Raw genomic sequence first — 70985 nt, forward strand, 5'->3', positions numbered from 1 at the left:
AAGGTGCTCTATGTTCAGCCTTTCTTCTTTCCAAGGGGGACATCCTCATAGAAATGGGCACTGTCCCATATAGCTCCAGTCCTGACCCTTCCTACTATACCCCTATCAGTAAGCTGGGGGCCCGGTTGGGACCCCTAGCTTGTGGGGCAGGGGAGAGCAGCAAGCCATGTATGTAGGGCTCACTGGGAAGGCCTGTGGTTGCTCACATCAAGTTGCTAGTGCTTAGCAGAGTGGAATCTGGAGGTCAGGCCAGATCTTTCTTGCAAGGGTTTCTTCCCAAATAAAATAGGTGAGCTCAGCTCTGGGCTGGGTTCCTACATGCTGCTCTCCACTTGGAAATACATTGAAATTCCTGTTCTGGAGTTGTTCCTCTGCTGTTTCCTCAGAGCTCTCCAGCAGACACTTAGATTCCAGGAAAACTCCGAAAACTGACTGCAGTCTCGTTAATGTCATGCACAGAGGCATGCAGATATGTGAGCATCAAATGCCAGTGTAAGCAGATAGGTCCAAACTAGGTGTCCTCATTCCCAGACACCGAAACAGCTATAGCTCCGATTTCTGGCCAAGTAGGTCCACGTGAACGGCCCCACACCTATGTGCACTGAACCTTCTGCAGAGTGTCACCGTCCTTATCATATTTATCACTTTTATCCTTCAAAGACTTCACTACGAGCTGGTAATTGCACCTCACCTTCCTGTCACTGCCTGCTGGCCCTTGATGGAGAAGTGGTGACCACCACAATGTCTAAATCCAAAAGCAATAATGTTTCAGGACCTCATGAGGCAAAAAGAAAGGCATATTGTTAATACCTGAGTTGGGTATCAAAATAAGAGCTAAGCAAGATACCCTGTCCTGAGGTCCATATTGTCCAGGCTTGGCTGCTAAAAGGACTCAGCACCTTGACTTGCTTCTAGCAACCTCCGTTTTGTACCTCACCATGAAGCATTTTCTCAAAAGAGTGGCATCTTTGGGAAGGAAAAGCCATAATGAAAGCTGCAAGACAGGATCAGAGGCTGAAATAAAACTGTTGCTCTCCAAAGCTTTGTAAGGGATCTTTTGCAGAGGCACGTGCTGGTTCAAGGTATAGAGAGAAGACCTAGACAAGTGGTTTTTTTTCCCACTGTCTCAGTATTTTTGAGATTTTGAAAATGTTTTCATGATCCGCCTGAGATCCAATAAATTTTCCATCCAAATTAAGTGTTTTGGGAAATGTGGGTGAATGAGCTGTATTCTCAATGTGGGGTGTCCTTGCAGTTGGATTAGTTGTTTTCTAATAAGATGTGTCCTCTAATCTGAAGCTTTTTCTGCATTCAGGGCATTCATAACATCTCTTTCAGCTTCTCTAATAAGAACTGTGTTCATGCTACAGACTTGCCCTCAGAAAGGACATCCATGGGCTCTCTCTTCTCCTCAGTTCCCCATTTCCTTGAAGCTCACAGGAACATAATAGCTCTGCGATCTTCACCCTTCTGGTCAAGGAATCAGGGCTCAGCAAGAGACACTTTCGACCCTCACCTGGTTGGCCAGAAGCCATGTGCTAAGGGATTCAGCAGGGCTGCCAGAAGGACAAGGGTTTGGAGGAACGATGTCCCCAGATGCTCTCTAGACCCAGATGATGATGCTCTGCTAGTCTTAGCTTCTATTAAACTCATTCCTTCCAGCTCTTCTTTGTGCAGGAGATTTGGACTTTCACCCTAATATCTTTGGGGTGAAATTTGGACTTTCTCCAAGGCACTAATCACTAAGCTGGGTACTTAGTGTCCCAGACACCCTAGTTTTGCCCCAAGAAGTCCACCAAACCCCTACCTTCTGTATGAACCTTTCCTACCCCTCTTCTGTGGTTAACTGTTTGTTGATCCCAGGAGTCTGGCTGACAGCTTCAATTCAAGTGAGCACATTTTCTCTGTGAAAAACTTGGGATTGTCCAGATATTTTCAGGCTGCATGTAATGATAAGGAAAGGCTTGGGTGCTACAGCACTTTCTTTTGGTTTCTTTCTAGTATTGGAAACACCTCTATTTTGAAGAATAACCTCTCTCAAGCAGTGCCACCACAGGGATTTTCATTCGCAGCTGCCCAGTGCAAAGCTAAGGCTGCCATGTTCATTCGTTCCTCCTGGAGAGGTGCACACAATTTCCTTTTTTTCTGCCATCACTCTGTTGCCCACATTGGCTACCCACGGCTCATGCACTGATGTTGGATTTCAGCCTGGAGGAGATGCCCTGGCTGGTACATCAGGGAGACAAGGATGCTTTTCCTCCTTGGGACCAAATTTTGTGTTACTGCTGCACCATGCCAGGGATGTTTCCCTGGGCTGTGCACCAAGCTGGGATCAAGGTCCTGATTCCCCTTACCAGCTGTGTCCTTGCCTGATGGACCAGACATCACCCCCCCAAGCATCCCCAACCCAGGGCAGGGACCGACCACAGCAAAACTCCCATCGCCCTGCCATGGCTGCCTTTCTGCTGTCTCCACCCTGTGGCTTCAGCCTGCCCGGGATAAAAAGGAAAGAAAGATAAGAAGGCCAGGAAGAGGGATGAGGTGAGGACGAGTTAAATATAGATTTGAAAGGCTGGGGGAACTCTCTTGCTATCGCAGGGACAATTATGACCAGTAAAATGTCTGGCTTGGGTACAATGGGGGTGACGTCTGGCATTCAGAGGATGGTGGTGGGAATCAGAGGCTCCAGAGAGATGTTCCTTCCTCCTGCTTTGCTGGCGCAGTTCCAGAGCTCAGATTTAAGGTAAAGAGGGCGAGCTGGCTGCACAAGCTCCCTCACCTCCAAGGGGAGACAGAGCTGGATCCCTTGAAGCCAGCTTCCAGGATTGCGAGCAGGCCAGGGAATTTGGCTGTCCGTTCTCTCCAACGCTGAATAAGCTGCTAATTTTAACTGGGAGTGACCTTGAACAGATTGGTGTGGAAGGAAACTCTTGAGAAAGGAGGTCTGGAAGCGGGCTAGAAAAGGAACACTCATAGCAGGTCTGTGTCCAGTAGTGGGCAACTGCAGATACCATGGGCAGAACAGTGGAAGGGTGCAGCAAGAGCCCTGGGAGAGCAGAACAAGGAAATCAGCAATTTAGAGACTTTCCGAGCCAGAGATGGTGTCGTAACACCTGACTCAAATTTCTGAGGGATGGGCAATCGTCCAGAAACAGCTCCAGCCCTCCTGCCTGCAAGCCAGCAGGACTGAAGGGATTGTCTTTGACACATCACACAAAACTCTCTGGAGCAGCCGTGGGCACTGAGTGCATAAAGAAAATGCTCCCCTTGAGCTTCATTATCCGTGGAGGGTTTTTCTGGCTGCTGGCAGGGATGGGATGTTTCCCTGAGTGGATGCTGAGGATGGAGGGACATTTCCCTGGGCAGATTTGCTGGGGACTCTGTCTCTGCTTCACATCAGTGATGCATTTCTTCTCTCTGCCACCCACACAGCCTGGCTGTGACACATGGCCTCAACCTCTTCTACAGTCAGTGGATGCTGGGGGATGTCTGCCCACAATTTTCAGACCCAGCCTGGAGCTTCACCAGCCCTTGGGGATGCTCTGAACCAAGAGTTCTTCTTGGAGAAGCAAGCCAGATGAAGTCCCCCTTGGCTGCAAGCACTTGGCTAGCTGCTTAGCCAGGGAGGGGACCCTCCTGGCAAAAAAGTAATTGTTCTCTTTGGTGGAGCAGCTTGGAGACCAGAGCTCAGCCTGGCAGGACATCGATGCCCTTGTTTGCTCTACAGTATTTGCCAGGGGATATTTGCTCTGCTGTGTGTGGGTGGAGGTAAACCAGAGCAAGGTGAGGGCTCCTCACCACCTCCCTTCCCTGGTGGCTCTGCCTCACTTTTTGGTGGCAGCGTGGCAAGCTCCAGGCGCCCCGTCCTGCACGCAGCGGGTGGGGGACGCTTGGATCCTCAGGGTGCCAGGCTCTTTATCACCCTGGGAGAGGTCCTAAGCTGCTGGCACATTCCAGCGTGCACTGTTGTTGAGGCTGTGCCTGCCAACGCTGTTTCGCTCAGGACCAAACAAGAGCCAATCATGGGATGGCTTTGAAAAAAGCCCATTTCCGAGGACGTGACTTCAATGCATCACTGCTTTGCTTTTGCTTTACGCCAGCCGACCAAGCTGCAGCTCGAGGGTCCATTTGCAGCGTGTTAAAAGTAGACGCAGACCTCTATCTGCTGGGCAACCTCCTTCCCAAAAGGGTACCAGCTCCCCCATTAGCCAGAGATCTGGAAGTGTAATGGGCTTTTCTTCTTTACCCCTGCCCTGGACAAGCCCTGCACACACAGGGTTGCAAGATGAGCCAGTCAGGCAGATCGGGGTGTTAATATAGCATGGGGAGAAAGAAGAGGGTAAAAGACCCTAACCTGAGAAGCCCTAGGGTTTTATCCCCTGGGTAGGGCCATGCGCTCCCTCCTTTTCCTTGTCCCTGCTCTGTTCTTCCATCTCAGCTGATCTTCTTGTCCTTCTCTGATTTTAACCCAGCTTCTTAAAGACATGCAGGAAAGCCTATAGTGCATGCTATGCTTAACCTTTTATTACACACGAGAAAATCCACATTGCGATGAATGCCTGGGTGACGGGAAAAGCTTCAGTTGGAGATCTCACCTTACTAGACATCAGAGAAGCCACCTGATTTCCTCAGTGCTGCTGCTCCCCGCAGCCCTGCCCTCTGACTGGTTTTCCATGCTTGTCTCACCCCCTGACCCTGGCTCCAAGTTTCCTTAGCACTTTCTGCTAAGATACCCCAGCTGCTGCCTGGAGAAGGTTTTACACCACAGCCACGGGGATATTTCCACTTCTGCTAGGTGGAGAATTGAGAATTACCGCAGAAACCTTCCCTCCAGCCCTTCAAACCACTTTCAAACAGGGTGGTAATGCAGATGAACTCAACGCCAGCAGAAGACCAGACATTACCTGCACAGACGAATTTTCAGACAGAAGATGTGGATGAAGTAACAAGACCAAGGCTGCATGGGAAATATGGAGGTCTGGGTCTTTCTGTCTGAGAATTGGAAAGACCATTCCAGTGGCCTTTGGAAAGACCACCTGGCACCGAATCTTTGTCTAGGCCATTCTGAGAGTTCATATCCTATCTATGGCAGAAATTGCCTTTTATCTTGTAAAACACCTTGCACGGCCCGATGCTTGCAGACAAGAAACAACATGCTCTTCCTGGGTAGTTTCACAGGACCTGTGTAACTGAGCTGTTCGTGCAAGTGATAGAGTCCCTGCTGCAGATCACTCAAGAATCACAAACTGGATGTGAGAGCCTAGGTCACTTTTAACGCCTTTCTCCTGCTCTGAGACTCACCTGTGAGCCTCTGGCTGGAGCTCACCCACGGTGAAGAGACACCTCTTAGGCTGCCAGGTAGGTATGGGGGCTGAAGGGGGTCTCGCAGAGCTTGCTGGAGCCATTGGAGACATCCTGGCCCCCTGGAGTAGCCCAGTTGCCTCCTGGGCTGGAGGTCACAAGAGACATCATCCCACTTCTCACCTGGGTTTTTGATTGAGGTCCCTGATGTACATGTCCAGGATGCAGACTAGGGTGCAGGTCCTTTTCTCTCCAACTGACTGATCCATTTCACGCTGGTTTTGATGGCTGTTGTGTAAAACCGTGGCTGCTTATGGGGCTCATGGTCTCCCTTTCATCCCCTGGAGAGACTCCAGTTGGTGGCACAACTCCCAGCCCCACTCCCCTATGCAAAGGAAGAGCTGCCAGTGGCTTCTGCAATGGCTTTGTGGTGGAAGCACACATGACTATGCAGCCAGGCGAGTGTCCACACCCCATGCATTTATCACAGGCATGGCAGGGAACAAAATTCAACAACTGTTTGTGCAGCGTGAACAAAAAAGGCTATGGTGGCCAGTGCAGAGGAAGCACAGCTTACAGTCTCTTTGTTGTGTTCACCCTGGCCTCGGCCACGTGTTGCTATTAGCCATAAAAATATCCATTTCCTTTCTAAATTGAGCTACAATACTTGACTCTTTGGCCTTGGGTGATAACGCAATGTAGAAGTGCTTAGCAGACACCCTGTAACTCTTCTTCCTGGTTTGCTCTAGCACAAATGATCCACAGTTTTCAATTCAATAAAATATTTGCAGCCAAGGCATCATGTATCTTTCTTTTTTATTTATTTGCAGGGTGTCATGTCATTAATAGAAATCTGCTAGTCCTGCGTGGAGTTCCTGGTAAAAGTGAATGACCAAGCTGGAGTTCATGCAGGGATAAAGACTGTTTCTTCAACTCTGGTGAAATTATTGAATAAATGACTAATAATTGCTTCTTGTTTAAAACGGGCTTTGTATAGTTGTAGCACATACACTTTGTCGCTTGGAGCCGTGAAACAAGCTTGATTCATCTTAAATTAGCACGAGGACCTACTGGCACAGCATTCAGGAGCCAGGAACCAGGTTGTAAAGATAGAAAGGGGTGGATGAGGTTTGCTGATGATCTGATGAAGAGATCTGTCTAACCGTGGCCAGGCCCTGGCCACACGGCTACTCCCCAGTTGTTCACACTGAGTTGGAAGATGACTTCTGATGGCTCTCAGAAATGCTTGGGAGGATACTTCACTTTCCTGTACAAGGAGTGAAGCTGTGGGAATCAGATGTGTTATGGGTGGGATAAAAAAAAAGAGCTCTGAGACACTAGAGGTTGATTCACCTCTTGGTTTGGACATTTTGGGGGTGGGGGAATCTCACCTCCCGAACACAGGTGTCTAATGCTCTTTTCCACACCCTGAGGTTTCCCATCCAGCTCCAGCTGAAGTCCTAGAGGGGTGCAGGTGAAAACATTCTGGACATCCTAGGTTGTCTCCACAAGATCTAGGATTTCTGAGGCTCTATCATCTCAACCATTTTCCTTCCTTCTGGTCTGGGGCACCTGTTTTCTGCTATTAAAGCTCCTTTCCCTCCTGAGGATGCACAGAATGACATTTCTAAGCTGTCACCCTTCTAAGGATGCCATCTTTCTAAGATGTCATCCATGTAAGCAAACCAGCCATCTCCAGATACTTTGGCCTCCAGGGAATGCTAAACCAGTCCCTATGTGCTCTTTCCCTCAGTTACGGCTCTGAAAATGAGGGATAAACAGCATTTGAAGTCAGGCAAAGTTCTGGTCACATTGACACAAGCAATGTTGCCTGTCAGGAACACCTGGGAAGTGATGCTGGCATCACAGTGGGGGATTTTGTCTCATCACAAGTGACGGACTCATGGCACTGAAGACCAAGACCTTGGACCGAATGTAGCTGCTGATAGCCCAGTTGTCCCTACAGATTTGCTATGAATCTTCCCACTCCTTTTTCCTTCTAGGATCTCTTGCAGCAGTGGTGTACACAGGTAGCTCTGTGTCATGTGTTGTTGATGGTCAGGTATTTTTTCTTGCATACAGGGGTCATCTCTGCTGTTTCTTTCTCGTGGCATCCTTGTTATGTTATGAGAAGCACCCTCTACAACAGAACTCAAAATCTGGTTGATGGGATAGAAAACATCAGACCAAACACCCCAGAGAGATGCTGCTCCGTGCAATAACCTGAAGGGCAGTCAACCTGGGTCCCAGACTGGTGCTCTCTCCTGAGGTCCTAATACCCCTTCAGTGTGCCATCTGTGCCTTATTTCTTCATCCTCCTCTCCCCAACCCATTGCAAGTGCTGATCAGAGACCACCCTGCAGCCTGATGTGGACATTCACAATGGAGCCATGGGACAGAGATGCACCAGAGAGCAGGGAAAGAGCATCTGAACCCTCCTGGTGCTGGGCACAGAGCGGGACCCGTTGTGGGGCTGCCCCATCCCTGGAGGTTGGACGGGGCTTGGAGCAACCTGGTCTAGTGGGAGGTGTCCCTGCCCAGGGCAGGGTGTGGGACTAGGTGATCTTTAATGTCCCTTCCAACCCAAATCATTCTATGATTCTACGATGCTGCATCAAGAGCTTGTGCCGTGAAGGGCTCAGCAAAGCAGGGAAGGTGTGTATACATATATATATATATATAAAATTATTTTGGCGATATTTTAATATATATATTTTTAATTCCCCCCGCCAAATTCAGATTTGCGGGGGAGGAGGGACATCTCGTGGCCACACCACGAACATCTCTCCTGCCTCCGGGCTCCAGGGCCGCCAGTGCCGGCGGTCGGTGGGTGCACCCCGGGCATCCCCACCTGCCCGCCCCGGGTACCAGCCCAGCATCACCCCGAGCGGCCCTGGGAGCCCCAGAGCCTCTCCCCTTCTCCTCCATGGGCATGGAAAGCACAGGGGCCTGTTCTCACCCTGGCGCAACAATAAATAAATGGAAAATGGTCATATTCAGTTCTTTATTATTGACTTAGGGTGGGAGGGGGGGTGTGGCACCACCTGGAGACATTGCTCCAGAGCTTGGGGGCCTGCTGTGGCCCAAGGAGGTGCAGAGAAGACACATTCCCACCCACGCCCTTGGCATGAAGGGGGTTGTAGTATTGCAGGCAGTGGCATCAGAAGGGGGGGTAGAGAGTGTGTATCCCCCCTATACCACCATCCCAGCCATGGTCCCCTCTTCTTGGGGCTACAGTTGCAGGACTGAGGGGCTTTTCTTTCTCCAGGGGGGTCGCGAAGGAGTCTGCTGTCCTTCGTGGCAGAGGTGATGTCTGCAAAGTGAGTACAGACCTCCAAGGCGGATGGGGAAGGAGCCATGACAGCTCTTAGCCACCTCTTTGGTCTTCATCATAACCACAGAGCTGGCAGCATCCACCTCCTTCATGTCCCTCCTCGTTCCCCATCTCCAAATGCATTGTGGTGGCACACAGGAGAAAGGGAAAGGCCTGAAAGAAACCATCGCAGGGCTGTGTGGGACAGGGGCTTTCTTCCAGTCTGTCCCCAGGTGCTGGTGGGACGGTGGCTTACTGCTGAGGTTCTGGCTCATATTGCTTCTCTGTGGCAGTGTAAAAGTCCTCAAGGACCGACTGCAGGTACTCAAAGGTCGGGCGCTCCTCAGGCTTGTTTCGCCAGCATTTCAGGATGATGTTGTAGAGTTCACCAGGGCACATGTCCGGGCAGGGCATGCGGTAGCCCCGCTCCAGGTTGCGAATCACCTCGGGGTTGGTCATCCCTGGAGGGAAATGCAGACCAACAGGAGTTATTCAGCATCCTGGGGGTGAAGGTCAGTGCTCCCCATAGCTCACATCTAGGCAGGGCTGGAGGGACACAAGGGACCGCGATGCTGAGCCATATCTGGGCACCATCCCTTCCTCAGGGTTGTGCTCCTCCCTCCATCCCTCTGCCCCTTCCCTGACTTTCCTCTATAGGTTTTTTCCTAGAATAGGTATAACTGAGGCTCGGGGGAGCTTAGGAGAGAAAACCCAGCATGAAGAAACAGGGGCGTGTGTCTGGGCACACGCGTACACACTCGGATACGTGTCTCCAAGCATAAAGCAGCTCTAGATGCTTTGAAGCTGATGCTCACTCATCCCGTATTCGCCTCATACCTGGGTAAGGGATCCTGCCGTAGGTTATGATCTCTGTCAGGAGGATCCCGAAAGACCACACGTCAGATTTGATGGTGAAAACTCCAAAGTTAATGGCCTCTGGCGCCGTCCATTTGATCGGGAATTTGGCACCTGTCCAGTGGAAGCAAAGGGAAATAGCAGGTGGAGGCAAAGCATCTCCCTCCGCTCCCACAGGCACGGCCAAGCAGTTCCCCAAAAAACTGAGCCCTGGGTCCCACGGGCTCTTGACTGCAGCAGGGGGTTGCCATGGGACTTATTGAAGGAACTGTGGAAGGCCAGAAATAAGGCCAGAGGAAGAAAATTGCTGCCTGTCTCCTGTTTTTATTAAAAGGTCATTTCTACCTGGCATCTCTTTGGCTTTCTTGATTCTTTTTCCAGGGCAGAAAAGGCTATTTCACCTTAAAAGACTTTTTCACATGTGTATGCTTATAAATATCCATAGATAATGATACACAGAGGCCAAATAATGGAAAAACTTAACGCATTAGGTAACTGATAGCACACATATTAGAAAAAAAAAATCTAGGTAAGCTATTTTACTCATGAAGTCTTACAACACCTTTGCATCTCTTGTGTGTTTAGCGATGGGGATCTCGGGAACGGAGCCAGGAAAGGTAGCACGGATGGATGACCGGTGCCGTGCACGCTGAGGCCATGATGCTGGGATCAAGCATCTCCCAGGAGACACCCATCGCCCTTCAGGTGGCAGCTTGCCACGCGGAACCAATGGGTTTCTGTAGCCCAAACCATGTGTCTGTGCTATTCAAAGCCAATGCCTCGAGTAGCTTTATTAGAGGACAACAGTAGTAGGATTTTATTCTGTATAAAATCACTCAACAGAAAGGGGCTGTTTTTAGCAAAAGTGCATAAACGACACAGCAAATATAAATTCTCTGGTTCTTAAAGCTGCATATATATATTAAAAACAAAAAAAAATCCTATTTTATTTTGTTGTGTTTTGCACGCTGCCAACAGCAATGACCATAAGATTGCAATTTCAGTTTAGCTAAGGCCAAAAAGAGAACAAAACCCCAAAACAGCTTGATATGTAGGAACTGAGTGTATTAAAGACTGCAGAGGAAGCCACACTTTTATTTGTATAGATCCTTTCAGGACTGAAAGCCCAAATGCGGTGTGTGAAATAAGTGCCTTTGTTCTTGCACATCATACTCTGACAAGTAGATTGACGAGGCTCGGAAATTAAATCTATGAAGTGAAAATTGTTCAAAGTAGATAGAGGGGCAGTTGTTATTTCAGATTCAAGCTAGCTGGAAAAATGCTGATAGGAACTGTTTTCCACTGGATATGTAGCTCCTTTGGGTATGTTAACAGAATTATACTCATTGCACCAAAACTTCTCGTAGGATAAAAAGTGCCTTCAAAAATTGCAGCAATCTCGCAGTACCGCTTCATGACATTGCACAAATTACGTTTGCGAGCTTTTACTACTTTGAACTAGTTTTACATGTTGACATGGGTATAATTTGTACATAAAGTATGTTGGGACAGCTAATTGAAAGAAAAGCTTCCTATCTTACAAAAAAAAAAATATTCTATTCAATTTCCTTTCCCCAGAGTATTTTTATGGGGAATTTTAGATTCATCCCAATTCTAGAGGCACAGAGATTTTCAAAATTTGAAAATCTTCTGGCAAGTGACACTTATACCAGACTTAGTTGTTTTATTTCAATCATTTCTGCTTGTTTCCCTGATGCTCTGTAAAGTCTCTTTGCAATCTGAATGACACAATCTCATAATTGACCTTGAAGTGCAGAGAAAAAGCCACCACCAGAGGAATTTCACTTAACCCTGTTGTCAAATGGCTGTAGACCCACCGCTACACCAACCAAACCGGTTGCCACTTCTCATGGCCAAGTTCTCCAGTCCACCACCAGTTCAGATACTCAGCCCCAGCAAGGGGCTTGGCTTCTCAGGTGGAGTCACAAGGAGATTGCACATTAACATAGAACTATAGGATCACAGAATAGTTTGGTTGGAAGGGACCTTAAAGATCATCTAGTTCCAACCCCCTGCCCTGGGCAGGGACACCTCCCACCAGCCCAGGTTGCTCCAAGCCCCGTCCAACCTGGCCTTGAACCCCTCCAGGGATGGGGCAGCCACAGCTTCTCTGGGCAACCTGGGCCAGGGGCTCGCCACCCTTACAGTGAAGTATTTCTTCCTAATATCTCATCTAAATCTCCCCTCTTTCAGTTTAAAATCATTCCCCTTCATCCTATGGCTCCCCTCCCTGATCCAGAGTCCCTCCCCAGCTTTTCTGTAGGCCCCCTTTAGGGACGGGAAGGCTGCTATAAGGTCTCCCCGGAGCCTTCTCTTCTCCAGACTGAACAACCCCAACTCTCTCAGCCTGTCCTCACAGCAGAGGGGCTCCAGCCCTCTGACCATCTTCACAGTCCTCCTCTGGACCCGCTCCAACGGCTACATGTTCTTCTTGTGCTGAGGACTCCAGAGCTGGATGCGGGACTCCAGGTGGGGTCTTACCAGAGCAGAGCAGAGGGGCAGAATCTCCTCCCTCGCCCTGCTGGCCACGCTTCTTTTGATGCAGCCCAGGATGCGGGCTGGGGGGATGGGGGATATTGGGGCTTGTATGCCTTTTTTGGTTTTTTTTGGCATGTATTTTTGTTTTATTTTAGATGCTCAAGGTACTCTGTTCCTATAAAAAACACCTGCCAAGCTGCAAGCCCATTCCCATGTGGGGACCTGATCTGGTCTGGGCTTCGTTTGCCTGGAACATCTGGAAACTGACTTTTGGTCCAGATTTGTGGCTCCAGCTCCCCTCTGCCATCCCACAGTGTGTAGTGACTGAGTTACACAGCTATTTCCTTCCCTTTGGACTGACTCACTGTGAACACGTAGGCACAGACAGCAGGTTTCATTAGTAGAGGTCAAATTTCTCCAGTAGCACAACCTGAGATTCAGCAGGACTCCCCAAACAGTGCCAAAATACTTTTTTCCCCTTTGCCTCTGCAAGCCTCACTTACTCTTTATTGTCCCCAAGCGTTACTCCCTCTCCTAGGACCCCATTTTTGTCTCTCTTGCTTGTTCTGGGTGTTGGTGTGGGGCAGCATTGGGGGATCTGCTCTCATGCCATCAGCAGTGGTGCCTCATTCCTGGTCCCAGCCCAACCCTTGGACACCCCATATCTTGGCTCGTCTGCATGGCAGGAGGACTGGAGATAAGGGAAATGTGTTGGTGAGACAATGCTGGGAATGACACCCACCTTCTTGTGCCAAGTATTCATTCTCAATGATCCTGGCCAAGCCAAAATCAGCAATTTTGCAGCAGAGTGTCTCTGAGACGAGGATGTTGGCGGCTCTCAAGTCACGGTGGATGGAGTTCATGCGCTCAATGTACGCCATTCCCTCTGCCACCTACGAGAGGAGGAAGAGACCGTCTTCATCAGTCACCTGCCCATGACAACAAGCTCGCTTGCCTTCATCTTCACAGAATCACAGAACCACCAAATCACAGAATGATAGGGGTTGGAAGGGACCTCTGGAGATCATCCCGTCCAACCCCCGGCCAGAGCAGGGTCACCCAGAGCAGGTGGCACAGGAACGCGTCCACACAGAACGTCCACCACGTCTCTGGGCAGCCTGTGCCAGGGCTCTGACACCCTCACAGCAAAGAAGTTCCTCCTCATGTTGAGATGGAACTTTCTATGGTCAAGTTTGTGCCCGTTGCCCCTTGTCCTGTCCCTGGGCACCACTGAGAAGAGCCTGGCCCCATCCTCCTGACACCCACCCTCTAAGTATTTATAACCATTGATAAGATCCCCCCTCAGTCGTCTTTTTTCCAGACTGAAGAGACCCAAATCCCTCAGCCTTTCTTCAGAAGAGACATGTTCCAGTCCCCTCATCATCTTTGTAGCCCTTTTTCTTACCCACCTTTACGAAAGCACAGCATGCATACAGGGTTGCTCACATGCCTCCATGTGCATGGACATGCATACATGCTCCATGGATGGATGGACACACAGATCAACAGACAGAGAGATAAACAGGTAGACGGATGCACACATACATAAATAGATATTGCCCATGTACGTGTGCATATGTGCAGCTCTACCATCATGCACTCGGCCTCCAAAAGCTTTAAGTGGCCAAGTCAAGCAGAACAGACGCATCACTCTCTGTTTCGCTCAGAAGTTACAGCTGTGGGTCGTGCCTGTAGCGAGATGCAAAAAGTTGAAGCAAAACCTGGAGCCACATCATTGGATTCCCAGTTTCTGCCACAAGGCTCTCCCCTCTAGTTGGGATTTTAATCACAAACACACCAGATCAAATATGTGAATTAAAAAAAGAAAAAAAAACCACCCGAAGAGCTCATCTGTCCCTCAGCCACAGTAGCAAAGTCCAGATTTAGGGCAACTCGATGTTCTTCAGTAACCTCCTCTGTTCTCCCTCACTGGTCTGCTTTGGGATAGGGAGGAGACCCCTGGAGGTCCCTCCTCAATAAAACTGATATTGGTGTTTTCTTTCCCTCTGATGGATCCAGACAAGGACCCAGGACACAATACAGTTCCCCTCTGATACCTACAGGACACAATAAAGCAGAAGACACAGATATGCATAGAAATATGATGGATAGAGAGGATGTCCCTGGACAAATCCCTTGTCCTGGGCATGTGCTGCCTTCTTCAACCACCTCCAAACTTTACTTTGGGAGGTACTTGCTCCCATTATCATCTTTCGCTGTGTAGCTCCTTGGAGCAGGGAGCAGCCCTGGGGAGGTGCCTGGTGTGTGACGAGCCCCCATAAATGACAGCAGCAATCTGTTAGCGCCGGGTGCTGAGAGGTACAGAAAAAAGAGATGCCAAATTGCTCCATCCGTCAAGTCTCAGATTGGTTAGGATTTTTCAGGAGGTGAGGTGGATGCATGCAACCCCTGCTAATACTGGTTAGTGCATATTAAAGCTTTTCTGTGCCGTGGGTGAGGGCAGAGCAATTTTCCACTCATACAGATTCGCATCAGCATCTCAGCTTACATGTGGTTTTAAACAGGATACTAACACATACTTTCCAATGCTACATTTCTAACCTGTGTCAACACCCCTTCAGCGCAAGTGCTGTTTGCTGCAGTGGAAAATGGAAGAATTGATGTAATTTCCTGTCCTGATGTTAATGAGATAGCACCCGGCGATGGGCCCGTCCAGCCCAGCGTGGCTTTCGAGCATGTACCCTCGAGACTGACCACAGGATTGAGCGCGTCGGCCCAGAGTTTTTCTAATTTTAACTCTGACGGATGCTATTGGATCCAAAATTGTGATCAAAAGGGTTGGGTGCCTGCCTGGCTGTGATGTCATCCTGACACCACAGATGAACAGATAGCAAAAGAGCTCGAGAGACTGCCCTTTCCTCCTCCTCCGGGAGCTACTGTGTTTGAATCCCTGCCCTGAGAAGGTGGGTGGGGTGGGGAGCAAATGAAAGCCGTCTTCCAATTGGCGCCCATGTCTTGAGGGGTGGGCAAAATCCTTCTTATTCAGGGTGCTGCAGGTGGCTTGTGTGGGTTACTACATTGCTGGGCTCTGTCTGCCTTTGACTAATCCTGGTCCTGGAAGGGGCTCTCGTGCAGGATGCTGCAAAGAGCATGGAGGGATGCGAGAAGGGGTGTGCAGGGCAGGTGAGTGCTTCCAGGTGCCCATGGAGAGGTGACGTCCATGTGTGATTGCTCAACCCCAGTGATGGTTCTTACTGTGGGCTCTATTTGACCATTGTAGTGGACGGGCTTCTGGCCAGCTCGGGCTATGTTATGCGATCATATTCAAGACTTCAACCCTGAACTCAGAGAGGAGGTTTGGTTGCATGAGGTTGCCCTGGGATGGGTTTCTCCCAGGGGTTCCTGCAGCCAGTGTGTTGTCCAACCTATACCACCGTCGTGCCTGGGACAGACAAGATCACTGACCTCCCCCCAGAAGCCTACACACCTGCCTGGAGATGCTTCACTATTGCACATGCTCAATGTAAGTCATAATGTTGTGGTAAATAAATGCATTAGTACTCGTAGCTTCTGCTGTCCCTGGCTCAAAGCTGGGTATAGTGTTGGCCAACAGCTTTGCTCCAGGTCACCCCCGTGACTGTAGCTGAGCGCAGATTGCTCTGGCTACGGTGCTTTCCTCTTGCATGGAAATGCAAGGAGCTAATTTCAGGGGTAACACTCACACCAAACCCAAGGGCTCTGTGTACGGACAAATTTGGACCATTCTGCTTATCATTAGGAATTTAAAAACAAGCGCAGGCTGTATACCTTTCAAAAGAAGGAATGAAAGAATGAAAAATGAAGGGAGGGAAGTGGGGAGGTAAAGAGAGAGGAGGGGAAGGAAGGAAGAAAATAAGGGAAAGATATTAAACAGGGAAGATGCTGTTGGCCCCATAACCTTTCACAGACAGCAAAGGTAAAGCTGCAGCTATGGAAAATTTATCAGTAGTGAAGAGAGAAGGCACTGAAACATGTTCCTCTGCACCCTTCATAGGAGCGCAGAGGAAAGCAAAAATGGGTCACTGCTTCAAAATATTTAGATATTTTCATCCTGGTTAAAGCAAAATGGAAAATCTTTCACTACCCTATAAAGTTTGCTCAAATATTAAGATTCTCTAGTTTTTAATACGTTATAAAATAACTCTGTATGACGGCCAGAACCAAGTGGCCAGCCTTTACGTGTTGTTTGCTCAGGCTCACTTTGACCCAGAGAAGATGAGTAATCTTATGAGTAAATCCCAGACCTGCGCATCAAACCAACTGTATTCAGCTGTGACACCGATGCTTCATGACTTTTTTCCAATATTTCCAAAGTTAGCCTAGTTCTGCTGTGAGTGAGCCAAACTCTGTCAACAGCTGGCTAGGACCAAAGTGAAGGGATTTTGCCAGTCTCATCCTTCATGTACAACTTGTTGCTAAGATGCCGCCACTCCGGGTCTCTGTTTACCTAACTTTGACCCGTTTGAATTTAGATTCACTTCTGGATTAAAATGTTATGGTGCAGCTGCAACTACTAACGTTTACAGCCTGGGGATGCTTAGAAGGAAACGACCCTACAGAGGCAAAAGCTTATTCTCATAAGGAGCAATATTCCCAGATTTGAGGGTCAGAACATCCTTTATGCATAATCAAGAGAAGGGAAGAACTGCTGAAAGCCAGCGTGACTCTACATTGAGAGTCCCTTTGTTGAGCTTTTTCTTCCTTTTGGTAAAAAGAGAAACAAACTTATTTCCTGCTCAGTAAGCCAGAAAAACAACACAAAACAAAACAGAACAAACCCAAAACCCAAAACCCAAACCCCAGTTCTCTAGCACTGCACAAGTTCCCCAGAGGCTGTCCTAAGGCCAGCAGAGCATTGCTGAGCCGACATCCACATCAACATGAGAGGGTTGAGAGAGAAACCCTAAGAGAGCACACCAGGAGGTGCTGTTTTTCTCCATGAAATCAACGCTCTGACAGACTTCAGACTTGCAAGAATTTCACTGAGGCAATAACAAATCATGGTCTGGAGTCTGTTTCCCAGAGGATGTTCACCAACCTGAGCAGACATATCAATGAGTTTGGGGAGATTCAGTTGGCTTCCTTCTTCTGTCTTCAAGTAATCCAGCAAACACCCTGCAAAAGAGGAGAGACTGCTGTAACCCTTCTGAATAAGCCTATACATTTGCTTTCCCTGGTGCTTCTCGGAACATATGTGACAAATTTGCCTGCATCCTTGAGAAAATCCGAGGAACTACAATGGGTGTTTGCTGCAGCATCTTCCATTAGGAAAGATCCCAAATACAGCCTGTTTCCCTCCTCTATTTCACACAGACCTTTTGCAAACTGCTGGGCATTCATCACTCAAAGCCTTATAGACAAGAGAGGCAAAATTAAGGACAATTTCACCATGAGGGGAGTAAAAATTTGAAAAAAAATTCTAGTAGGAAGGGTGGTGATGCGACCTTTAAATACTCTTCTAATGAAGCATCACCATCTTGTGAAGTAACTTACAAAATGCAACAGCACAAGAGGCAGGATTTCATCTCCCAGAGAGTCCCTTCCAGTACTAGAAACAAACCTGTGGATCACTTAGTCCTTCTGCTTACAGATTTGGTACAATGCTTTCCTCTCCACCCCCTTTATGATGGGAATACCAGCCATCTCATTGACCTGATTTTGCAGGAACCCAACAAAACACTCAAAGAGGCTTTTTACCATTGGCCATGTACTCTGTCACAATGTAGATAGGCTGCTTTGTGACTACTGCATATAGCCGGACCAGTTTGTTATGTTGGAGCCTCTTCATCAGGTTTGCCTCTGCCAAGAAAGCATCAGGATCCATGCTGCCCTCCTTCATGGTCTTCACAGCCACCTTGATGTTGTTCTTGTAGTAGCCTGCAGAGAGATAATGGTGTGTTGAGGAATTATGGCCTCTCTACAGGCTCTATCAGGCCATGCAATAAAGAGCAGAAGAACTTGTGGATCTGGGAGCAGAAAACCACAGCAACAGCTATCAATGTCCCAAGAAGAAACAAATGGAAAGTCTCAGTACCAGTGGGCTCTGAGCAACCTGTAGAGAAGGGAGAGACATGGCACAGCTGTCAATCCCTGTGGCTTCATCAGGGATCATTCCTGATCTGGGTGGTGGACACCCATGTGCTGAGCCCATCCTCACACAGTCGTCCCAGCCCTGCAAGATTCTTTCTGGGTGAAACCCCTGGGACCTCCCACCAGATAGGTTCTCAAATAATCCAAACGACATCGAAAAAGCCAGGACACTACAGCCAGGATGTTGACTCAGTCTGGTCCTGCCTACAATCTCAATTTCCAAGGCAACAAGGAACCACAAAGAGGACAGCAAAGGAAGCTGAGTTCACCCTATTTCTTCTCCCACTGATTAGCAGTGGGCAGGAAGGTGTAAGGGATTCAGATCTGGGTTATAAAGTGGAACAGGGAAGCAGAAAAAGTGGGATAGTGTCTCCCAGGTACCCTGCTGTCTGTAACTTAGGATCCTACAACCATGCCCAGGATTCCTAGAAAGAGCAAGAGCATGTCTCAGGAGATGAGTATGCAGTTACTTCAACACCTCTCGCATGCATCTAGCCTATGAAATCCATGCTTAACCACTGATCTGTGCAAACACAACCTGTCTGGTCCTTCCCAGGAGTATGGCATCTACTGCTGCATGAGTATCCATAAATAATGTGTTTATACTTTAGGGTCCCCCCAGCTGGACTTCTCCTGTCTCAAAGAAAGAGGGCTTTCCATCTCCTCTGTTTATATATTTACTTACCCATCCACACTTCCCCAAACTGCCCACTGCCAAGTTTCTTCACAAGCTTCAGAGACTCCCGTGGGATCTCCCATTCATCCTGTGCCCAGGGTCTCTGGGGAACCAGGGATATGCAGGGAACTGTGAGCCGCTGGCACAGGCCATCCCCTTTCTCTGTATGAGGACAAAGCACAGGACAGTTCAATGGGATGGCAGAGCTAACCTCCTCCTCCTCCATCTACACAGGCCAGGAAAAAGCCATCAGCCTATGGGAAACCTCCACAACCACACAAGTGTTTCAGCCACAGGGATCAAAGCACCCAGAAGGGACTCAATGCAAGGAAAAAGCTCAAAAGGAGACACAGAGGAGAAAGCTCTCCTGCCCAGCAAGTCCAAACCCTGCTTCTCAAGCATCCCTCCCACATATTCCTTCAACATTCATCTCTTTCCTTTCCTGATGGGAAACACTCCCTGGTTATAGAGCTGTGGGCAGAGCTCACCCTCATGGTGTCCTAGGATGAAAGATAGCCCATGGGTGCCCAGGTTCTGCTTGGAGAAGCACACCTTGCCCATGAGAGTGGATGGAGTGTTGGTGGAGGTTAGTAACCCTGTCCTCCCTCTGTCCACATGCCCACCTTCTGCCAGGAAACAAACACATTAGGGAAGGCAAACAACTTACGGCTATAATGATGGATTAGCTCTGGCAGGCTGGAGAAAGTCATCCTGGGGGAGATGTAATACCCCCCGCCATCTAAGGAGCGGATCCTGTAGTGTTTGATGATGTCCCCATGAGCAGAGTTGCTGTCCCTCACGGACAAGGAATAGGCACCTGGAGAATGAGCAGAAGAGGGAACTGTGAGGACAAGTAGGACCTGACTCAGGGACCAGCTACGTCCTCTTCCCTTGCCTGCATGCAGCTGCAGACACCTCTCCCAGCCCATGCTAATGCCTTCTCAACGCAAGTCCACCAGGCTGCAAAGTTACAAATTTCCCGCTCTCCAAGGCAAGTGGAGAGGATAATGGTTCACGAGAGCTTAACCGGTCCTGTCAAGGCTTGGTTGAGTAAGACCTGCCTATGCCATGGCCAACAGCCTAAGGAAGCAATATGGCAACCAATAGCACATCTCCAGCCAGAGCAATCAGACACTACTTAGGTCATGATGGTCTAACAGGTTCATGTCTCCCATCTGAGCTCTGTCAACCCCACATCTCATCTGGACAAAACAAATGATCGACCGCAGCCTCACCAGTTTGTACAAACACAGGACTGACCAGGAGCTAAATCACCCCGCCAGTGCAACCAGAATTTCACTTAGTAGGAGAGATAAGGTCAAGAGTTACGTGCCCCTTCTCAGCATCATCCAAGGTCCCCATGCCCCTGTTATCCCCTGTAACCCTTGTGCCAAAGTCAGTGGTTCAGCTGGGAGTACAGAAGAGGGGTTCAGGAGAATTGTCTTGTTCAGCCATAAACCTGCGACTGTGGCTAAACCACATCTAGATTCACATCCAGATTCAGGTGCCTTTTGACCTCAAGGGAGCTACTCAACGATCTTCTGCTCCTACCTGCGATTCTCTCCTTATAATGGTTTTGTAATCTGTACCATGCGGCTGTTTTTTTTGCACACAAAAGCATCACTAGATGTTGCTACAGAGCAGTAACTTCCAGCCTATGTCAGTGTAAATCTCAGTACAGCTTAGAAATGTTTTGTTTTTTTTTTTTTTTTTTGTTTTTTTTGCCTTTGTCTGGATCATATTTCCGGAGTAAGTTGTTACAAGCCTGCTGGGCTGTGAAAAGTCTAATACGTCACCCGGGTTGATAGGCTGCCTTTTTTGATGTTTGAAAAGGCAGAGCTAAGTATGTTAAAAAGTAGGAATCTGTCATGTAGGATCATAAGCAGAAGTGGGGCCTTCCACTGTGACTCTGAAAACCTAATCCTGCACGCGAGGGGAATCTACTAACATGTAGCACTTACTGGCTGGTGTTTCTCCATGGCAGCACCAGCAGTTCCCTACACTGGGGCTGGAAACCATTTGCATTTTTAAAAAGTAATAAAAGAAAACCACCTCTGTGCATATCTGCTCTGTTGCAGTGATTATAAGTCTTTACAAGCAGAATTTAGGAGAGTCTAAAATTTTTCTAAGTGCTACTAGTTGTTTTGGGGGGGACTCGCTTTCTGCAGAGACCAGACTATGAGATATGGTGGCATATCTCCTATCAGTAAGAGAAACAAAAGTTGGATGGATAGCAGCTTCTTAAGCCTGTGTCAAGGTGCTGTCACCAAAGCCAGCCACCAATGGGGCTGTGAACTCCTCATATGGGAACCACAAAGCTTTCTGAGTTGTTTCCTGATGCCTGATGCAACTGGTACCTCTGTACATTTAAGATTTCTCCTTCTACGGTGAGCTTGGGAGTCAGATACAAGAGCCGTGTTACACCAGAGTACCTCGGGCATGTTCAAGAATATTTGTTAACAACTACCTCAGCGTTTTATTTCCTGCATAGACACCTAAGAATGTATGAAATAGTCAATCAGAAAACATAATAAAACAGCAGGATGGTTGAACGCTCTCACAATACACTTTGGGGGACTGCTGAAATCCCCTGGGGTTTGATCAGTGCTCCCAGCTCTGCTCCTCAGTAATGTGAGGTGGGAAACAGGAGAAAAAAAATAAAATTATCAGAAAGTAAAACTTTAACTATAGCCTAAAGGGACAAAATACCCCAGAGCTTTGTTTTCCATACAACAAAGTCGGAGCTAAGCAGCCTGGTTGCAATACTAAGGAGGTGTCCACATCGCAAACGTGACCAGAGGTAGCATCTCCCTATGTGGATGCACTTTGTGGGACAGTGATCAGCACATTTCCTAAAAAGCAAGTCCCAGGTGAAATTATTATTTGTTCCAGACAGTGCCCAGTTAGGGCACAGTTAAATAGGGACATGGCGGTGGACTTGGCAGTGCTAAGTTAACGGTCGGACTCTTCAAGGTCTTTTCCAACCTAAATGATTCTATGATTCTATAATGTTCATGGAAGACCTGCTGGTTTAAATGCAGAGCCATGGAACCTCAAGTCTGGAAGCACACAGCATCGGCATGGTGGGCTCCTTCTCAACAGAGGATGCTCTTCTGATACTCTTTCCTTCATCATGAGTGTCAGGCAGAAGAGAGACAGAGAAGCCCTTTTTGGCTCTATCAGTCCTGCCGCTGAACATCTGAGAAACAGCCGTGAAGCATCTTCAATGGGGTAACAAAAGAATCAAGGTAAGGGCAAAGCAATTGCTCATTTTTGTAGTCCATGTCTCAGTGACCAAAAGTGACTACGCAGCTGAGGATGTCTTTCCCAAGGAGTGGTCTTTGGTCCCTGGTGGTTGCAGAGAGGTGCTGCTAGGGCTTGTGTCTACAGTGCTCAGCACAAGTCCTGCTAGAGCTGATCAGCCACATTCCTTAGTGCTCGGAACCAGACCTCCTCTGGCTCCTCTGTCGTACCTATGTGGCTCTAAGTTGCAAATAATAATAATAATAATAATAATAATAATAATAATAATAATAATAACAACAACAACAACAACAACACCCCCCATAATTCATATACACGTGTTAATATTTGTTGTTGTTATTATTATTGTTGTTGAGGGTGATGATTATGTTATTTTAATTTCAAAGTGATTGAAATAATGTGCAGGCCAAGCTGCAGCCCATGAGTGTATGGCCCAAACCCAAGAGGGTGCTTTGCATGCCTGGGACGTGGCTCAGGGTTCGCGTGGGATGTTTTACAATGCAAGGCCTGCCAGAGGAAGGAGCCAAACCTGGTGTGAAACCAGCTGCACTGACGACAGACGGCATTGTGGCAGGGAGTGGAGGAATTTACGACTAACACGTGTGCAAGAGGGTGCTTGGGGGCCGAGAGTCAGTGGAGAAGAGAAGACCTGATGGCACCCAAAATGCCTGATCTCCTGCAGGACCTCTTCTCCAGACTCCACTGACCCTTTAAACCCTCTTGCATCTTTCAAACGTTACAGTAGCTTTCCAGTATCTGAAGGGGGACTACATTAAAGCTGGAGAGGAACCTTTTACAAGGGCATGTGGTGATAGGACAAGGGCTAATGGCTTCAAATTGGAAGAAGGTCGATTTAGATTAGGGATTAGGAAGAAATTTTTCATTGTGAGGATGATGAGCCCCTGGCCCAGGTTGCCCAGAGAAGCTGTGGCTGCCCCATCCCTGGAGGGGTTCAAGGCCAGGTTGGACGGGGCTTGGAGCAACCTGGTGTGGTGGGAGGTGTCCCTGCCCAGGGCAGGGGGTTGGAACCAGATGACCTTTAAGGTCCCTTCCAACCCAAACCATTCTGTGATTCTATGATGTGCAGCATGCAGCAGTGACAGAGGCTCCAGGCACCCTCCAGGCCAATCTATCACCTGTCTAGTACCAGCGTTAATACTTAGAATCAGAATCATAGAATCATTTAGGTTGGAAAAGACCCTTGGGATCATCGAGTCCAACCATCAACCCCACTCTACAAAGTTCTCCCCTACACCATATCCTCCAACACCACATCTAAATGAGTCTTAAACACATTCAGGGATGGTGACTCCACCACCTCCCTGGGCAGCCTATTCCAGCGTCTGACCACTCTTTCTGGGAAGAATTTTTTCCTAACGTCCAGCCTAAACCTACCCTGCTGCAGCTTGAACCCATTCCCTCTTGTTCTATCGCTAATTACCTGGGAGAAGAGACCAGCACCAACCTCTCTGCAATGTCCTTTCAAGTAGTTGTAGAGAGTGATGAGGTCTCCCCTCAGCCTCCTCTTCCTCAAACTAAACAGTCACAGCTCCTTCAATCGCTCCTCATCAGATTTATTCTCCAGGCCCTTCACCAGCTTCGTTGCCCTCCTCTGCCCTCGCTCCAGCACCTCGATATCTCTCTCATATTGAGGTGCCCAGAACTTATCCTGTCATTAGAGCTAATGACTGGATTTCACTCCAAGTCAGAGTCTAGTTTGCTGGAGTGTCAGAGAGCTCTCCTCATCATTCACCATGGCCGGTTACTGTTCCCTTGGGAGCTGCAGTGTAAAGGCAAAGCACTAGGGCAGAAAAGCTTCAATTCTCTCTTCTCCCAGTGACAGCAGCAAATGAAAATTATTAAGTGGAGCCGGGAAGATGTCAGGGCTCTTAATCTCCCCCACTAATAGCCAGGATGGCCGAAAGGAGTTCTTGCTCCTCAAGCACAGGGACATTCGCCCGTCCTACAACCCTGCATCTCATCCCAGCACAGACCTGGGCTGACACACAGAGGTCCACGCCTGCCTTCGACACTGGCTCAGAGCAGTGTGAGCACAACCAGATCTTGCCCTGGGCAGTGATGGGTGTCAGACCCTCCTGTGCTGGGTCTGGGATCCCCAAACCATCCTAAAAGGGTCCTTTCTGTTCAAAGGGTGACAAGTTTTGTATAGGAAAGAGCAATAGAAGGTGCAAAGGGTGGGATTCAACTTCACATTACACCTAGGGCTGATTCAGCTGCATAAACATGAGTGTCTGGTACCACTTAAGATGCCCTGGGACATCTGCATAGGCCTGGTAGATATGGTGCAAAACCACACCTTCTGGTGGAGCACATGGAGATGACTATATGATGTCCAGGGTTTGGTGACCAAATCAAGCCCCACTGGTTACATTGGGAGCTCAGGCAACTGCCACGTGTGATGTCTACATTTTGATGTCTGCATCTCACAGTGAGCCCCACCACATGTGGCATCTCCTGTTCCTATAGGTCTCATCAGGCTCTTAACTCCTTCCTGATGGGAAGCCCAGGAGCTCAGCTGGATACCGCAGCTGAGCTCTTCTGAGGTCCCTCCTGCCGGGAGCATAGACACAGCAGTCTTGCTGTGAGCCAGGAGTTCATGACTCAGAACAGCCGTGTGACTGTATTCCTGCAGGTTTCAGAATGGTTATTACTTTGGGGGAAGATTTGTTTATTTCCAGCAGCTTCGGCAAGGCTAGCTCTCCACCGATGATTTCACTGCTGGTCTGCTTTCTACATTGTCTTGACAAGGACCCATCTTTCAGGGATGTTGACCGTGCTTTTCATGGCCTCTGCAAGATGTTGAGTGAAAGCAAAGCCCCCAGTTTGCAGATCTTCAGTATATTTAACCATTAGCAAAATGAGACACTGCTTACGGTGGGCTGTGAACAGGTGCTGTTCTTAGGCAGGGTGCAGAATGCGTCCTGCTGTGGTTGAGACAACCCAATATGAGACAACCACCCTCCAGTGCATGCAGCTAAGGGGGATACTGCCCTTAGCTTGACTCAGTGCTTGGCCCTGAAGGTCAAATCATAGAATCATGGAATCATAGAATGGTTAGAGTTGGAAGGAACCTTTAAAAACCATCTAGTTCCAACCCCCTGCCCTAGGCAGGGACACCTTCTGCTAGACCAGGTTGCTCCAATCCCCATACAGCCTGGCCTTGAACCCCTCCAGGGATGGGGCAGCCACAGCTTCTCTGGGCAACCTGGGCCAGTGTCTTATCACCCTCATAGTGATGTTGCTGATGATGTGCAAAGTAAATGAAAATATATGTCATGGAAGAGGAAAACAAGAAGAACCTGTAGGGTTCGAAGAGCAGGGTTAATTCCATAGCATTGCTCTGGACATCTCGCGGTGGGTCACATAGTGCTTTACATTAGTGAAGTCAGCTTCACGACACATTTGGGGATGCAGGGTTTTCTCTTTTTCCCTTCTTTTTAGAGAGGAGGAAGCTGTGGTTAAGACATATGAAATGGTGTCACCATGGCCATTCAGGCAGTCTAAAGCACAGGGTATTCAGGTAGAAGCTGATCGCATGGGATGATTCAGAGAATGAGGTGTCTGAAGGAATAACAGCCATATTCTAATACAGAATACTAAATGTCAGAAAAGTCACAGGTGAGACTCACATCTCAGAGCAGAAGCTCATCTCTGACCATTTGGGCCTAAGGCGGGACTTTCATGGAGCGGAACACACCACATCTGCTAATGCAGAATATCACACACCTCCAGCTAAGGCTGCTTCTAGGCAGCAGAGACAGGGCATTAAAGACCAGGCCTAGCCTGGTTATTTCTCCTTGAATCTCAGGATTTCGCCACCTCTGTCCAAGCCATGTGTGACCTAGACCCACCCACACTTCAGAGAACTGCAAAGAATGATTTCATCCTGTGTTTGCAGAAGTAGGAGGCGATTGTCCTGAGCAAGTGTAGGGAAAGGTCTGATCCCATCCATGGCAGGGGAAGGGGATAAACTTAAGATCGGCATGTGGTGACCAGTCCAAGCCTGATCATTTCAAAAGCACCGCAAAGGCAGCAGAGAAACCAATACAGAAGCAGAACAAGTTACTTGTAAAGGGAAATCCTTAGAAACAAGTTGTTTGGGTTTTTTTTCAATGTTTTCTGACCTGAATGTTCCCTAAAAATTCTGAAAACTGCAAACGCACATGGAAAGCGGTGCTTGGCATCAGCTCAGCAGGGACACGTGGAGGTGATCCCAGGCATGGGCCAGGGGGGAAAGTCACAGTAGGCTGCTATAATGCTAACACAGCACTGCTGATGGCTGAGGGAGAGAGCTACAGGAAGATGAGAACCTTGCTGCCCCAGTTAGCACACGAAGTATCACACCAGTTCAAGATCAGCGCTCCAGTTTGACTCTGTCAAATCCTGCTGTTGGAGGTGGCTGAAATGGTCAGGTCTGCAACACAGCCGGGGCTCGGGATACATCTGTGAGCAAACTACACCATGCCAGAGCCTGTTTTCTAGCCCTGGGGTCACATCCACACCATGAAGCTCTCTCAGCCTCCGAAACAGGGTGACGGCTCTCAAATCGACTGTTGGGAATGGTGCCTGGTTGGCGGCTGGACAAAACCTGCACAGAGACTGTGTAGATGACGCAGCTGTCGCATCCAGACTCTGTCACTATTAAATTTACTGGTAATGATGTAGCCATGGAGGAAAGGACAGAGACTGTTGGAGACCTGCCATGTGAATGGGGAAAACAGAGATGAGAAAGGAAGAAGGGGAAGCTAGTGTAGGCAAGAAAAAGATGTAAAATGGAGGATCCAGCTTATTCGTTCTCAGTCCATCTGTTTGGCCCTGGCCTTGTAGAAACATTTGGGAAGCAAGTGAAGGAAAAGAAGGCCCCGTATTACTTCAGGTGGATGCTCCAAGTCTCTACTGATGTATTAGGAAGACACAAACAACCTTTCCCCATGTGGCAAAGAAAGACTCCTGTACCCATTTCACAGGAAAGGAAGCAAAGCACAGCAAGACTGAAGCACTTTCATGAACTACCATGCAGAGCTGGTTCAGAGCAGAACCATGGGACCACTGTGAGCATCATTTCCTCCGTTCTGTAAACAAATCTGCTGGCCCGGAGGATGCAAGGACAGAAAAGTAGGAAAGAAATTATATGAAATTCCCATTGCACAACCTAAACTAGCTTCCAGACTGTCTAAAAATTAACAGTACAGAACAAAGGAATTGCAATTACGCAGTGAAATATCACAGTTAATACTATATCCACTGCCCAAGAAAAGTGACCACAATGCTCTGCCCTTTCCATCCTCATTGGGTCATGTCTTCAAAAACCAGGCTTGTTCATAGGGTAGGAAATTGGATGAAGTTCACCTTTTCTGCTTGCCAGTCTCCTTCTAAAATTTCTGGTTTGCATCAAGCCCCCTTGCTACAGACTATCAGGAAAAACAGGTTTCCTCTGGGAAACTGTTCCACCAAAAGACTTTTTCCAAAATTCCGCAAGTTTCTGCTGCAAGCAGGAGAAATGTTTCTTCAAGACCATGTAGAAGAATCTCCATTTGCCAAAAAAGTAATATTTCCTCGGGGAGAAAAGGAAAAGAAACCCCCTACACATTGTTTTGGAAAGTCTTTGCTACTTATCTGTGTTCCTGCATCTCTGCCACAAAAGCCACCCTTGCCACAGCCTGAACTACGCAACGTCATGAGCGAATCTTTGCCTTCCAAATCCCCACTTCACTTCTACAGCCCTGCTGAGCCTGGCAACTGCTATTTTGCCCAGCCAGATCCAAGAAACGCTGGCACAGCTGAACTTCGAAGCTCATATCTGAAAGGTTTTCCAAGCCGAGGCAATAACGAGAAGGTATCCTTGCTCTGTGGATCTCACCTTTGCTGGTTTCACTCTCTCGGACAAGGAAAGAGCCAACTTTGTTACCGGAAGACAATAGCAGCCGTTCAGCATCTTTTCTGCTCAGAGTTTTAAAATACCACCTGGGAGGCACAGAAAAGGCAAAATCATTGTTTGAAAAGCAAAAGCTCTAAAAAAAAAAAAAAGCAAATTCTTTCCAGTTAGTTCATTTTTTTTTTTTTTTTTTTACCATTATACTCTGAAACCGCAGATTATTTTTATCAGCAAATAGTTTTTTATCTACTGGAAAGTGTCGGTAATAGACTGGTTTTAGTAGATTAACACCAGATTCCTGTCACTTTGGGCTTGTTTCACAGCCTAGCAATTCAGCCAGAGCAGAGAGTAGATGGTACGTGCTGTACCCCATACGCGGGAGAAGTGAAAGCTTAGCCCGAGCACAGCCCCTGAGGCACGGAGGGACCCCCGGCTCACCTGATGAGTGAGTGAGCCCTGAGCAGTGCCCAGGCAGGCTGTGAATAAAGCAGATACGTGGGCTGGAGGCTGAGCGTAGGGTGCCCATAGCCATTTAAATGTACCCTTCGGATACAAAGAGTATTTATGTCTCAACCATATTTCTGTGTGCTGTTAAATATTTACTGATTTTTTTTTTAAATTAATTAAATATTTGCTGAATATTCTGTGATTCTGTGAATTCAGTGATGGTCGGGTCCCCCCGAGAGGAGGCAGCGAGACGGGCTGATCATTTACAGCTGAACGACATAGAGGAGAATAAGTCATGGAAACAGTTTCTTCTGGTTTTGGCTCAAGTCTTTCTTACCATCCTCTTTGCAGGGACCCAAACATGAAGGCTGCATCTGGGATAATGAAATAAACAGCACCAGGCTGTGGGTCTGGGCACTGTCACTCGCTGTCTACCCCATTAAATTGTTAGAGTGGTCCCCGGCACACCCGAGACCTGCATTAATGCACCCTTCCCAAGTGATCCCCAGTCCCCCTTTGGGGACTCTTGGAGGCAGAGGAAGATATACATGTGGGTGGACTGGCCCAGTGGGGCCAGAGGACGGTCCCTGGCACTGCTAATTTACCAGTGCAAATGTAACGTTTATGTTCTTTTTGCCCAAATCCTTGTTTTCCACCATGGGTGCAATCAGTGGGACAGGAGTCTTTGCCTACTTTCCCTGTAGCAATCTCATCCTTCCCTCTCCCCTCCCGCGTGGTCTTTAAAACTTCTCCTGAACTTTTGGGCAGCATTGTTGGGGATGATGGAAGACCTCTTGCCATCCGGCCCAGCACTGACACCTTCCTGCCATCAAGTAAAGCGGTTCCCGTAGCTTGTTAAGAGACTGAGCTCTTTCAGAAAGGAAAGCCCTGCATCAGTGTTCACCATTCATAAGCTTTTGCACTTACTTTTCCTCTTCCAAACTGTCTACTTGTGCGACGAAGTTACTAGGGATGTAACCTTTCCTCCCGCTGCTGAGGGATTTTGCCAGCCACCAGTCCCCCTCGCTGCAAAGCAAGTAGAAGAGAAAGCATGAGTGCTCGGAGGAGCTTTCATTACAAGTTAAGACTGCAGGGACAGCATGGTTTCTGGGGTTTTGAGCACTGCAAATAGGCCAGCACTCCTTAATCCGCTCTACAGCTCCCTCTCGATTTCCTAGGACCACAACTAGTTTGAAGGCTGTCTCTCAGGGACTTCTGGAGGTGACAGTCTCTTTCCATGAATGCAGAAGTTGCACAGAGTAACCACAGACCCAAACCTCTGCTACACTCACCAAGTGAGAGGAGGGAAATCTGGGTCGCCATAGGTTTATTTTGCATCTTGCACAGGAACATGGGAGCTCCTCCTTTCTGCTCCTTCCTTCGTCCATCAGATACCCCACCCCTTTTTTCTCCCTCCATGGACTCGGACAACAGCCATGACCAAAAGCCATCCTCACCCAGGAGTCTCCCTCACCCCATGGGTCACAGCTCATAGAATCTGGGTGAGAAATGTCACCTCTGGAGGACACCTCACAGAGTGGTCAAGGACGGAGGAACCCTACAAAGACAAATGACCAGGGGACCCAGGCCCTGTAACGGACTGGGCAGGTGGACTGTCAGCCTCTTCTCTGGTGGGTTTGAGAAGAACGTGAAAGGAACCCATGCACCTCTCTGGCTTGATTCTGTCCTTTCCTCTGACTACACCCAACCCACATCCTTTGCAAAAGCACGATCAGCACAAAATATGAAAGAGGAGCTAGCTGATTGTTGTTATTTATGCTACTTCTGCGCCCACGCACACCGGCAGTGAAGAAGGTCCCAGTAGTATATCCAGGGAAGGACACTACCTAACCCAGAAGTATCTGTAACCCATGGAAGTGTCACCTTCCCCATCTTGCTGAGAGAAGAGGGTACCCACAGTCACATTCTGGAGCAAAGAAAAGACACAGCCTCAGCTCTGGTGAGCTGTAAATTGGTGCCTGACCACAATGTCCCCCCTTTCCCAGCCTCACCATGCTCATCTTCAAATCCCTTCTGGCAGCAGGTCACTTACTTGGAGAGGACTTGAAGTTTCTCCCCCTTGACCAGCTGCAGGTCACGGTCACTTGAGGCAGGAAAATCATACAGTGCAACCACAATAAAGTTATCTGAAAGAAGAAACACCACCGTTGAATCCAGCCGGTTCCCTGCCAAGGGGATGATGCGTACCTAGGTGTATGGTGAGGCATTTCACCCCCACGCACACAGGGGCTGTGAACCCCCCCGTCCCCCAAAAGCCAAGCTTTCCACCAACGCAGTTTTCCTGCCGACCACAACCTCTGCTCGGGGACTAACGCTGTTTCACCAAAGTGTTTCCTGTGTATGTGTTTTTAAATCACTCCAGACCCCCCTATCCACAAAACACAGTGTGTCAACAAGAAAAAAGGGTTTGTGTGGAATAAGAAGGGTCACAAATAACCTGTCAGTGTTTGGCCTGAGTTTTACATGGCGGTAAATGAAAATTGCTGTAGCAACATTTCCCTGGGATTTGACTGAAAAAGATGAAGCTTTCTTGATTGAAAAAGGTATAAAGTTGTCGCAGTTTCTGTTATTTGAGCCCATCGCTAGGATTCAGCTCTCCCTCCGGATGCTCCCAACTCAGCCTGTATCTTGACATCCCTTTTGTGCGCTATTCCTTGCAGATGTGACAGCACGTTTAAGTCACGCTGCTGCTTTTGACCCAGAACTTGTATAGTGCCTGGCCGCTCCGCTCAGCTGACATTCCCGAGGGGGTGGTGGATGCTCCAGGATCCCCTTCCCTCTCCCTGGCCCCGATGCACTTTAGATGCTCCAGACCACAAACCCGGTGCTCTGTGTCTTGCAACCCACCTGGACCCAGGCTGTGAGCGAGCCTGCATCCCCATCCCCTGCACTACCGCGTTGCTTTTACTCCAGCCATGTTGGTTGAGCCTGAAATTTGTCACAGCAAAATGAACTCTCACTTGGTGAACTTTCTCTGGTGCAGGCGAGCCCTGCTGTATGTGGCAAAGCTGCCGCCTGGTACATGTGCTGCGAGGCTGCTAACCCTCCCCAGGGCAGATCTCTGCTGGCTGGAGCTGAATCGCTACCTTTGCAAGGCCGGGTTGTGCCGTTGCTGCTCTCGGAGAGGTTGTGCAACCGTTCACATGTGCTCTGCAGGCTCGCAGTTACTGAAGCAGAAATGAGCAGCTATTTTGGGGTAGATCGAACTTTGCAAAGAGGATCAGCACATGCACACAAACATAAAGACCAAACCAAAACACAATAGTGAAAAAAAGAGAAAGAAAAAAAATGAAAAAGAAAAAAATTAAAAAGAATAAAAATAATTAAAATAAAATAAAAATAAAAATAAAAATAAAAATAAAAATATAAATAAAAATAAAAATAAAAATAAAAATTAAAATAAAAATTAAAATTAAAATTAAAATTAAAATTAAAAAAAGAAAAAGAAAAAGAAAAAGAAAAAGAAAAAGAAAAAGAAAAAGAAAAAGAAAAAGAAAAAGAAAAAGAAAAAGAAAAAGAAAAAGAAAGAAAAAATGAAAAAGAAAAAAGAAAAGAAAAAAGAAAAAAAAGAAAAAGAAAAAAGAAAAAAAGGAGACCATTTGGTGGAGAAATGTTTTAGCTTGTACAAAACCTAATTAATGCACTGTGAGCGATGGACAGACTATAAATAGCATTTTTCAAAACAGACTGTCAAGCCACAGTCTCTGTGTGACCTTTCCAAAGAATGCCACCAGCAAGAGAGCCAGACTGGCCCTTTGTCATCACAAGATAACGTGTCTCTGGGGCAACTTGGGTTTTGTGTCTGTGCAAGGCCTGGCTGCTGCTCTGCTGGCGATTTATCGGAGAGGAGGGAGGAGAAAGGGTCAGTGTGGGTGGAAAATGTAGCTTTGTAAACCGAAGCCCAGAGCAGTTGCCTTTAGGCTTGCGAGGAGGAACTTGGAGATCCACGAGAAGCTTCAGCAGAGCCTCAGTCTCTCCTACGTATGGGGAAAAGGATGATCGGTAACGAGGGAGAAGGCTTTGAAGTCTTAAAATAGCTTGCACGGTTGGGGGCTTCGCCTTGAGGCATCTCAAAGCGTTTGGCATTAGCAATGCCCCCAAACTCGTGTTGCCTCCTTGACAATAATGTTAACACGCAGCTTCACTGTCATGAAAGGCTTCTGGGCATGTGCCTACTGCAAGGTGTCCGCAATGAATATGTTCATCCACACGTGCCATCCTGCTTCTCTTGGAAGTGAAATAATGCAGTGGTCGGGCTTTCGCTTTGAAAAAGAAAAGCAAAAGTGTAAACATCTTCAAGCACAGAGGGGCTGCGTGTTCCAGCAAAGAAAATTAAAAATGTAGTTTTGATCTTGAAGCGACTGACATAAGTACAAATAAATAAAAAAAAAAAAAAAAAAAAGGGAGAGGGAGAAAGAAAAAGAGCAAATATAGCCAGGACAAAAAGGTTTTATATGCTGAAAAAATATTATGAGCACCTCTTATCCCCTTCTCAACATAAGTGTTGAGGAACGCTGCACACTTAAGTGAGCCAGAAGAAAAGCTCTCTCTGCTCAAGCCAGCAGGACCTGCCATCTCATGATGAAAGCGGCTCTTCCCGTCGCCGGGTCTGTCACGCCACTGAGAAACAGCGCCGATAATACTTTCTTGGCCTATTTGATCAAGTTAGGTCATGAGTGACTCTACAGCACCAGGCGCAGAGAAGCCGTCGGGGCTGCTAGGAACGACTGCGCTACAGATAATGCTAGCAGCCCGGAGACTTTGATTGCCGGCCAAATACGTCTTGGCTCAGATCTGCTGTCAGGGAAGTCAGATACTAGCTCAGTTTGCATAGGCTGAGTGCCAGTTTGATGGCTTAATAGAAATGATGCAAACAGTCTTCCCACCGCTGCCCTGTCGTGAATGGAAGGTCTTTGCAACCATCCCACAGCCACGGAGCCAGGCTGAGACCGCGCCAGGGTCTCCCAGAGGACCACCAACTGGTTTAGAGCCGTGCTGGAATGGTCATGGGGTAAATGACAGCTCGCAGCACGTGTGTTGGCCGGCTGGGTGCGCTGAGCTGTGAGTTACTGCTTCTGAAAACGGGTCCAGCTTTCCGTTTCAGCATGGCACGGGCCGGTTCACCAAAGGTAAATGTGTGCTAGAAGAGCCCGGCTTCAAAACACACAGCTGCTGGTGGCACACCGGCCCCGTTGCTGCTGTCAGCAGGAGAAACACCATTAGATCCCGTTGGTGGAGATGCAGAAGGCTACGGGCTGGGACTGGTGCACCTCCCAGCTGGTCAGCAAACGCAGGCGTGACAGCACGGGGCATGTTTCCTGGGACATCCAGGCTTGCACTGCGAGAGTGCTTTCTGCCAAATACCTTCCTGCCTTGTGTTTTGACACAGTGGATGTTTTTGCAGGTAATTTCTGCTTTCCTCATAAAATCGTATCAGACCCAAACTCGTAACTTTTTTATCAGGAAATCTGAACATTTTGGGCAATTCCTTCTCACCTTCCTTCCCCCTCTTGCTTTTGATTGGAAATGCCCATTTTTTATGAGAAATTTTAATTTCTCATTGAAAAGTCAGCCTTTTTGGTAGAAACAACCCCTCCTATTTCCAATTAAGCTCAAAAGCATGTTTCTGGCAGCGTTCCTTTCAAACTCAAATCCATATTCAGGGAACAACAGTAAAAACGACGAAGGGCTTTGATGCTAATCTTGAGATGCCTCAAAAGACCTCAATTTCCAGAGCGTGCTGAGCTCCCACCCCTGAAAACAAGTCGTATTCATACCATGGTTAGCCAAAAGCGAGTGAAAAGAGCTGTAAGAAGTTGCGGTTCCTCAATCAGGGGAAACGGCCTCTCAGAGAGACCAATTCTTTGTGCAGTTGCAGGTTGTTGTAATGCCTGAGGACAAACACCCGAAACAACCAGCTCTCTCCACCAGTGGTACTTAAATCCAGCTGTGAGCAGGGGTTGTTCTACCTATCTGCTGTGTCTTATCTATCCCATGCAAGCGAACAGCAGCAGCTCTAGCAATGGAGCCATTGTACTTGGGAACCACCATCATGGGCCAAGACTTTGCTGTGCTCCAAGCTTTAGAGGTGCAGAATTAAAGGTAAGTTTTGACCCTACAGAGACATAGAGTCAACCTTAAAAACCTCATGAGTGCTTAGGGAACCAGGGTAAAATGAATGAGAGACTCACACGGCGGAAGAGCCCACTCCAAGTGAAAAGTAGATTGGTGATGCTGCCAACACCGCAGTTGAATCTAGAGGTACATACTCCTTGCCTGCCTTTGTGATACTTTCTAAGCTAAATAAATGTCAGGAGGTATTAAGCTTTTGTTAACAATAAATAAAGAAATTATTTCTGAGACAGTGGTGTGAAAGCTTGAAGCTGTGACACCAGTTGCACAACACTGAGATCAGAAAAAAAAATATAACTCAAAATGCAAGGAATGCAAAAAAACGGAAAAAAAAAAAAATTTTTTATTTTACATTATTTCACGCTTGCACAGTCAATAATTTTGCCTGATTGAACTTGCAGTGCTCCCACAGGATATAGTTCAGCTCTTTGATTTTTTTTATATGATTGAATTGCCTGGATTTTGTGCTTTCTCTATCATTTCACTTAAATTGCCTTCTTTCATGAGAATATCTCAGACATCTCAAACATCTTGCATGGTTGCTGTCAGCCGATTTTGCCACAGAGTCAGACATAGCATCATTTCTGGAAACTCAGGCACCGGTAGAGAAAAATAAGAAGTTCCCCAGACTGTCAGTGTGAATATTCCTCCAAAACTGGAACTGAACCTAACAAACCAAAATATTTTTGCGAGCTGAAAATGGCTAACGTGGTACTCAATGCATTTTTTAGCATCTTTCCACTTCTGCCTTCTGGCATGAAGCAGAAGTAAAAGCTGCCTCCCTGAAGGTAACTTCTGTTGCGCTTCTTACCAGAGTTAGAATGTTGATAAAAACCCTGTGAAAAACTGGCAGTAGCTGCTCGGTTGTGGAGGTAGGAGAGCACGCCCACTTGGAAATGTGCCATGAGAAAAATTTTGCAAAAGAAAGCATGGTTTCTGGGAAAATGGTACTTCCATGGAAATGCACCCTGATTCACATGGTTGAAGAGCTACTCCTCCCACAAATTTGATCTCCATAAAAGATGTCAATTTTGAAGAACATTTTGATGTTGCAGGTGTTCCTTTGTCTGCCCCATGGCAGAGACTCTCCATCGTCATCCGTAAGACTTAAGAAGACCTAGGTCTGCTGTTCCACTCATCCTATTTATTTGTCATCCCACTTTTTCCTTTCTTCATGCCCTGTGTCCCCTAATCCTACACTTTCACCCACATGAGGAGCTTTTGTGTGTTGCTAACTGCTTACTTCCAAGCTTCTTCTGTTTTTTGCCCTCTTCTAATTCTCTCTGTCTCTCTCTCTGTCCTTAATCTGCAAAACTTCTTTGACAGAAATACACACAAGTTGCTGTCAGAGGCTGGGCAGAGGTAGCAGAGGGCTTCCTGCTGAAAGGCAGTCATCTACCAAACGCCATGTGCGACCCTCGGATAATTGCAGAGGTGGATGAAGCCAACAAACAGTCTCCAAGCAGGGGCTCTGTGCGTCTTTATTTTATACTCTTTCCTTTCTTCTCATTCTCTTTGTAGTGTGTCTGGGCTCTCTGATGCCTGCTGCTTCCTCTGAAATTTTCAGCTGGCTGGATATAGCATCCACAAGTTGTCACGCTGCAGACAAGGCAGCAGACGGAGAAATCCTGTGCAGTGGATGTCTCAGATCTCACTTTGCTCAACCGATGAAGAGGGAGTGCTTTTCCCTCTTAATTTCTTTGATGAGCAGGGGAAACTGGCAGCTACAAACAGTTAGTGATGTAAACTGAATCTTCGGAAACACACTGATAAACTCCGCGCCTGGCAATGCTAAAGATACAGAAACCACACGCCTGCGACATGGCGGCTTGTTCTCAAGACCTGCTGTTGGGGGACCACCATCATGCAAACCCCCACGGGAAGGCGAAGAAAACAGCAATTGAGCTAAGAATCTTACCTTGTGCAGAGGCTTGGTTTAGATGAGGGTTGTTGATAAATTGTCTGCCCTTTGGTAGAAATAGAAAGAAAAACGAAGACATTCATTACTTGCTGTGTTTGCACAAAGACCTGGTCTCAGATTCACACATGAGTGGGAGTCTGATCTGGAGCCCACTGTAGTCAGCCAACAGCCCCTGCATCTGGCTCCGTATGTGTCGTGATGGCTTTAGCACATTTTGCCATGATGTGTTCATAGCTGTCTTGGCAGTCAGCTTGAATAATCCTTGGCTCCCCTCTGAATAAAAGCATAAATCTGCTACCCGCTCATTTAGACCCCGGTCTATCTAACTCTTGTTCACAGATGCCAGATTTCGGATCAATGGGGGATGAGACATGAATGGTCCCATTGAGAAATGACAATTGCAATATTATTTTGAAGCAGAAAACCCAAGATACTCTTTGCCATAATCGTCCCAAGGCTCACGAAAAATCCTTTGCTCAGGGATATGTTCAAATAATGAAGGCAGTGACAATATTAGCAAATTAAAGAGCAGCAAAGCACTGCAACTCATCTAGGCACACTTTTAAAACATTGATGTCGTCCCTAGTTTGGTTTGGCCCAGAGCCTGAGAGTGGCCACTTGACCATAGGCCGTTCCTAATCAGCAGCTGGGATGCAACCGCCTTGTTTTGTGGACTGAGAGCTTAACGCTACAGAAATGGCCAGGTGGGATCTGTTGGCCTCTACCCAACTTCAAACGCCAATCCTGTTGTCAGTCCAAGGATCAGTGCCTAGTGATTAAAGTGGGCGTTTGACCCACTGCCAGGGCTATTTATACATTTGCAAAAGGAGTGAACAACAGATCCCAAATTAAAAACATCTAGTGCTTTCTGGCCACACCACCCTTTAACTTCTACTTAGCAGCAGTGTGGGCTGGGAGCGCTGCTCACCCACTGCCATTTCTAATTTAGCTGAAGGAAATATAGACTTCCCCTGATATGTGAGAGCTTAGTGCCCGTGGCAAAAAAAAATGAGTGTCAGAAGGTGATTGATGATACTATATTTACACTGATAACAGCTCCTCTCCAGTGAGCTGGAGAGAAGGAAATTTAAGAAAAGAACATCCTCTTGGTCAATCTGACATCTGCTGTTGTGAAAACTGGACTTTGTAACGATGGGAGAACTCAGAAATGAAACTAAAGGAGTGAAAAACATCTCCACCTCTCATCAGAAGCAATGATAGGCAATTCCTCCCCGCTTCTGAGAGCTTAAGACCCAAGATGATTTTCACGTTGACAGTTGCACCTAGAGTTTTTCTTGTACTAGCTGCTGGATGCAGGGCTGACGAGGGCAGGAAAAGAGAAAATAACTTCATGTCCTCTTTCCAGCAAGAGACAGACAGACAAAGTGATTCTGCAAGTTTAAATAACGTGTCTGTCATTTAAGGTCTCCTAAATCCAGTCTCGGTGTCTTACTGATCTGTGTCCATGTAAGGAAAGGCCGTATGAATTCAAAGGGAGCAGCAGATGCTCAGTGTTCCTGATTCTCAGCCATGGATTAGGTGTAGACCCTCTTTAGTGAACCTGTTGTCCTCCCTGATGGTAAAGTTTCCACTGCGGTTTGCAGCTTTGAATGTGAGCTTGAATCTGACCCATCTTTGTGCCGTTTGCAAGTCAGCAACATCAGCTTGGGCTGCAGAGTGCTGAAGGCAGCAGCCCTGTCTAAGAAATATGGGGATCAGCTCGGAGGACTTGTGCCCTCTGCACCTTCTCTCCCTGTCTCCTGCCCTGCTCTCCAGTCCAGCCCATGCAACTAACACGAGGAGAACCACCATCCCTTGCCCACTCAGAGAATTCACGGCCATAACCTATACCCAAAGAGAAAACGGCATTCTTTTTGACAGGGAAAAACCCTAGAGCAAGAAAGTGTTGACTGAACAGTTCACTCCATATTAAGAATCTCATGGGGGGAAGCCAGGCATAAACGTTTGGTTTTTGCCTCTAAAACAGGATTACCCAATTGGTGACCCAATTTTAGGAACCAGAAGTACTCAAGTTCCTGCTGGCACACACAAGTATTGCCTGCATCACCCCAGACACTGACTGAGCTGTGGAGGACCCCAAAATGACACAAAACTGCAGGCTTACCTTGGGTGGGGCGGCAGGAGGTTTACTCTTGGGTTTTGGGTTGCTTCCAGAAGCATGTTTCTCGTCGGATGCTAGCTGATTTTTGCTCCAGAGCAATCCCATCCTGCAAGGAAGACCAGAAAAGACTCTTTAATGAGACTGCTCTTGGGAAAAGGAGCAGGCACTGAGGGACAAAACAGTCTTCTCATTCATGAAGAACAAGTTGGAGAAGACAAGAATGAAGGACAAGGGGACAGTGGAGAGAAGAGTCTAAAATCATTCCATCTACAGTCCTCCTACTACCTTGGACCTTGTGAACCCCGTAGTTTCTGTTCCCACACAACTCTGGTATTTCACACTTTGCAGATGGGTCTCAGACAGACACTATAAGCCACCAGAAAAAAATGAGCACAGATGATTGGTTTGGATATGTCCCTTGTCCAATGCAGAAATCCCCAGCCAACATTGAGCAGACTTGCTCCAGAGCTGGGTGATGCCGCGTGCAGGCACTACTGGAGGGTCTAAAAGGGGGTCAAAGATCCTGGGGAATATCCCTATGATGAGAAGCTCAGATGTACCAGGGCTTCAAGAGTGTCATACAGGCCCCAGACCAAGACCAAGCCGTACTCATGCTACTCAGTGCCTTCTGTAGGTCATGTCCCTCCCAAGCAGCAAGAGCAGCTCACAGACGTGGTAGCTACCTGCATGATACCAGTCCCACTTTTCCTTGTGCTTAAGGAGCACAGACACACCCTCAGCTTGTCCACGAAGGCATGGGACCTGATGGGACACTTTGGAGGACTGCAAGAGGAGTCAAACATGGTGTGGTTTTGCATCCTTCCCACCTGTAAAGTGTGGGCCTGAGGTTTGACTCAGTTGTCCATATGCAATGCGCCTTTTGATGTGCCCTGGGGTCTCACACACTGCGGGTCTCCCATACATCCTGGATTACATTTCCCAGCCCCATGTGTGTTTCTCAGACCTTCTGAACACCTCAAGGATCACTAGACATAAATGAATCAAACCCTTTCCGTGGGCTATCCTCTGGTCTACCCTTGGGTTTCCACACTTGTGCTTGAGGGTTCGTTTAACTCGCAGCCCAGAAATGTAATTTCAGCTCTGTTCAATAATTATGGCATAATACTGGGTGTGGGTAGCCAAGGTAGCCAAACCGTGACAAACTCAACCTGCTCAGCCCCCTGAAAAAGTTGAAACCGGCATTACTGAAGTGCTGTTGCCATGAGGATGTAAGATATCTACACCTTCCGGCACCAAAGTCTGCCCCTGCTTTGAACGAAAGGCATTGAAAGGTGTCCAGAAAAACCCAACCCCTAAATACTCATAGCTGAGCAAAGATATGTTGGCTTCTACTCTTGCCCAAATACCTCAAGATCTGCAATGAACATGGAGAGTCAGGGACTGGAGTATTGGGGACCAATGTTGTTAGTCACTTCCCCCCAAATGTCAGTCTGGTGCTGGGTTGTGATAGTCAGACTCCAACAGGTGTGTTCAAAAAAGCTTCCAGTAAACCAGTCTTGCAGGAAAAAAATATTCCAGTAAAAGCAACTTTATTTTCCTTTCTAGCACATTTCTAATATTTAAAAATCTGGGACTTTGAAATGAGGTTTCTAACAGAGCCATCCCAATATTTTAAGGTGTTATTTTTTTTAAATATCTTCTCCCTTCTGCCTCATTTTTATTTTCATTAATAAAGTGAGCAAAATGGAAGGAACTGGTGAAATATTTCAGGATAGCCCAATACATATTTTTCCCCCCAATCAAAACTTTTTCAGCATCCAAACTTCTCTCAGCTCTTCTCTGACCTGATTTTACAAATGACCCATCCATCTGTAACCAGGTCTCGGCACCGCTCGGGGCACTGACAACACGGTTGGAGGGGAAGTTTCAGCCACTGAATCAGCCACAGCATTTCCTGCAGCAAGTTCATTTTCATTTGGCAGCCTCCCTTCCAGGTTGCAACCAGGGTTTGCTTTGCTTAGAAGATCTGGTTGTCATGCAATGGCACATGATTTACTAAGCCAGCTTTTCCTGCTCTTCCACTTGCAAATTGCTGGAAGATAACTTTGGGCTGGAATTTCTGATTCCGGAGAGTGTTAGTTGCCAGGATAGTAAGTGAGAGTAGCTGGAGTTCCCTTTTCACCCAGGGAACTGCAAGGTATCATTTTAAGTCAGGGCTGGATGATGAAAAGTTTTAGGTGTCACCCATTATCAACCAAGAAAGGCACAGAGTCTACCTATGCATTGAACATCTATCTATGGTCCTTGTTACTATCTCACTGGAGCATCTTGGGGTCTTTGACACGCTTTGCCCCTGAATGGGAGACACAGACGTAGCCATTGCTCTTTTCAACAGAGTTAGGGGACGTGAGATATGGCACGAGTCAGCAATATGCTTCAACCACCAGTTATGTCACCAGGATGATCTTACGAGAGGATTGATGGACCATCTGCAAGATGGTGGATGCACATTTCGGGGTTTTGAGTTGTTCTCGGTGAGGGCAGTAGTGGGGCAGGGTGGGAAAAGGCATGAAGGAAGGTCAACCTCGGCACAAGGCCCTTGTGGTCATCCCAAGTCCCCCAACAGGGTTTTAGAGGAGTGAGGACCATGCTCTAACCTGTGCATCTTCCCACAGTGCTCCTGTGTCCAGGACACATTGCAACCCTTTCTGCACCACCCTGAGACTGGAGGCACCTCTCTGCATGCTTGCACAAGCTGAGCTTTCTCCTCGCACCCATGTGAGACACATCCGTCCAAAGTGGCACAGAGAAGTGAACAGCGTGTCCCAGCATGGATGGGAAATGGAACCGGCGCAAAGTCTCCCACAAAGGTCACTTGCTCCCTCCCACGCACAAAAGACGTTAGCACAGCTCTGGGTATTCACAGTCCCTACGAAATCCACCGTTTGTGCTCTCCAGGTCGCCTCTGCAGCCTTCGGCAGCCAAGACAACCATCCTCCTTCCCAGCAGGTGCTATACAAAATCCCAAAATAGCGCCGCAGACAAATGTTGCCAGATACGGAGGGCAGCTGGTGGATTCCCAGCCCACAGCTGGTGGAGTGTTCATTTTTTAAAAATTATTTTTTTTTTCCAAAAAAAGGTGGCTGAGTTGAATGTACGTTGTTCCACAGTGTTTCTGCTTCTGATTAATGTTTTTTAAAATTAGTTTCCCAAAAATATCTTGAGAAAAGTAAGTCCTAACCATTTTTATTGGGTTTGGGTGGTTGGTTTTATTTATTTTTTTTTCCCAGTGGAAAAGAGCACTGGGGAGAAAACAGTAACTGAGAAAAGCATGAAAATTTCCTTTCGTGAATGTACAGTTTTTCACATCCAAAAATATTTGTTTATTTTTAATAACTGAGAGTGGGGAAACTCGTTTCCTCAACTTTACTCAAGTTCAAAAAAAGAAGATTTATAAAACAATTTCTTTTTAAAGCAACCAGAAATCAAGATGGGACAAAAAACAAAATTAAGGCAATGCAAAATTTTTCCATGTGCTTGAAAAGTTTCAGCAAAAAATAGTCTAGCTTAGCTGCTGATAAGTTTTGAGTAAAAATATTTGATGCATAATTCTTCCTGGGAGAGTCAAGCAAGCCTTTGCTAAGGAAGTCAATAGAGACCAGGACGGTGAGCTCTGTGTAGCATCCAACTCTGAACACATGTGGGACAGATGTGCAGGTCACAGGAATGCTGGATGCTTCTACAGGACCTCAAGAATAGTGTGCCCCATATAGCAGGATGAGAGGCAGTAATTTTAGTAACTGTCAGAGGGGCAGTTATGGTGTTTTTGCTAGCAAGAGCTGGATGCGGGTACAGATCTTCCCACAGCAGTGGGCCAAGGGGAGGTCTTCTGAAGATCCCACCACAAATTCCTGCTCCAGCAACGCTTCTGATGGCATTTGGACAACATCTTCATGGTGGAAAGGAGAAGATGTGGTTAAATGTCCTATCACTCACTTGTCTTCAAAGAGGGTTGGAGAACATACCCTAGAGGAGCAACCTGTCAAGTTGAACTTGGAAGGGGGACCAGTAGAGGTAGACATAAGTCTTTGTTGACCACAGGGTTTGGAGACCTGCCTTGCCCCTACGATGGGTGTGTTTTAAGTGCCCAGGGTTGGCTAAAGCAAACAGGACAGTGTCGAATTGGACCTGCTGGATGCACTTCTTCCTTTTGTTGCAGCAGATGAGAGGGTGGGAAGGAAGGAACCTGGGCTAAGCCAGGCACTGCAAGCATTTGCCCATCTCATCTTTACGGTAAGAAGCCCTGCACCATGGCCACACCATCTACTGCTGTTGGCTGGTTTCCGCTACCAGAGCAAGAGACCTCAAAAGTTGTTTCTGATGAGAATGCATCAACGCCTTCTGCAGCAGGGATGTGGATGACACAGACAAACGGCCTTGGGATTGCAGGGGCGGGTGCGGGGGAAAAAAAAAGACAGAATCTAGCAGAAAAGCAGAAGTCTCGGCTCATTATTTGCCTCACCCCCATGAAACTGCCATGGAAAAATAGGTTAAGACCCAAGCAAGCCAATAGTGTTTCACTGTGAGGGCAGCTCCAAAAACCCCTCCAAGCCCAGTGAAATCACAAAATGAGCCCCCTTTCCGTTCAGATTCTAGGGCGGACCCAAGAAAGTGTTTTCGTAGTTCACCAAGATTAGATATTTCAATTAATTTTAAAACTTCAGAACGTCTTTTTTAAGAAAACACATGGAAGTGGCATTAAAAACACTAAAAAAAATACTTTGAAAATGCAGATATAGCCAATTATGAAGGGTTTTAATTGCTGAATTTCTCTTTGGAAGTTCTCCCCCTTCCAGCAAGAATTGCTGAAATCAACTCTCTTTGGATGCAATAATTTAAGTATTCCAGATTTGCATTTTTGCATCACTGAGGAGCTAAAAAGTTCAGTAGAAAAAAAATAATTCCCCTAGTTCTAGGAACATCCCAGATGCATTAAATTCTCTTTTTCCTCTTCAATACTTTTCCTGACCTGGCACCCTTGGATTGCTTTGCAAGACACAAAATTGGAGAATTACTGAAGATCTTGGTGAGCTCAGCTACTTAAATAGGAATGAAGATTTGCTACTGAAGCGTTTTCTACTGTGACTGTTTTCTACATTTGCTGGGTTTTGGTCAAGTTCTTTTTATCTTTTTTTTTTTTTAAATGATTAGCGGCTTTGTTGCTAGGAGGTGGTTAGAAGACCGCTATAAACAAGTGTGCTGTGCTATAAACAGCACTGACCATGCAGGTCTTTCTCAGAGGCAGAAGGTGGAGGCAACAGCCACCGTCCTCTAGGACACGGCGGCCAAAGTCTTGCTGAAGACCCCTCACCGCACGTGGGAGGGCAGAGAGACCTTCTGTGATGAGCAACCTGGTCTGGTGGGAGGTGTCCCTGCCCGGGGCTGGGGGGTTGGAACTGGATGATCTTTAAGGTCCCTTCCAACCTAAACCATTCTGTGATTCTATGATTCTATGGTACACCCAGCACTGGGTCTCCAGCTAACATCAGGGGTACACATTGCAGAAATGAGACTGGAGCCCACCGGCTTATTTTGGGACCCCTTGCTGCAATCCTAACCAGTTTGCTGTTTCCATTGCAACCTAAGACTGCCCTGAATCTATCGGCTTTCTTAGGCCGCGTTTTGTGGGTGAACCTGTCCCAAGCAAACGAACCAAGCAGAAAATCTGGCTGTTTCAGGCCTTTCTGAAGAGCTGTCACACCCCATGGGAGAAGGCTGTGTGTGACACTGGTGGGTGGGAGCACACAGATTTCCAGGATCCTGAGTTTAAACAGATGCAAAAAGTTTCTTGACAGGAAAAGGGAAAAAAAAAAATATAATAAAAGCTTCTTGCTCTCTCCACAAGTAGAAAACAGCCGCCTGTTGCCAGAGCGGTTATTCACTAATCAAAACTTCTGTCTGGAGGAAAAAATGCCTGCTTACATTGAGCTTTGTGCCCTCCTGCTGGAACCTGGCAGAAGCTTGGCTGAGCTGGAAGAGGCTGTGGGCCAGGGAGCAGAGACAGGGCTCAGGGTCCCGGGGGAGGGAGGGGAAGAGCAAGAGGGCAGACTGCTTATCCCACCTCCCTTAAACATGCTTTCCTCATGAGTTCACCCCAGGCCTTGCATCAGCCAGGTGGGACGTCTGCTGGGGATGGCTCTGCAGGACCTGCAGCACAGGGAGGTGGGATGCACTGGAGCAGGGAAGGAGGAGGATGGGGCCAGGATAAGCAGGCATATCCCTTTGGGTACACGGAGCATCTCTGAGGTTCTTCGGGTATGAGAGGTTTTATCACAAAATTGCATTGCTTGACGGCAATTTCTGCAGTGGCTGGAATATCAACCCAAATTTCAACTCAAACCTATCTGCCGCCCAATGCAGGTGTGGTCCAGGCTTGTGAATGGGCTGTGGGCAAGCTGGAGCACAGCAGGGAGAAATCCTGTCCAGAGGCCACCCCTAACTGAGGTCTAAGTCCTGTGGAGGTGGGCACAGTCCATGCTTGCTTCGGCCAAAATCCATGATGCTCTGCTTTACAGTGCTCTGTGGGTACATCAGGGTAGTCTGTGGGGATGTGGGGAGATCCTGGCCCTCACAGCCCTGGGGACATGAGGAGATGGACAGGGTGTCCCTCCACACCTCTATGTGTGGCCACCCACATTTCTGGCCTGGGAAAGAACCTTCTGGAGGCCCTTTTCCTAGTAGAATGACAGCATTTTGTAGGAACTGTCAGTCATGTCCCAAGAGGAGCAATGAAGCTGGTGGCAGGCTGGTGCTCAGGCACTCCATCCTGTCAGAGACCCCCTCCTTGGGTCGGGTCTCAGAGGGAATGATGCTCCCTCCCACCATCCTTCAGATGCGGCAAAGGGCTGTAGGGAAAGATGTACATCTCCAGTTTCCCACCTGAACACCTCCAACCGCTTGGAAAGACGTGTCAGAGATAGCTACTGGATGCAGAGCCTCTCCCCTACTCATCACAGTTGTGTCCAGCTCCAGACAGCTTTTCCCACACATAAAACCTCTCGTCCCCTCTTAAGACATTTACTTTTCCCCCTCTCCTTCTGCAGTAAACCCAGGGAACAGCATCCCTGCAAACCATCCCTTGGGGATGGATCCTAGCAGTCGCTGGGTAGTGTCCCCATCACCTCTCTCTCTACCCCACACATCTTGGGGAAGGGAAGCAGCGCAAGGGGGGCATCACGTGAAGGAGGGATGGGAGAGAGGAAAACGATAGACAAAAACCTGCTGGGATTCTCCCCACCCACGAGGGAATCTGGACGGGCATGGGATGTTCCCTACTTGCCTGCTTCCTACGCAGCTGCTCCTGGAGACACGATCTGAGGATGGACGAACCGCTGGTCCGACCCATGACAGATGCTCCATGGGGCTGAAGGCCCGTGCAGAATTTCCGTGTTAGAGACCTCTGGCTCCCACCGCATCCACACCATCCATGGGACCGACCGCTTTGAATGTTACACCCCCAGGTTGCAGGAGCAGCCTGATTTTGCAAATGCTTTTAATGGACTTTCTTTTTTTAATCAGGTCTTTGTGTCAGAAACTGGCTCTTTTCTTCCCCCCAAGGATTCCTTGCTCTATTTTGAACATAAAAATGATCATCTGGGAGGGGGTGGGAGTTGTACTTCCCAGACAATCTGGCCAATGAAAATAGCAGTGAGGAAGGCGAGAAGCCCAAAGAGAATCCAGACACAAAACCCAGCAAAACCCACAGGCTATTAACAGCTGTCATTAAAAACAGCTACAATGACAGCGAGTGGGTTGTGTTTCCACTATGCAAACCACCAAATTTTAGGAAACAGCTGAACAAACTGGCATCGCAATGATCTTTCCTTTCCGTGATTAAAAAAAAGACCTTTTCAGACGAAATGCATCTTGTTCCAATGAGCCCCAACCCTCTATGAACCTACTCAACCATGGCGCTGGGGAGGCAGCGTGGTCTAACGAATGAAGACCTGGACAGGGACTTGTGGGTGACTCTGAGGAAGTGACTTTCTCATTCTGCCTCAGCGTGTTCAACAGGGAGACTGAAACGCCTCTGTCCTGGGAGATAAATGTTGTATAAGAAGCAAGATCTGTTTCTACAGACTCCTGAGGCTTCCCATAAGGTGCATAATGAGTTGGCTTCTCTGCGGTGTTTTGAATGTATTTGTTTAAGCTGTTGACCCCCATAAAAACCACCATGTAAACCTCTGTGGCTAATGGCATTGCATCATTTTTACGTGATATGGGGCAGCAGGAGGGAAGGGACTCTTGGTCTCCGCGACCTCAGGGCTGGAATGACCTCATGTAGTTTGCACTTCAGCTGCTCTCACTGAGAAGGACAAACGCAAGCCGACGTCCACCGAGCGTGAGGCACAACCTAAAGGTCGCCCACACACTGGTGATGTTGTTTACAGGAGATCAAGGCAGACGACCAGCCACAAGACCCAAGGACAAGATGAGGCTGGCTTGAGGACATGATGCTGTGTGAGACGGGAGCAGCTGCTCCAGGATGGATGTGCCTGATGGCCCAACACTGCTCATGGGGCTGTGAAGTGTCCTTGAAATGCATGGCATAGAAATCAGCCTTGGCTCTGAGCTCCTGACAAAGGAAGAAAACCCCGTGGAGGGCTGCAAGGTTGTCTGGGCCATAATCAGGGGTCTGCAAGTGCTCAGGGGTCACACCGTACCTCTTACCCTAGACCGTCAGCACAGGGGGACTTTGAAGACAACCAGGACAGACTCCCACCCCATTGCCCCTCACCTAGGTGTGCTGCAGAATCATGCCTGCTGCTTGCATACCAAGGAGACACAGAAATGAGGAAGCCCTTGCAGATTCGTCAAACTTCTCCCTTGCTGGCTTGCATGTCAATTGTCCTCCAGCTAAGGGCAGGGGAGACAGGAGACAAATGGAGATGGTTGGGTTGGGTCTGGGGAAGGAGAGGACAGCTTCAGGGTTATCTGGAGAGTTTTGAGCTTTAGGGCAGAGGCTCGTCCCTTGGTGGGGAGCACGTCTGAGGTACCTGACTGCTCTTTGCTAGGCGAGCTTCACTTCCTATTCCTATGAAAAGGGAAGTTGCTTTTTTAGAAAGCTGCTTGTCGCCCACCGCTGAGGTAGGAAGGAGGCGCTGCCACGAGGTGCAGCAAAGCCTTAGAAATAAGCCAGTAGCTGCCAAGTCATCTTGGGAAACAGGGTGACAGCACGGCAGCTCCAGACAGAAACCTGCTTCTGATTTGAGACTTTTTCCTGATGCTGACCGTGGGGAAACCCAGCAGCTGCAGCCAGGCTTCTGCGAAGACCCATCCGGCGACCGCCACGGTTCAAGTGGCTCAGAAGCAAGAAGTAAAAATAAAAAGGGTTAGATACAGTGTGGGCTGCTTGTTGCATCCCAGGGAGGTTTTCTGGTGTCTAAGATATCCTGTCTGTGGCCCTGCATGTCTCCTGGGGCACAGGCCTTCACCCCTGTGCCTCCTCTGTTTCCTCCAGGCTGGGCATCTCGGGGACATGAGATGAGCCCCAGATTCAAGAAGGCCAGGCAGGGAGTGCCCTTCTGCAATTTACTTATTCAGAAATCATGAAGCCACGGCTCAGGGATGTCCTTTGAAAGCAGCTGGAGGGACACCACTGAGAAACCACGTTAAAAAAGGCAATAAAAAGAGAGAAAGTCTCTCTTATGTAGCTCCCGGGTCGCTCCAGATGGGTTCCACCTGCCCCAACTTCCCCGACCTGAAAGTGCAGGCTATAATCTCACCCAGCTGAGTAGAGTCTGTCTGGCAATTGTTTCCACCCTGTTTTCATACGTCAGCCCCCAGATGTTCTCCAGCATCTTTGCAGGCCTCTACATGAGTGTGCAATCCCAAGGACAGCTTTTACAGTCCCCTGTAAGAAGTGCATGGAGACCAGAGGTCCAGCCCATGCAATAATCGCTCATGGGCTCTTAGGCTTGCCCCTAAGAAAGTCCTCTAGGACCTACCACCCCACAGGACATGGAGGGGGACCAGAAAATGTGGCGGATTCCCTCCAGATGACCCACAGCCCACTGGATTGACCCCACAGCCAGACACCTACACTGGTGGCCCACTCCATAGACCCTTTCTGCAGCAGTGCCCACTCCCACTGCATTTTATCCAGATCACATCAAACCAAAAATTTTTCCGTTAAGGTGTCTGCTGCAGAGGTGACTCTGGCTTTGATCTGAAACCACCACCAAGGATGGAGGCACCTCTCCTCTTCCAACTGCCCCCCAGGGCTGCTTCCCTGTACTGCTGCTGTGAAAGCTGGGCAGCTCATTCCTTCCAGATGATGTTTTCATGGTCTGGCCATGTTTTTCTCTTCCCTGTTAAAAATGAGTTGTATAATTTGCCATCTGAACCTCCCTGTTTCCATTCTTGTAGCAGATTAAAAGCTTATTTAATGCTCCTGGAAGATGATGACGCAATTTAACCAACCCACCAGCCTCCATTTTGAGCACTTAGACTTTCGGAGCTCTCTGAGGCAGCATCTTGACTAGTAAAATAGGCAATATCTGGGCTCATTCTCCCAAGCTTTAAAATTAGGTGGCTACACCCAAACTCCTCGTAGTCCCCATCCCGTACTAGCTACTGGATTGAGTTTGGGAAAATCGAGCCTGATTGCCGAGGTTGCAGTACCTGCCTGTTGTGTCTCCGCTTTCAAAGAGACAGGCTGTCCCTTTACCCCTGATACACCGTCCTAAACACATCACCGAGTTTGGGATGACACACAGACACAGGCACCTTGTGTAGCCCCAGGTACCAGACCACCCCGAGCACAGGGTGGTGACGGGCTCCCTCCTGCTTCACTGCTGTTATTCATTGCCGAGTCCCGTGGGCATTGCAGGGCTGTCTTGAGGGATTGGCATGAAAAATGTAGCAGTGGCTTTGGCTGATGGTAACTGGGGGACATTCTACTAATAGGGGTGACTAAAGAGATTTTTTTCTCGACGCGTTTAGGAAAAGCCTTTTTGGAGGGAGAAAGTGACTTTTTTTCTTTTTCAACGTCTCACATCCAGATAAGAGAACTAGCGAGGAGAAATGCAAACATTTTAACACAGACACCTTTCTGGTGACCTCATGGAAGTGTGAATTCCCACTCTCCAGAATCAGTACAACCCCTTGCAGAAAACAGTCACCGGAGAAGCACCGAGCACAGCCCTCTGCCCCGAGGCAGGATCAGCCCTCACAAAACCTTGCCAGAGGAGCGTGTGGTCCTTGCTCCCGAGAGCCTGCCCATGCTGGACATGTTGGTGCCGATTCTTCTCTCCTACCTCCACCAGTCCTCCCTTCCAGGCTTTCTCTACACTACTCACACCATCCCTTTTCTTGGCTACCTGCAGCAGCCAAGACCCTGCCTCAATATTATTTTCGTTTTGATGTTAGTTAAAAAAACAAACACCACACTATTTTTTAATCCCTTATTCAAAATGAGAAGATGAGCTTGTCTTTCACAATTAAAGGGATATTCAAACTCCTCTATGGTGCTTGAAGGAGATAGAGACGCAGCAGAACAAAGCCAAACCTCCCAGCTAAGTCTATTGCAGAGGTTATTAACGGCACAGAACTGATGGGCCTGATCTGCTCTCAGGTTACCTCATCTTTGATCTGGTCTAATTCTATTGCATCAGAGCCAGAAGAAATCTTATTTCCTCAATTATTTTTTTTTCCTCAGTGTCTATACTCTCACTCGCATCAGCAGGACAGGTTGATGCCTGTGCACGCGTTGGGTTTACACAGCCAGAATTTCTTCCCACCTGGCTACTCCCTCTCTTGTAAAGAGTCCCGCAGTCTCAGTCCCCTTCTGTGCACTGTTGTTTTTCATTGTCAGCCCACCCAGCACTTCTGCAGAGAACTTTTTCCTACTTTTCCACCGAAATTTCCAGGGAAAAAAGTATTCCATGGGAAATTGCCACCCTTGAAAACTTTCTGTCACTAAAACACCATGCATATTGGCATCTTTCACTGGAAAAGAATAATTTCCCATGCAAGTTTGCTATATAAATGTCTCAAGCAGCGGCAGTCTTCTTCCTGTGCTTCTAAAATGGTGAAGGCCAAATATGTAAGATACAGCCAGGAAAAACTCTTGAGATAAAAGTAGACGTAAAACTTTTATATTGTTTTCTCCATTTGCCTAGCATGACCTTCGTTCTCCCTCCTTCCCTCACGTATTGGAGGTGATGTCTTGATTTTTCCATAGATCAAATTTAACCTCTATTCAGAGTCCACTTCTCAAGCATCATCCTCCCATACAACTATTTTGAAATGTTCTGCCCCAAATTTTCATGGTTCCAAGCCATTCACTGTCAGCAGCTAGTCACATAAATGTGGATGGCATCATGGCTTGGGTGTTGGGCAGGCAACTGGCTGGGCTGAAAGAAGTCCTTCAGCTCCTCTGCCCGCGGCATTTTGTCGAGGTTTTTCTTTCCCACCCCAGGGTTTCATGGACAAGAGGGGTACCTTCTTATGAGGACACCTTGTGTGACCTGATAGTCCTTCACCACTAGCCACCATAACCCGGGGAAACACAGAGGTCTGAGAATAGGGGAGGTTGTCACCTCCTTAGTAAGAGGGTACACCATAAAGTAGTAAAATGGGATCCTGGGGACTAGGGCCGACCGCCTCTTTTGCCTCTTGGCCATAAGTACCCTTACACAGGGAGCACAAAATGTTTTCTCAACCAAACTTCATCCACCAATAGTCTTGCATATTCAACCATCCGTAAGGCAGACCAGACAACCTGGTCAACTGAATAATTTTTCACTCTTCTCCCCTCATTAGGTAGCAAAGGATTCTTTTGTAACCCATGTATTTTCTGTTTCTGCTCTGTCTCCTAAGTGCCCGACGCTCAGTACCCAAGGGGTCCTGCATGCTGCTTTTTGATCAAAAACGCATTTCACGGTTTCCAGAGGAGCAGAAATGATCAGTGAGATTCGGTCAAATTCGGAGAATAATTTCATAAATGCATAAATAAATAAAGAGAGGGAAGTGCAGGAGAGAGACTTTGAAAAGCACATTTCAATTCAGAAGCCACGTGTATTTTGCAGGATGGCAGAAAGGTAGCACTGGCCCCTAGAAGGTCATTAATCTGGCGGAGTTACATTGCATCTGAGACACTACCTAACTTGCACTTCAGAGTTTTTCAATGATGGAAATTCCCACTGCTACTCATCAGTCTATCCCAGTCCTCCAGTTCCTGTAGCCTTAAAATCACTTCCTAACGATCAGCACTAATTTCCTTCACCGAAAGACCTGTAACTGCTTCTCCTGCCCATGGTGGACATGAAGCCTATTCCCTCCTTCTTCGCAGTGGCTCCAGCAAATGAAACAACATAACTTCTTGCAAAAATTCCTCATTGATCACACTTTCCACACCTTTGCTCAACTGTGTCCCTCTCCTTCGGGCATTTATAATTGGGTTTGGAAGTTTGAATAGGCAAGCCCACAATGTTTTCCAAATTAAAACTGACCAGCATTGACAAAGGCAAAATTGCTCCGTAAAACCGCAGAAACATTGTTCTCCCACTCAGTTGCAACATTTTCTTGGAAAAAATTATAATTAGAAACCTATTTTTTATTTCAACACAAGGAGCTGCTGTGTTTTGAGTTTTGGGTTTTTTTGGGAGGGATTTCTTTGGCTGGCCAGTGAAATGAATTCACATGGATTTAACCCCGATATGGAAAACAGAATGACCTGTGAGAAGCACATGGCTTGTCCAGTATGACGTACTGGAGGTCTGGTTTACGTTCGTATTGCATATGTTGCACTTTAGCATTTATTTTAAGCAACAACCATGACTCTGTATATCCTGTTTTGTACGGTGATGTACTTTCTTTTGAGCTTCACAGTGATGTCCAGTGGCGCAGCCACCTCTTCCACAACAAGCGGCAGGACCCTGAGGCTGTAATCTGTTGCCAAGACCACTGCCAAGGCGCAATTGCATCCTTTTTTATCCCCTCAGCTACTTCTAATCTTGCAATGTGGTGCTGACCTAACGAGAAAGCTGACTTGCACCACGTAAAATGAAGTGGTGAATGGAAACTTTGGGGCTGCCGAGGGCTCCAGCAGGATTTAGCCCTCGGTATCTTGCAAAATTGTTGCCCATGATTGAACCCCGTGGGCCTGGAGGAAACGATTGACTAGAGGGGAGCTCACCCACATGGAGTCAACGCTTGGTTGCCTCCAGAGTCTTGTCAACCGTGGAAAAGAAGCAAGGAAACTCCTTTTTTTAACATAGAGAGAATGGAAAGAATGAGGGGAAGGAAGATAAATAATGATGAAGTAATAGTGTGCCCGAGTGCTCCTTCTCTGCTCAACACAGTGTTGTGACTCCCGTGAAATCCACGGTGACCTGTTTCCACACATGAATGAGGCGACAAAAAGCTTTGTCTGCACCTGAATACGGCCTCGAGATGTTTTTGGATTTTGATGCGCCCGTAAAGGTGCCACGGAGGATTAAAGGCTGACAGGTCAGTCAAGAGGAGAAAATAAAAAAAGTAGAAATAAAAGAGCTGAGATCCTGATCTGAAATGGATGCACAGCCCAGATTGTGCAGAAGTGGGAAGCTCAGCCTGGGGTATCATGGGCTTATTTAACAGGGGCTGGGGAGCTGAGACCATCTCAGCTGAGAGCCCAGGGTACAAATGCATGCCAGAGCACCCCACGCTGATGAAGCAGAACACAGAAAGTCATTAGAAAAGCAGATAAAGTAAAATCAGTAGCACCTTTGCAGAAGTTTAACTTAAATATGTCTCGAGTCTTTTTCTCCTCCATCAGAAAATTCAGCCTTTGGCTTTTTAGCCGTAACCCTCAAGGTGCAGTGATAGCCCTATTTTGGCAGGACAAGAGAAGAATGGGCCAGAAGTTTTATTTTGCAGATTTTTGTGCATCAGTGTACCGATAATGCTGCAAGAGGTCTGGGAGGACAAACAAAATGTGGACAAGAAATCATAAGCTCTGCAGCCCTCAAATCTTCTGATAAAAATGACTTAAACCTTGACAAAATGACTAATGGGGCATATTAATGAGGGTGCCTTTGCTGCCCTGCAGCTGTCCTTTTTTCTTCTTTATTTCCATCTGCCTTCTCTTCTCTAGCATGTACCAGAGCAGGGACCACGTGTGCGTGCTCTGCGTGCAGCAGGAGCCCTTGCTGCTGACGGTGTATGCACTTTGTCCTGATTTTGCACTTTTAAAGACCCATAATCAATTAAATATCACAACAGCCCTGCAAGAAAGGCAAGAAATGCCCCCATTTCCCAAGTGGGGTAGCTGAAGCACCTTGAAGAGCGTTGCCTTGCCAGGCATCGCTGGCCACAAAGCCCCGAGTAAACACCTGAGGAGTTTTGAGATGCAAATACCCCACAACAGTGCACCTGCTCTTCCCTCCCAGACGTGGCACAGCAAACAAGATATCTAGGCTCCAACTTAAGAGAGCTGTGGAATTTTGAGTCTGGCCTAAATTTTAATCAAGAATGAAAGTTCCAGACTTAGGGTAGACTTTGCATGTGTGGGGATGGCAACGGGCCAGGAGGTGAAGCAATAAATCCATCCTAACCGTAACTCTGTTGGAGATCTCCAACTCACCAGATAGTTTGTCCACAACCAGCGTTAGCCTGCCACTGGTTTTACCAGCTTGAATGGAGGAGCTGGTGAAAACAAAAAATTACCTCCAAGGAGACCATCCAACCCATGTATGGGGCAAAAGAAAGCAAAGATCCTCAGCCCCGGATGTGCCTCTCTCCGCAGAAGAGGAATTAAAGCCCTTCTCTGCACCGTACGCAGCACCCACGGGTTCAACTCAGCAAAGGTTGCTAGTTGGAGCCTGAGCATCCAAACTACCCTCTCCCCTTGAATTCAGAACTGGGTCCCTGATTTCACTTTCTCCCCACTCTCTCCTCTCCAAGGAATTCAGCTGGAAGAAACTCATTCACCCCTTGCTATTTAAAGGGCTTTCAGCTACTTTTATTTGATGTGTGCCCAAGAGACAAACTGCCGGGTCAGCGTCTAACTTGAAGCGTCAGTCCCACCTCAGAGAGTGCCCTGATTTCAGCAATGAGACCCTGCCAGAAGGAAAGAGAGAGATGCACCATGCCCCGATCCCCGGCAGCAGTGTGGCCCATTGAGCATCCCACTCCCAGTCTTTAAAGGCTTAATTACCACTGGTCCATAGATGGGCCAAATCTTTAATCCCTCTAAAGGGATGCACCCAATGGAGAACTAGGTGATAAATAGGCTGCAGGAATGAAGCAAAACTGATGGAAAATCATTTGCACTTACCTGGCAAGTCCTAGGTTTGGATTAAATCATATCCTGCTCGATCCTAGTTTTCCACCAGAGTTAAAAAATCCCTCGCAGGGTGCGTACTTAAGAACATAAGCTCCTCTTGATAAGTTTTAATCCTTAGAGCATGTAGAAAGAGAAACCCGAATTCTTCTTGGCGCTGTCAGTTGACTGCTGTTAGTGGTTTCCTGTCGACAACAGCTGAATGACAAATCGAACTGGTTTGTTACACTTATAGCAATTAAAGGCTGGTCGTATAACCACACTGCTCATTTAACGCTAATGTTAGAACAGTGTCTACCTTAGAAGAACCGTTACCCGCAAAGGCTCGGTGGGCTATAAAAAGTACCGTCCCGCTACAAGTGATGTCCCGAATCTCTCTCATTCAGGCTGGTGTGAGTTGAAAGTCATCGCCTTAGAGCCACAGGGTGTAAAACTGGTCTGCAGATGGGAGGAGAAATATGGGTCCCGGAGTTTTCTAGATTGGCCCGTTCACAGCTAAGAGCAGTCTGGGCCAATAGCAGGGGTGGTGATATTTATTGCGTGTGCTTAACCTTTGGGAGAGTTTATCTCCACTCAGGTTCTAGTCTGAACAGTTTCCCCTTTTGCAATCATCTAGGTTACGGTGCTGTAATCTTACTCACTTTCCATTTGAGGTTCTGTTTCTGCTTAAAATCTCATCTAAAGAGAGTGGTCGTGTTTCCCCACAGAGGTGGCTGCCTTTTGGCAACGAGTACAAGGCAGCTGATGCCATCTAGGGCACCGGGGGAAGAGAGGTACAGGAGACAGCTGACAGCACATCCTGATATCTCTTTATCGCTCGTATGTAAGATCTTGTAAGATCTGCTTCCCTCTATTTTGTGCAATTAGCTCCCTGCTGTATTGCAAAAAGTTTTGCCTGGGCTGAGCACCCAGCGCCCACCTGGAGCTGTTGTGGGCAGGGATCAGCTCAGATCTCACTACATTTGGGTGTTTCGGTGCCTGCAGTCCTCCAGGGTCTTTGGGCACAGCTTTCTTTCCAACCATGCAATACTGTGAAGCTCCATCGTTCTCATTTTTACCCTCATCCACAGGGTTTCAGACCCACCCACCCATCTGAAGGCCAGGAAACTGATGTTTGTCACCTACCCACCCTTCTGGATTTTGGATGGAGCCTCTGTCACGTCAAGACAAGCAGAAAAGCAAGTCAGCCAAAGCTCCATCAAACAGGACAAGAAGGATCTTCCTGGCTGCGTGGTGGGATTTTACCAACTCTTGAGATGAGGGATGACAACTTTACGTAAGTGAAGGTTGAACCTTGGGTCTTGGCCCTGCGGTTTCAGGTAGCATCGTCGGCTGAGATAACAGCCTCCAGCTGATGGCTGTCTGGGGGATGGGGACAACCTCCCAACTATGAATCTCTCTGGAATAGTGGTCATTGGGAGCATTGCAAATGTTTGATTTTATGGTTCGTTTGCTAGGCTGAAAAAACAGCAAAGCAGAAGAACCTAACAAGCAACATTTTATTTGCTTTCATTTTAATGCCCCCAAAATGGGTCAGTTTGGTCCAGGAACATGTAAAGAAGCAGAAGAATCTAACAAGTAACAACATTTCACTTGTTGCTTTTATTTTAATGCCCCCAAAAGGAGGCAGTTTTATTCATGAACATGAAAAATCAAACTGTTGGGATGAAAAAAAAAAAAAGTTAAAACCAATTATTCATCTTTCATTTTTTACCCTGAGCTGAAGCTATTGTCCAGATTCATAGAATCATAGAATCATAGAATCATGGAATCATTTAGGTTGGAAAAGACCCTTGGGATCATCGAGTCCAACCATCAACCCCACTCTACAAAGTTCTCCCCTACACCATATCCCCCAACACCACATCTAAACGAGTCTTAAACACATCCAGGGATGGTGACTCCACCACCTCCCTGGGCAGCCTATTCCAGTGTCTCACCACTCTTTCTGGGAAGAATTTTTTCCTAATGTCCAGCCTAAACCTACCCTGCTGCAGCTTGAACCCATTCCCTCTTGTTCTATCGCTAATTACCTGGGAGAAGAGACCAGCACCAACCTCTCTACAATGGCCTTTCAAGTAGTTGTAGAGAGTGATGAGGTCTCCCCTCAGCCTCCTCTTCCTCAAACTAAACAGTCACAGCTCCTTCAATCGCTCCTCATCAGATTTATTCTCCAGGCCCTTCACCAGCTTCGTTGCCCTCCTCTGCCCTCGCTCCAGCACCTCAAGATCTCTCTCGTATTGAGGTGCCCAGAACTGGACACAATACTCAAGGGGTGGCCTCACCAGTGCTGAGTACAGGGGGACAATCACCTCCCTCCTTCTGCTGGTCACACTATTTCTAATACAAGCCAGGATGCCATTGGCCCTCTTGGCCACCTGGGCACACTGCTGACTCATGTTCAGCCGCTTGTCAATTAGAACCCCCAGGTCCTTTTCTGCCAGGCAGCTCTCCAGCCACACTGCCCCAAGCCTGTAGCGATGCATGGGGTTGTTGTGGCCCAAGTGCAGGACCCGGCACTTGGCCTTGTTGAAGCACATTCCATTAGCATTGGCCCATCGGTCCAATCTATCCAAGTCTTTCTGTAGAGCCTCCCTATCCTCATGCAGATCAACACTCCCGCTTAGCTTCGTGTCATCTGCAAACTTGCTGATGATACACTCTATGTCCTTATCAAGGTCATCAATAAAGATGTTAAACAGAAATGGTCCCATCACTGAGCCCTGAGGGACACCACTTGTGACCGGCCGCCAGCTGGATTTAACTCCATTGACCACCACTCTTTGGGGCCACCAATCCAGCCAGTGCTTGATCCAGCAGATCGTATGCTCATCCAGGCCATGAACCGCCAGTTTTTCCATGAGAATTCTATGGGGGACAGTGTCAAATGCTTTTCAAAAGTCTAGGTAGACAATGTCCACAGCCTTTCCCTTATCCAATAATCGGGTCATCTTGTCATAGAAGGAGATCAGGTTCGTCAGGCAGGATCTGCCTTTCCTAAACCCATGCTGACTAGGCCTGATCCCCTGCTTGTCCATTATATGACTTGTAATGGCACTCAAGATGATCTGCTCCATGACCTTCCCTGCTACCGAGGTCAGACTGACAGGTCTATAGTTTCCCGGATCCTCCTTTCTGCCTTTTTTGTAGATGGGCGCTACATTTGCTACCCTCCAGTCCTAACTGGGTCCTAACTGGGACCTCCCCAGTTAGCCATGACTTCAGGTAGATCGTGGAAAGTGTCTTGGCGAGCACGTCTGCCAACTCTTTCAGCACTCTTGGATGTAACCCATCCGGTCCCGTAGACTTGTGCGCATCCAAGAGGTGTAGCAGGTCCCTGACCACTTCCTCTTTAATTGTGATGACCTCCTTCAGCTTCCCCTCCCTGTCTCCTAGCTCACGAGTCTGGGTGCCCAGGTAACAGCTAGTTCCACTGCTAAAGACTGAGGCAAAGTAGGCATTGAGCACCTCAGCCTTTTCCTCATCCTTTGTGACTATGTTTCCCTCTGCATCCAGTAAGGGAGAGAGATTTTCCCTAATCCTCCTTTTGTTGTTAATGAATTTATAGAAACAATTTTTGTTACCCTTAACAGCTGTAGCTAGGTTGAGCTCTAGCTGCGCTTTGGCTCTCCTAATTTTCTCCCTGCATAGCTTCGCTATATCCTTATAGTCTTCATGAGAGACCTGCCCCCTCTTCCAGAGGTCATAGACTCTCCTTTTGTTCTTCAGGTCTTGAGATTCAGTTTGTCAAGTCACGAAGGGTTGATGTGAAACTGTATTTTCTGACAGTCAGGTACAAATCCAGGAAATTTCACCCAGCTCTTGCCATGGGAGTGAGTGGAAACTGACTGACACCGAGGGGGGTGGAAAGGACGGGGACGCTGCAGCTTGTCTCTTCATCATTGATTAATCCCAACCTAAAGCAAGTATCTGAGATGGGCTTTCCTTGACTTTCCCTTTCTTGGCTCAGGAAGCCAAGGAAATTAGTTGAGTGTAGACACAGACTTTTAACTGAAGTATGGGGAGATGTTGTCTACCCAAGATGCCTCCACTGCTGTGTTTTTTCAGTGAAGATGCCTTACTGGGTGGCCAGGTATGATTGGAAGGGGAGTTTGAGGTTCACTAGCAGTTCTGGAAAATAATTTACAACAAATATTTTGGGTGAAAGTGGAACTCAAGACCTTTTTCCAGCAAAGTCGAGAGGTGGAAAAAACTACATATCAGTCCCGAGAATTTAAATGCTTTTTGCTTCTATGGGTTGCTGCAATGAATTGGATTAGCAGGTTTCTCAAAGGAAAGTCCTTACGAATGGGCCGCTTTCAACCTTTGGAAAAGGTTTTGAATTTCTTTGGAAATGATTTCTAGTTCTTCAGGGCTTGTGAGCTTTTTTGAAATTGGAGGGAGGAATAATTCGCTAACTCAATGTATATACCTGCAAAGCTAGTTCTGCAGTCACCAAATTGATTCCTTTTTACGAGTGAAAAAAACAGGTGGGCTGGAAATTCGCACGCGATTTCAGTAGGATTTCAAGCACAACTGTCCTTGGATTTTGTTTTTGATGCTGACTTACCCGGAAGAAACCTGTGGAGAAAATATCGCTGATACCCTGAGGCAACACACAATGCAAAAAACATCACGATGTTCCGTGACGGTGAAACTTAATAAATCTGATTTCCTGTTGATGTTTTGGTGTTTAACACCCTGGTGGTGCTAACCATGAAGCTTTTCCTCTAGTGGACTTAGTCTGCTCACTGACCCGCCTCTTTGCATCTTTGAAACATCTCCTCCTTTGCCACACTCAGCTACACTTCGCCAGAAAGTTTACAGGTTATTTGGTAGGAGGGGTTGATGGATGGACCAACAATACAGTTGGTTTGGAAATTCATAGGAAAACAAAATACTGTCCTCCGAAAATACTGAGAAAGAAACCTAATGCCTCACAGGGATGGCATTTGAATAAGGTGGGTCAAAGTTAAGAACTACTCCAATCAGCGGTAAAATTTTACAACCCCTTGCCTTGCTCTTGAAGCACTTCACATACCACCATGTTTCCCCTGCATCCCTACATCACTACTCTACCTGCACTACCTGCAGGATATATGGTCCAAAAACCAGCTTCCCTCTTGCTTTAACCTGTTTTACACTGAAGCCACCCCAGCACCCTCTGTGACATTATTTTAGATTCCCAGGAGTTCGATTCCTCCTCGTCCTATGTCCCGCGAATTGCCACTTAATCTGCATCACACTCCAGGCTGGGCCTGAAGGCAGGGGTGGACAACCCTTCCCGTGGGAAGGGCAATTCCTCAGTCCCAGCATGAACATTATTTCGGCAGGGTGAGGGGTGGATGCTCAGCATCATCCAGAAGCAGAGCAGGGTCAAACACACGGGCGCAGGAGGCTTGTCCTTGGGGTGGGCTATTTCCCCTGTGTTTCTCAGAGACCTTGTGCCAGCCCAGCTGGGAAAAGACATCTCTTAAACAAGCTGACCCCGACTAAACAATGGAGCAATACTGCAAAAGGCCAGTCCCAGATCCCTCCGTGATCCCTGGAGATGAGCAGCCAAGTGACCACAAACTTCTGCAGGTCTTCTGTGCTTGCATCGGTTCCCTTGGGGTGACCAGGGGACAACATTAGCTGGAGACCTGCTGCCCTCTGTAGGTGCCTCTGCCACATTTCCAGGTTGACTGGCTCCCAGGTGGCCCTCCAACAACATCAGAGGATTTTCCTGGTACAAGTCGCGGTGCAGGGAGTGGAAGCTGCACCTGGCGAGGATGGGATGGTGGTGGTTGAGAGCACCACAGTCTTCTCTCCCATCCCAGCCTGGTCACGCTGAACCCCAGGGACTCTGCTGTGGAGGAAAGGCATTTATTTGATGAGTAACTGAGAAGCAACCATTGATGCTCCTATGAGATGATCCCGGCACGTGGTCCAACAGAATAATCACACTTCCATGCTGGGCGGTCCAGCTCCTCCATGCTCTGTTGGCAGGATTCCGCCAAGGAGAAATTCCTCAAAGCTGGGAGCCAGGACAAGAAGCAGATGGTTCAAATCCAAGCTGAGTTGAACCACTGCCATTATGGAAGAGGAACGGCCATTTCTGACCATTTCTGGAGATACAGACACTGCTCAGAAGGTCCAGATGAGATTTAGCTGGCTATAGGGCACGTCTACCCTATAGCATTTGTGGTGCTTAGATGGGCAGAGGAGATTTGGGTTCCCAAGAAAGTCTGGAGGGAATTACCACTGCAGCACACAACTCCTGGCTTGGGCTTTGCTAAACCACATCCCTGCAAGGGACCAGTCTTGTATACAAGTGTTCCCAAGGATTCAAGGGTCCTTTGGAAAAGGTGCCATGCCCAGGGATGCTGTGGGACATAGCTCCAGGAACTGGCAGCTTCTGCAGCTATGAGTGCAATAGAAAGGCCTTGCTTCACCTGAGCAAAAGAAAAAACATAAATCTAAGCCATAGGTACAATAGCGTTAGTGTTGCAGAGGTTTATTTTGACTCATTACACCTAATTTCAGGTGCCCGCTGCAGGTGGTTGAGGTTAAAACCTCACGACCAGGAATGTTTTTTGATAGAAGGAGAAGAGCAGCTCCCCACCACAGGGGTTTTTTTTTTTGGGGTGAAGACAACTTAAATGAGATAAATTCAGGCCAAAAAAACATTCAAAACCCATGAAGAGACTTCAGAGGGACCTGGCTTCAGCCTTTCACTGGTGTCTTATGGCAGCTCATTTGAAATCCATTACACAACTAAATTAAAAATAAACATTTACAGAAGAGGGAGCGGGTGACAGTGTGTGGTCTGTTACTGCGATGAGATAGATGCCCAGCCTTGGTAGTGACACGTCTGCTAGTAAACTAACCCGTGCTAGACCTGGTCTCCAGCCCTGACGCCAACTGACCTCGTCTGGCCACATCCGCGCAACTAAATGCTCTTGGCTATCAAATCTGGGTGTCTGCATCCAACTTGTCTGTCAAGAAGGGGCCCTGGTCTTGTTCGTTCCTGAGCCACGTCCCAGGATTGCTCGTCCCATGCCCAAACCAGACCAGGGGCTGTGTTTCACCAACCCCTTGTGCCCACTCCCTGACACCGCTTGATTCATCGGCACAGCCCCAGTTTTTGTTCCGATGAGACATTGCAGGAAATGTCGAGCCACCCGTTTGCTGCTACGAGCTGAAATGCAGCTGTAGGTCTGTGTCAGATGGTTTTAGCATGAAGGCAACAGCTCGTCCATCTCCGTGGTCCCTCTCCGTCATCAGCAGCCCCGGGAAGGGCAGTGCAAGCCACCGGGTGACTGCTAGCAGCGCAGCCAGAGCTGATCACCAGCCTGAGTTTGCATGTGCACATCTGAAATCTGACCCAAAAAAAAGGGTGTTGGCAAAGCTGCGGGGGAAAAAAAAAAAAGAATAATAAAAAAAAAATTGCATTTGCATCAGAAATGTGAAAATGCTGTTCTTCACTCTTTGGAGTCTGCATTGCTGCGTCTCGCAGGGCGCCCGCTCCCCCTGTGCTCGGTGCTGCACAGACACAGCGTCCAAATCACTGGGGGGGGTGTGGGGCACCCCGTCTCTGGTTGGCATTTGAAGGGAGGAGGGAAATCCCAGTCCTGTGAGGGGGTCTGTAAGGCCTTTGTTGGGATGCCGGACTCAGGAAAGGGCTGTAAATCATGATGCCGGCGGGGGAGAGGAGGAAAGGCTCAGACAGGAGAAGGGAGGGGTAAAAAAAAAAAGGGAGGGGTGAAAAAAAAAAAAAAAAAAAAAAAAAAGGAGCCTGTGAGGGGGTTTCTCTTACAAAAGCTGAGTGCAGAAGGGGCCTGGGTGGTTAGGTGTCAATGGCCAACTCTTAACCCTTTGCACCACCAGGTTCGCGCACACGACCAGTGGTCCTGAGACACCAGAGGTGCAATAGCTGCAGGTGGGGACGGAGGTGTGGGACGCGTTTGAGAGCTGTCCCCAGGCTTTGAGGGGTTAACCTTCAAGTCCCGGAGAAGGAATGAAACCCCCTCTGTCCCCTGCCTTTGCTCCTGGCCCCGAGTTAGCCAGCAGCCAGGGCACGTGCCTTGATCGGTCCCTCTTTGGAAGCAGTTAAAATGGTTTCCAGCCCCGCTGGGGGAGACGTGAGAGCAACAGGCTGTTTCCCAGCACATAAGACAGGCAAAGGCTGGTTCCTGAGCTGGTTTCTGTCTGGGGACGGATGGTGCCAGCAAGCGGGTACTCGCCACGGTGCCCTGAGATACCCACGCCAGGGCTTCCCGGAGATGCTGCTGCAGCCTTGCAAAACTCCCCTCCACACACACACACACACACACACACACACGCCGACCCCCCGGGCGAGAGGTGGCATCTGGAAAACGTTATCCCAAAGCTCTCCCCAGTGCCAGGGGACCCCAGGCTCCGCGGAGAAGGGCTCGCAGCTCTCCGTGGCATGCCAGGAGAACAGTCACGGGGCCACCAGCCCGGTTCATGTCGGGAAGAGCCACGGGATCCTTTGGGAGTAAACCAGCTCCCCGGGCGTCTCCTGCGAGGTTTTTGGGTCCCTGCACGGCATCCCTTCATCCCTGTTAGCCACGCCGAGGGCATCGCCACCCCTCCTCCCTCGTTGGGGTGGCGGAGCCGGAGGATGTTTAGGACCCAGGCTGTGCAGCTCCTCCCTTTCAGGTCTCTCCAGGGTTATTGCTTGGTGGGAGGTAGGTTCAGGGCTTGGTGGTATGAATGAAAGAGAGAGAGGAAATCTGGACTGAAAAGCTCAAACTGGAATAGCTCGCCTGTCTCCAGGCAACAGGCCTGACGCAACCGCTGGAAAAAAAAAAAAAAAAAAAGAAAAAAAAAGTCCCTTAAATAAAAAAAAAACACGCACACACAGAGATTTCTGAAGCGAGGCAGAGAGGAGGATGAGACAGTCTCCTGAAGGCGCTGGTGTCACTGCTCGGCAAATACCGAGTTGGAGACCCGAGGTGGAAGGAGGCAGCCAAGATGTCCGTGCAACCTTCCCTCTGACTCCCTGCACGGTAAGTTTGTTGCTGGCGTTGGCTCGGCTGTGCTGGGGCTGGGGGGGACAACAGCCACCCCGGGGACACCCCACCGTACCCTGGGGACACCCCACTGCCCCCAGGACTGGAGCTGGCTGAGAGACGCCTGGTGCAGGAGGGGACCCCCATCTTTTCTAGCCCCACAGAAAGGGGTAGCAGCAAGGACCAGGTCCCTGGGGAGCGTCGGGGTGGTGGCGATGGGGACCCACCAAGTTCAGCACTGGGGTCTGCCGCTCCAGCTACACCGTGGTGGGGCTGGGGGCTTGTATTGTGTCCTCCCCCCGACGCAACCTCCTGCCTTGCCGAAATCCCCTCGAGATGGCTGGCACGGTGGCTCCCCGGTGATCAGGACAAGTTGGAAGCCAGGGCAGGGTTTGAGTCCTCCTTTACGGTGGGTTTTGTCGTCAGCTGGGAGCGGTGTGGGGGGCTTTACTCACCGCTTTCGGGGGGGGGGGGGATTTTTCTGCACTGTCTGGGGTGTAACGGGGAAGAGTCTGGCCAGGTTTCGGGACAAGCACTTGTTGCTGCCTCTGCCCCCTCCCCGCAATTTGCGAGAGCCCCGGCAAGGTTTTGTCAGCCTTGTGCAGCGCAGACATAATGGGATGGAGCGCGGTGGCCTCGCAGGGCGTAGCTACCTTTGATTTTTTGAAGCAGGCACCGCGTGCCGAGCAGAGCAGGTTTCCACCTGCTCAGGTCTGGCCCTCGCAGCTCACGTTAATGCTGGGGGGGGCGGGGGAAAGAAAAAAAAAAGAGAGAGAATAAAAAAAGAAAAATCATCACCTAGAACTTCTTCAGAGCCCTTTATAACAGCTTGGGGCTAATTGCTAAAATAATACCGTCAAGCCCACACCCTTCCCAGCCCAAGCGCTTGTGCAACCCCAGGCAGAGCTCCCCGGTGCGATGCACAGCCCTGCACCCGCATCGCCCCGGCCCGACAGCCTGCGCCCTCGCCAGCCCACGCAGACCTCTCCCACCTCTCCCACAGCCGGCACCCGCGGGGGGCTACGGAGACCCCTCCCTATTTTCCTGGGATGCTCCCTGTATTATTCGGCATTGCTCAGCCCTTCGGAGCTTTCCTACATGGGGGACCTCAGTGGAAGGGGGGGTAAAAATGGATGAAAACCAAGCGCCTTGTTTCCAGTGTCCAGCTGATTCCCTTGGCTTTGTCTGCGCATTCCCAGTATCCTACAGACACCCCACTTTTCAGGGGGAAAAATCCCGTTTTGGCTGCTATGGGTTTTCTTGCTGCCAGCCATCATGTCAGCACGCTGTTATTTGCATCTCAGACCTCCTCGGCTTTCCAGTGCCCATTGCAGTGGTACCTCTTCACAGGGAGGGGGGGGGGGTCTGTACGACACAAAAAAATAAAGGAGAATGGGGAGGGGAGCCGGCTTCTCCCGGGCTGTGGGCTTGCAATAGCTCCGCAGCCATTCGGTGTTTGCAAAATGTAGCAGAGACACTGCAGGGGGAAAAAAAAAAAAAAAATAAAATAAATAAATAATAATCAGCCTCTGAGGAACGTAGCCTTTTTGGGGGGGAAGGGAGCGGGGGTCTGTTTACAACCAGCTCACCTTCAATAATATTAAATGACCAAGCGGAGCCCAGCACGGGGAGAAGGCAGGTCTGAGTACGGGGCTTATGTGATCATTGCTCGGGCAGCCGCCACGGCGGGTAATTAATTGGATGGGACAGGGAGCATGGAAAAGGGATTAGGGCATCGCCGGGGGGCTGACCCCGCACCCCCCATCACTTTAACATGGAGCCTCGGGGTCTCCTATGGCAGCTGATCCTGGCGCTGGTCTCTGCGGGGGGGGGGGTGAGCTCAGCGCTGGGCAGAATGAAGCCCAGCAAAGCCGGAAAGAGGTTTTGTTGGTTTGGGGTTTTTTGTTGGTTTTTTTGGTGTTTTTTTTTTTCCTGAAAATATACCCTTCTGCCTTCCACGTTGCATTTAGGGAAAAATAACTCCCTGTGCCAGTCTCCTGGGAAGAGAGCATTTCTCAGCCTGACCTGGCGCATTCCCAAGGAGTCCCAGCCCTTCGCGTTACCCCGGTTGCACGGGCACAGAGGTCCCTGCCTGCTCCCTCTGCTCTCCCCTTGCTGAAACACCGCTCTGCTTGGGGTGGCAGCAGGGAAAATAAGGGAAGGAACTCGTTCTGCCAAGCCACAGGTCCTTTGTGGGCAACTCTCAGGACAGGTTAGGCATGCCACCTCCAGGATTATGCCCCAAGACCTGCTAGGACCCTGGGGTAGTGCATGGAGAAGCAATCCTAATCATCATCATCATCATCGTTATCACCATCATCATCCATGGCTCCCTTTGCATCTCAAGAGACCTTACCGGAAGATGACTAGGGTGGATGGGGTGCTTTCACCAAGAGGTTATAAACTTGCCTTTGCTGCTGCTGATTAATCCTTTTTCCTCTAAGAGTAATTATACCTGGTTTTGGCTGATGGGCTGAGAGCATTAACCGCCCCACCTCCAGCTTCCCAGTTTGCAAATGCTTCTGGTGGAAGACGGGTTTGTGGGAATGCCAGACATTTGCCAATGCCCATCTTCATCCAGGATTTCCACCCGACTGCTGGAAATCTGCTGATCGATGGGAGCTGAGCTGGTCTGAAAATGGAGCTGCCAGGGTCCATCTAAAGCAGGCAGCAATCTCCATCCTGCTTCCTTGCAAGGATCCTGCTTGATTTTGGGCAGGGGAGGCAGGAGGGATAAGATGTAGGTAGACGAGAAGGGACAGATGTATTTATTGAAGCAGGTTCTGACTCTACTGGTGATGCTGGGGATCAGCATAGGAGAAATACCTTGGGGCAGGGAGTGCATACTGGTCCCCTGTTATCTCTGCACTTCTGCTCCGCTCCTCTTGGGCTGGTGGATTGGCTGCAGTCACCCACTGCTCTCCCCTCTTCCCTTCACTGCACTGTTTGGGGGTCCATCTGGGGGTTATTCGGGAAGAAGGATGCGCCAGGTGATCCCTTACCCTGCTCCAGGTCATACGTGAATGGAAAGCCCCTCTTCTTTCCCCCATGTATCCGTGTCCGCATCCGAAGGGCTGAAGCAGCAGGAGAGGCTGCTTCCCTACTGCTGCCCTTAGCATCCAAGCTGCCTGGGAGGTCTTCTGGGGATTTGTTCGTGGCAGTAAGTGGACAGGAATACCTAGGTGCCCTCAGGATCCCATTACGCCGGGTCCTGTACACCTACCTCAGCCCACTGCGTGGGGCAACTCTGTGACCACCTCTCCAAACCTCCGCAAGGGCATGGCATTCCGGATCAATCCAGGGACAGAACCTTGGTCTCTTCCCTGGGCTTTTGTCACGTATTAGGCTGGAAGTTGGGGGTTGGGTGTGTGTGAAGGGACAGAATTAATGTGGACAGCCCTGCAAGAAGGTCTTGAAGAGTCACCAGACCTAGACCTGCAGTCATGATGACAGCTTGGTCACTTCAGTGCCATCATCTTGCCCCTAGAAGAAGCTAACAGCCCACATGAGTGTGGCCAGGACGACGGCATGGACACTATGTCCAGTGGGCACTGAGGGCTAGGGGCTCCGCCAGGACCCCTCCAGCCTTGAATGGACAAGACCCCCTTCCATCCTGCACCAACCACACTGAGCAGGCAGAGAGCGTCGGACCGTGACGGCACCAATTTCAGCTGGGGTCTCTGCCCTGGAGAGAGTCCTGGCTTCGGGATCAGGCAGATCTTCAGATTACTGGTGTCTTCTCCTTTCGGGTGGAGAGAGGCTGGATGTCATTTTAGGACAGGTAAAGAAAGCATTTGGGAAGCAGGTCAGTTTTCTGAGGGAGCAGATTTCAGGTGCTACAGAAAGGGATCAAGTGGCCAAATACTGGATAATATAACCCAGGGAGATCAGCTCTGCTCTGAGCTCGTGAGACAGCCGGGGGAGCAATTAAGGCTGAGGGGAGACCTTCTCGCTCTCTGCAACTCCCTGAAAGGAGGGTATAACAAGGCGGGGTCGGTCTCTTCTCCCGAGGAACAGGTGGTGGGACAAGAGGAAACGGCCTCAAGTTGCACCGGGGGAGGTTTAGGTTGGGTATTAGGAAAAATTTTTACACTGAAAGGGTTATTAAGCATTGGAACAGGCTGCCCAGGGAAATGATTGAGGCACCGTCCCTGGAGGTATTTAAAAGATGGGTAGACACAGTGCTTAGAGATATGGTTCAGTGATGGTTTTTGTCAGAGTTAGGTTGATGGTTGGACTTGATGATCTGAAAGATCCCTTCCAACCTGGACAATTCTATGATTCCATGATTCTATCTCTGTAGGAGCCTCGTGCAGAGCAGCGTGCTGCAGCCGTACCACTTGGAGGGGGGAGGCTGTGGTGGGGGACCCCAGGGTGAGGAACAGCCCAAGCTCACCAAAGCCCACGCAGCCCAGCAGCTCCTCATTTTTGGCATGGGGAAAGGCGTTATTGATGTGCAGCCTCCCTGAAAGGGAACCACTGGCTCCAGGGAGCCGTGGTGTTGGCCTGGATGGGTTTTTCCTTTCCTCACCCGCTGCCTTGGTGTCTCCACTGCCCAGAGGATGCTCAGGAGCCTCCATCGACCACCCTGCAGCAGCCGGAGTCCTCCCTTACTTCATTGCTATGGCAACCCCCTTTCACAGGCATCTCCTCCTCGCTGCCCTGCTGCCATCCTGCTGCAGACCTCCGGGGGTGGGTGTGGGGGTGTGTGTGTGTGTGTCAGACACCCCCACCCCATCCCTGCCTTTTTGCTGTGCCGAGAAGGAAAGTAAAATACAGGGCTTTCCGCACGGGGTTTCACACCAGTCACCATCCACCCCACCTCTCGCTCCTCCTCGGTATTTCTTCAGCCCACCGTTTCGGGCTCAGGGTCCTCCTCACCCCCCTGGGACCTGCAAAGCTCGATGATGACATTGTTAGCAGGTGCAGTTCTCTCTAGGGCTTTCTTTTGTAGGAGCAAGGAGTGTTAAGGGTGAACACCGATACAAACCCTCGGAGCAAAATGCCTTGCAAACAGTCAGAGGATCCACGTCCCAAACTCCTTGGATCATAGAGGGTGTCCCTGCACTGATTAGAGTCAGAGCACGGGGACCCAGATGAGGTGGAGAGACCTGAAGATGCCAGAGGTGAATCCCTGCATGACTCTGAAGTTCCTCAGAGCTTTTTTCCTGAAGGCCGGTTACGTGAACTGCCTACTCAGTGAGAGGGAAACTGAGGCATAAAAAGGGCTGAGGTGCTTTTTGAAGGTCATTAACAGGCTGAAACGTTACCTCTGCCCCATTTCACCCACCCCAGAAGTGTCATCCATGGTCTATGTGGGCACACCTTCACCCTGCAAAAGGACTTCACTTGTCCCAGGCTTTGTCTCATACTGAGGGTCTTTTTTCTTATCAGAGACTAGACGAGCAGAGTAATGCAGACCCTTACAATCGCTGCTGCTCCTCTGTAATAAAAAATGGTATTACAGTAAGGTGAACTCCACCAGGAAGAGTCAAGGGAGCAGAATATTATTCCCCACACCTCTGTCCTGGCTGATATTTTTCTTTATTCTGCTTTTTCCCTCTCATTTCCATCCTGAGTGTTTCTCCCTTCTTTTTTTTTTTAATTTCTTCTCCTAGTCCTCTTGCTCCCCACCGTGTGACCTTCCGAAGCATCGTGTGCCCTTATTTACAGCCATGAATTTAACAGGCTGTACCTGTTCTGCCCTGGTCTAGCACATACCAGCCATAGAATCGTAGAATGGTTTGGGTTGGAAGGGAGCTTAAAGATCATCTTGTTCCAACCCCTCTGCCAATGCTGCTTCGTGAATGCCTCGTGTTCAAAGCTGACCAGGGGGCAGAGAGATGACGGGGAGGGTACAGATGTATAAAACTCCTCGGGCACGTAAAACTCCCGCAAGGTAAAAGGCTGTGCCTGGCATCATTTTGTGCAACCTCCCTCTTGACCGTGAACAGCACGTGAATTTATTGTTTCCCGTCACTGGTGGTGATTAAGCGAAGCTTCTCTCACACCCCTGTACACCTCCCCTTGCCTCCTCGCCCCATCACACCCAGTTTATCAGGGGACAAACCAGGGTAATCAGGGTCTCCTGATCCCCTGCTCTAACGCACAGGCAGGGATGCCTGAAGGTGTGTGATGAGGACGGGTCTTCTGCATCTGCATCAGGGTGGGAGGAATGGCCGCAGTGGGAAGCTGTGGTGGCAGATTGTGCCGCTGGACCTGGTTTCTTGGAGCATAGGACAACCCATGAGCTTCACAAGGTGTGTCTGGCGTGGGAGAGAGCAGGAGTCGCATTGCTGACATGCAACCATGCAAAAGCCAAGCCGCAGGCCATGCCAGCTCCGTGAGTCTTGGCGTGGTAGGACTTCACACCCAACCCAGTTTGACAGTCCTGTTGTTTCTCCATCTTGGTCGTGTGTTTCTGCTAATCCCTTTGCATTACAGCTTGTGGGGTCAGTTAAGCTATCTTCTCTGATGGAAACCTAGCCCAACAAAGAAACTGAAGGCGTTTTTGTTGTCTTGGTGACCTGATGTGTCCTTCAGTATTGATAGGATTCATGCAAGGGAAGGGGGAAACCCCTGAGCAAAGGGTATTAGTGATCTGGGAGCAGACCCTCACTCCAATTTGGTGCTGAGCTCCTGTAACCACTAATTAGGCATGGCATGAACCCCCTGAGACTGGCAGGTGTGATAATGAAGACAAATCAAGGGTTAATCACTTTGATGCCCTTGTGCAGACCAGCTGAGGGGGAAACTGAGCCTGGGGCAGGGGGACTGGGAGATGGAGTCTGTTGGCTTGAGCCAGAGGCCAGGTTTGTTCCTGGGAATTAGGAAACTCAGGCAGCAAACAGGTTTGTATTACAGCCTCGCAAGCAGACTTATTTCACACGCTTACCAATTTCACGTCTCTTTTTCTACAGCAGGTCTTTAACCCAAGTCCCAGATATTGATAGGAAATTAGAGGCGGCTCCTTTCTGTCGTTTTTGAGTTTGGACAGGCTGGGGAACAGACGTGCCTGTTTAGGGGTGTCCCTACAGAGAGAAATGAGAAGTTCCGTGTTGCACCTGGGAGGAGGTGAGGGATGGGTTGGATCGGTGCTGCTTTCAGGATAGAAAAATTAAATCCCTCCACAGTTTCTGGGAG

The 70985-nt window shown here is 48.6% G+C and overlaps 2 protein-coding genes across 3 annotated transcripts in view; one reads left to right on the forward strand and one right to left on the reverse strand.

Annotated features, from left to right (window-relative positions):
• Positions 1-8289: 8289 nt before the first annotated feature.
• On the reverse strand, positions 8290-55037 carry BLK (BLK proto-oncogene, Src family tyrosine kinase). Of its 2 annotated transcripts, XM_074578390.1 has the most exons (14): positions 54820-54945; positions 38541-38643; positions 36413-36461; positions 30395-30488; positions 29269-29367; positions 27880-27983; positions 19402-19551; positions 18744-18896; positions 17666-17845; positions 17007-17083; positions 12711-12861; positions 9452-9583; positions 8871-9075; positions 8407-8788 (listed from the first exon to the last, which is right to left on the reverse strand). In XM_074578390.1, exons 2-14 carry the CDS (start codon positions 38640-38642, stop codon positions 8533-8535), a joined length of 1752 nt encoding a protein of 583 aa, XP_074434491.1. In that variant the 5' UTR covers position 38643; positions 54820-54945; the 3' UTR covers positions 8407-8532. The 2 variants fall into 2 exon arrangements, with proteins under 2 accessions (XP_074434490.1, XP_074434491.1); XM_074578389.1 differs by having other exon boundaries at positions 8290-9075; positions 54820-55037.
• An 8489-nt stretch (positions 55038-63526) lies between these two features.
• The window catches only part of FAM167A (family with sequence similarity 167 member A), a 22923-nt gene continuing 15464 nt past the window's right edge, over positions 63527-70985 (forward strand). The window contains exon 1 of the mRNA XM_074582097.1: positions 63527-63839. The gene's annotated coding sequence lies outside the window, so the exon portion shown is untranslated. The remainder of the gene's footprint in view (positions 63840-70985) is intronic.

This window comes from Larus michahellis, chromosome 3 (genome assembly GCF_964199755.1).
Source record: "Larus michahellis chromosome 3, bLarMic1.1, whole genome shotgun sequence".
Classification (NCBI taxonomy): Eukaryota; Metazoa; Chordata; class Aves; order Charadriiformes; family Laridae; genus Larus; species Larus michahellis.

Coding starts and splice junctions, on each gene's coding strand:
- BLK (XM_074578390.1), bottom strand. CDS start 38,642: ATGGGATTGCTCTGGAGCAAAAATCAGCTAGCATCCGACGAGAAACAT. Junction 29,368..30,394: donor AAACTTCAAGTCCTCTCCAA/GTAAGTGACCTG, acceptor CTTGCTTTGCAG/CGAGGGGGACTGGTGGCTGG. Junction 17,084..17,665: donor GACAGAGTACATGGCCAATG/GTAAAAAGCCTC, acceptor CCTCTTTTGCAG/GGTGTTTGCTGGATTACTTG.